Source organism: Cyprinus carpio, chromosome B3 (assembly GCF_018340385.1).
Source record: "Cyprinus carpio isolate SPL01 chromosome B3, ASM1834038v1, whole genome shotgun sequence".
Classification (NCBI taxonomy): Eukaryota; Metazoa; Chordata; class Actinopteri; order Cypriniformes; family Cyprinidae; genus Cyprinus; species Cyprinus carpio.
Window position 1 is genome coordinate 43,466,200 of NC_056599.1, and position 72,089 is coordinate 43,538,288.

A 72,089-nucleotide genomic window follows, 5' to 3' on the forward strand; every position below is an offset into this window, starting at 1 on the left:
CCCAATGAGGTTATATATATATATATATATATATATATATTCAAATCAAAATGGCAACAACGTTTTATAAAGCATGTGTTTTTATATGTGCTTTATTTTCTCTGGGGGAAACAACTGTGGTGTGATGAGGGGTGAACGCAGTGAAATACATGTGGAACTGATTGCTCCCCCATGATATTTTGTAGACTGTATTTATGACAAAGAACTGCACATATGATATTATAACAATCTATTGATAAACACACCTTTTCCTCTGTTTCTCGCTCTGTGCCGCTGAGGTCTGGATTGAAGAACGCGCTGAAAGATGAGGAGCCAATCGAAGTCTGCCGCCGTTTTCATATGAAATTTAAAGGGGACCGGGGCGATCACAATTTTGTCTACAGTTTATGTAATCTCAAAATTTTAGGGGGGCTGAGTGGTCATTTTAGGGGGGCTATAGCTCCCCTAAAAATGGCCTAGCGACGCCCATGGGTGGCAGTAAACTCCTAGTTGGTCAGACTTTTCCAAATGTCACGCTTTATGCGCACACAGTATACAATTATTTTAGAAAGCAAAATACAATAATTGACAATTTTTTAACCTTCTAAGGATTTGCTGGGAAAGAATTTCACATTTCCTTGGGGTTGTATGTCAATGATTTTGAAATTTGTAACCCTTTAGGTACTTTGGAAAAAAAGCACAAGGTTTGCGCTATCTATTGGTGATTGCTAACCTGACCATTAAATACAGGTCATCCTTGTTCTCTATTTATCTAGCAACCTTATGTTACAGTAGAGATGTCAAACTCTTTGGATATGATAGAATTCTAGAGCCTCTTGTAAAAGATATTGAGCTGCTAGAAAACAAGGGTGTTTATGTTCAGAGACTTGGTGCAAGTGTAAATGGGACAATACATTATGTATCCTCTGATAACATTGGAGCGCACTCTATAGCTGGGTTCCAGGAAAGTTTTTAGCACTCAGAAATGTTGTAGATTTTGCTTAGCCAGTCATGAGGACATACAGAGTCATGAAGTGAAGTGGAGTGTTCCCTTTAAGATCTCAACAGTCTATTGATGCTTGTGTCTCCAAACTACAATGCACTGAAAAAATGTCCAATGTCGATGGAGTGCAAGATTGTGTAATGAACAAACGGTTTCATTTTTTCAAACTGCTAAAGGATTCCCTCCAGACTTTTTACACGATTTATTAGAGGGCATTGTTCCAGTCGAACAGAGTATTTGTTTGCATTCTTTGATTTCTGGCAAAATTCTTCACATTAGATGAACTCCACGGTGTGATTCAGACATTCCCTTACAAATTTTCAGATAGACTTCAGAAAATTCCAATAACTTTATATGTTAAATGGATCAATTAGGGGTAATGGTCATGAAAATTGGACTCTGTTGCGTTTGCTCCCCCTAATGATTGGTCATTTTGTTCCTGAGTATCACAAAGCATGGGGCATTCTCATGGAATTAAAAGACATGGTTGTGAACTTTGAACTTGCCAAAAGTTCAACAAAGTCATTCTGCTACCTGGAATGTAAAATATGTAATCACAGGAGGTGACTGTGATTTCAACAAGTACAACATGTTCCTGGATCAACACCCCTGTTAATCCTGGAACAACATTCTAATTAACCAATCAGAATTGAGGGACAACTTTTCAAGAAATATCTGTTTTAGGCTTACAATCAGGCTTCTACACCCTTGTTAATCAGCTATCATTTCACACTGATTTTAGGAATTAATTTAGGGGTAGGGTTAGGTTTAGGGGGTAGGGATTGGGTTTAGTCTATATTTTTTGGACGGTAATGTTGATCCAGGATCAACAAAAAGATTTGGATCCAGGAACGTCTAGGTTTGATATGTAACTCTCATTCCCTGAAGGAGGGAACAGAGACGTTACGTCAGAAGAGACTGACGAATGGGGTCTCTCCTAAGAGGCCAATCACCTTTGAGTGGTAACAAAACGAGCCAATGGTACACTGAGTACCTTGGTCTGTGGAATTTGCATTGCGAGCTCCGCCCTACCATGTGGGTATATAAGGAGCAGCACAAGCAACTCGCATTCAAGTCTTCACTGAGGAGCCGAGCCATGTGGCCCAACCGTTCAGCGGGACAGCAACTGTGGCAAGGGGATGTAACATCTCCGTTCCCTCCTACAGGGAACGAGGGTTACATATGTAACCTAGAGGTTCCCTTTCAGTCGGTCATGTACGACGTTATGTCAGAAGAGACTGACGAATGGGGTCCCTTACAAAATGCCACAATGGCTGTCTTCCAGTGACCTGCATAAGTGATAGAACCATTTCGTGAGGCAGCATGAGCGAAGAGCTATACCTAACACAGGATGCACTAGGTAGCATGTTCCAGCTGGAAGTATGCTAACATTTTGCCTGCTCGTAAGAGGTCTTACAAAGCACATATCAACCAGCTTAGCAGTGATACATATGAATCTCTGAGGTACCCAGCCCACAGGGTGGATATATTTCAATGACAGAGATGGCAAGGGTGGCTTGCCAAGGGAAGACACACATGCTGCTGAGAGAGACTTACTGTGGAAATACACACATGGGATTGCCCAAGAGGGGGAACCACAACACATGGAGGCACCTAGTCCAACACAGGGGTTTGACTGATAGGGCATGCACACAAGTGCTTGCCATCAACAGTGCTGGAGGAACCCAGGGTTCTGGACTGTAGAACTCACCTGAGGAGAATAGTGCACACATCCAGTCCGTGGAGTGTAATGGCGCAGCAAGCAAATTGTCCTGTTTATTGGCTCGAAGTTGCAAGTACACGGGAGAACACAGGCTCTACACGGAGATTATAGAATCTCGCAAACGTGTCAGGGTGTCGCCTAGCCCGCAGCTCTACACAGTTGTATGTTAGCGAGACACCATGCGCCAGCGCCCAGGAGGAAGCCACACTTCTAGTTGAGTGGGTCCTCACCCTTAGGGGGCACAGCAGGTCTTGAGCCTTATAAGCCAAAACAATAGCATCCACTATCCAGTGGGATACCCTCTGCTTGGAGACAGCCTTTCCCTTCTGCTGGCCTCCAAAACAAACAAAGAGCTGGTCTGTGGTCCTAAAGCACTGAAGTTCTGTCGTACTGGACAGAGCAGCACCAGGGCTGGGTCTGCCTCCTCCGGGGACAGCACTTGCAAGTTCACCACCTGATCTCTAAAAGAAGTGGTTGGAACTTTGGGCATGATCCCGGCCGGGGTCTTAAGATAATGTGAGAGTTAGCCGGCCCCAATTCCAGGCACACTTCATAAACTCTCTTACCGAAGCCAAAAAGTTTTTAACCCTCTGGAGTCTAAGTGTATTTTTGGGGCCTGGAGAAGTTTTGTCATGCCCTGACATTTGTGCTTTTTTCAGTTTCTTATAAACATCTAAATTGCTAAAAGTCTAATCTCACTGTAATCAGCCCAAATTGGGCTATAATAATATGTTACCAGCATGTATGTACATGATTGTTTTTTGAGAAAAAAAAAATGTTATGCGTGGTTAGTGAAAAACTAAAAATGTTAAATCACTTGAATAAGGCAATAAAACACATACAGAAAATTGGTTCCCAGGACTTTTGAGACCTTGTAGCCTAGAATTTTTTTTTCTAAATGATGTGAAAATCATCTTGTTTACTCACTTACAGAAAACAATATACTGATTTAAATTTTCTAAGACACTTTTTGGTGGTAAAAGTCATATGCGAGTAGGCGTCAACTATCATGAATTCACACCTGAGAAGACAAAGGCCTGCATAATGAGCTGCATAATGAGCCATTCAGTCAGCTGTGTCACTGAGAGGGATGAGTTACAAGAAAGAATGTGAGGACAAAATAAATGTATATAATTTTATGTTTGTAGTTTATTTAGAATATATTTAATTATCCCACAACATAATTTAATATGGGGGAGCAGTTAAACAGTTTATTAGGAACAATCAAAGCTGACTTTCAAACTAACTTTATTTTTGCATTATTACTCCAGTCACACAATCCTTCAGAAATCCTTTTAACAATCTCATTTTCTACAAAAAAAACATTTATTGTTATTATTATCATTATTATTCTTATTATTATTATTAATGTTGAAAAGAGCTGAGAATATTTTTTTCAGGTTTTTTAGGGGGGATAAATTGAAAGAACAGCATTGTTTATTACATTTGTTACAGTTACATTTATTTGTTACATTTATATTATTCACATCAAGCTTTTGAATGGTATAGTAGTGTATATTGTTATTGAAACTTCATAATACTTCACTTGATTATACATTTAGTCAGGAATTATAGTTTGGGAAAAAGTCTTTGGAAAAAGTCTAACTAGTAAAATGTTTACACGTTATGTGAAAACTAGTACAAGTATATAAATAAATAAAAAGAGACTTACTCGTGTTTATGATCTCTGCTGAATAAAGTGCTTCATTCTTTTTTTCTGAGGAAATCCAAATCTCAAATCCTCAACCACATCACATCTTTTTGGGGTGAATTATGTCTTATTCCTCTCATCGCGAAGCAAACAGTAAAATAAAAATAACTTGAAGAACAGTTTCCCTGCGTTGTCTTCTGTTGTGTGGGCGTATTCAAAAGCCGCGCGCTTCAGTGAAACATTATCATCTCAAAAGCGCGTTCAGCGCAGGGGCGTGGTCGCATTATAAGATAATGAAGGGAGACGTGAAAAACGGACATCACGGGCGGACTTACCCATTTTACTTTATCACATAATATTTGTTTTCGGCAGCACTTGTTTAGTTTAAAAGTAGACATGTCAGGCTTTCTATAGATATCTCTCTCATGTCTCTGTGTTGAGTATTCACTGAGTTACAGTTCATTTTAATGACGCGTTTGTAAATCAAGATCAGCGCAGACAAAGGCTGCAGACAGCACTCCTTGTTTGTTATCTTTATTTTATAAGTGCACAAAGTTTTATTGTTATTATGTCTGTATACAAAAAAGTAGACCCTTTAAAGATTCGATTGATGTATTGCACTTATCTGTACGATCAAAACTGAAAGTGTAATTTAAGTTCTTTTCGGGGTTATCAGGAGAAAATACCCCAAAACGCGTATACGCGTTAATCGACTTTCAGAGGGTTAATGATAAGAATTCCAGCTCTACTGACAGCTAGGGTTAGAAGGGATCTCTCTGCAGTGCGGATAGCACAACTGCAAGATCCCAAGAGGGAACTTGCTGAGGACGAGGCGGATTGATCCTCCTGGCCCCTCTCAGAAACCTAATGACCAGGTCATGCTTCCCAAGAGACTTACTGTCAACCGGATCATGTTGAGCCGCAATGGCAGCCACATAGACCTTCAGGGTGGAAGAAGACAGCCTTTGTTCCAACCCTTCTTGAAGAAAGGAAAGCACTGACCCAATCGGGCATTTCCAGGGAGCTTCACGACATTCCAAAGATCGGGACGTGGGTGCCAGAGGGTGCCCTGTCTCTGAGAAACAAGGTTCTTCCTCAGAGGGATTGGCCAGGGAAGGGCTGTCGAGAGGAGTTCAAGTTCGGAGAACCAAGTCTGGCCAGGGCCAATATGGCGCAACCATGAGGACCTGCTCCTCGTCCTCCCCTGATCTTGCACTACGTCTGTGCAAGAAGGCTCACTGGGGGAAACGCAAACTTGCGCAGGCCCTGCGGCCAGCTGTGTGCCAGAATGTCCGTGCCAATGGTGCCCTCAGTCAGGGAGTAAAACAACTGGCAGTGGGAATTGTCTGGAGAGGCAAACAGGTCTACCTGAGCATCTCCAAAGTGTTCCCAAATCAGCTGAACCGACTGGGGATGGAGTCTCCATTCCCCAGGGCGAGACTGCTGTCATAAGAGCTCGTCGGCTGCACGATTGAGTCTGCCCGGGATGTGAATGGTGCGAAGTGACCTCAGATGCTTCTGACTCCATAAGAGGAGATGGCAAGCGAGTTGCGACATGTGACGGGAGTGTAAACTGCCCTGACGGTTGATGTACGCTACAGTCGCAGTGTTGTTCGTACAGACCAGAATATGCTTGTCCTTCAGCAGGGCCATGAAATGGTGCAGAGCAAGCTGTACTGCTAGCAACTCGAGGGAATTGGCCTTCCACTGAAGTCGTGGCCCCCATCCAGCATGTGTTTTTTCAATATCTTAAAAACATATTAATGGCTAAAAGTCTAATTATTGTACTGTATTCAGCACAAACTGGGCTTCAAAAATATGTGAGCAGCATGAATGTACATGTTCAAGTTCAAGTTCAAGTTCAGTTTATTTATAAAGCACAAATAAAAATGGCCACAGGCCGACCAAAGTGATGTACAAGTTAGGAAAAACAAAAGATTAAGTACTCTAAAGTCAGCAGAACAGTTTAAAACAAAACACTTATAAAGTACACAAATAGTAGCAAAACAATTTATGATAGAACACTCTTATAAGCTAAAAGCAACAGAGAATAGATAAGTTTTGAGACATGATTTGAACTCAGACAAAGTGGAGGCAGATCTAATATGGAGTGGGAGCTTGTTCCACAGTGTTGGGCCGGCCACTTCAAAGGCTCGGTTACCCCTCAATTTTAGCCGGGTTGTGGGAATCTGAAGGAGGAGCTTATCTTTGGATCTAAGGCCTCTAGTGGGAAGGTAGGGATGAAGTAAATCGGACAAATAAGAAGGTGCTAAATCATTTAATGATTTAAAAACCAGTAATAAAATTTTGAAATCAATTCTAAAATTAACCGGAAGCCAGTGAAGGGATCTTAGGAGGGGGGTAGCATGATCAAATGTCCTCTTTCCCTTCAGGAATCTCGCCGCTGCGTTTTGAACGACCTGTAGGCGTGCGGTTTGGGACTTGGGACTAGGGAATTGCAATAGTCCAGGCGAGAGGTAATAAGAGCATGGATAGCAGTCTCCATGGAGCGCTTAGGGAGAAAAGATTTGATTTTTGTTAAAGAGCGAAGAGAGAAGAAGCTGGACCCAATGACTGCGCTTATCTGTTTGTCAAATTTGAGGCACCTATCTACCATCACACCTAGATTCCATACTTGGGGAGAGATGAACTGATTTAGAGATTCAAGGTCAAGGTGATTACTAGGCCTGGATTCTGAGGAGTTAAAAACAATGACTTCTGTTTTGTCTGAGTTCAGAAAAAGAAAATTATTGGCAAGCCAAGCTTTCACATCCTCAAGACATGCTGTTAAGTTGCCTAGAGAACTGTTATTTTTCCTAGACACATGCATATAGATTTGCATATCATCAGCATAGCAAGGAAATGAAACATTATGTTTCCTAAAAATGGAACCCAAAGGGAGAAGATAAAGAGAAAAAAGGACAGGAGCTAAAACAGAGCCTTGTGGCACACCACAGGAAAGATTGCTAGGAGAAGAGAAATTTCCTATTTTTACTGAGAAAAATCTATTGGTAAGAGATTTAAACCAGCTTAAAACAGCCCCCCCTAACCCAACGCAGTGTTCCAGCCGAGAGATAAGAATTGAGTGATCGACAGTATCAAAAGCAGAGGACAGGTCTAACATTACTAAAATGACAGAGTCCCCCGAATCTGTTGTCATATAAATATCATTGAGAACTTTTACAAGAGCGGTTTCTGTGCTGTGCAGGGATTTAAACCCAGACTTGAACTTCTCAAGAACCTGATTATCAGTCAGGAAGGTCTGGAGCTGTAAAAACACAATTTTTCCAGTATCCAAAGTTTCTTTAAAGGAACACTCCGACTTTTTGGGACTTTAGCTTATTCACAGTATCCCCCAGTTTCTTTAAAGGAACACTCCGACTTTTTGGGACTTTAGCTTATTCACAGTATCCCCCAGAGTTAGATAAGTCCATACATACCTTTTTCATTTCTGTGCGTTCTGTAAGTGTTATTTAACGCACCCACCGCTAGCCTAGCTTAGCACAAAGACTGGATGTGAATGGATAATGGTAGCATAGTAATCCCAATAAGTGACAAAATAATGCAAACATTTTCCTATTTTCATGTTGTGATCTGTATAGTCACAGCGTGTACAAATAACAAGGCTATATGAGACAGAGACCATTTTTAATCGTATAAATACTGGGAACTATATTCTCACTAGGCGTAGGAGCACAGCTTACGTTACTTGGGCGGAGTGGCTACTTGGGCGGAGTGATTAGCGCAGCACACGAGACGCTCTGTTGATGGTTCCGTAAACAAAACAAACGTGACTAACTAGCTAGACGTGACTCGTGATCATGGCTGACTTTGAGCAATTGTCAGACTCAGAGGAATTTTACTGTGTATCAAACCAAGATCCAGAACCATATAGTTTTGAGCCAGGATACACAGACGAGGAGTTACTAAGTGCTGTAGAACACTCATCTCATCCTGATTAATAATTATCACAGAAAATGTATAAAGAATTATTGCAGGAATTTATATATTTGAAATGCAATTTATTACAGCTGACCAAATATATTCAACAGCATATAATACAGTAATGTTAGATAATTGCATTACAATAGCCAAGAATATGGGGAAAGTAATAGCAAAAGGCAAATAGTTTTTGCACAATGAACCCACAGACAGTAACGTTAGCCTATTATTTCACAAACATTTTCTCAAAAAAGAAAACTGCCCATCCCCCTCCAATTCATTAGCAAGTTGAACGTATTATTCCTGAGAGTTACATTTAGCGCTGCTCATTTGTTATTGAGCGATACAGTGTGTTCACGACAACATAATAATAACAATAAAGGGGATACACGGATCCCCTATTCACGTAATAGTGTCACTACTAAGGTTATATTACATTAGCATGGCACTGTTACAGTATGGCTAATGTTAGTCATCTCAAAACATAACGGAACACTTACCGCAGCAACAGGTGATCCAATTTGTCCTGTCTTTATTATCGATGGGGTGGCTGTATCCTTTAGCACACGTTTCATGGTCCGTGTGGCAACTTGCATTTTTTCAAAATAGTCGTCTACAGTAAAATGTTCAGAGCAAACGAAATACTTCGTGATGGTGTTTACAGGTGTGTTTGGAACTATACCCAGAACAAGTAGCCATCGATTCATCAGGTCAGCGTTTTTGGTTGGAATTCTATGAAACATCATAGTATTACCTAGTCTCCCCTGTTTATTGTCGCAGCTCTTTACAATACAGCGAACACCCATGACTGTACACTATAAATTTACTATCTAGTAATTGCTGACTCTATTACTCCAACTCTGAGCGAACTCTCTGCTCCTCACCACGGCGCGTCTCGGGTGCTGCGCTAATCACTCCGCCCAAGTAGCCACTCCGCCCAAGTAACGTAAGCTGTGCTCCTACGCCTAGTGAGAATATAGTTCCCAGTATTTATACGATTAAAAATGGTCTCTGTCTCATATAGCCTTGTTATTTGTACACGCTGTGACTATACAGATCACAACATGTAAATAGGAAAATGTTTGCATTATTTTGTCAATTATTGGGATTACTATGCTACCATTATCCATTCACATCCAGTCTTTGTGCTAAGCTAGGCTAGCGGTGGGTGCGTCAAATAACACTTACAGAACGCACAGAAATGAAAAAGGTATGTATGGACTTATCTAACTCTGGGGGATACTGTGAATAAGCTAAAGTCCCCAAAAGTCGGAGTGTTCCTTTAAAACAGGTGTAACCGTGGCAATTTTCAAGTTAGATGGCACAGCTCCTTCTAACAAGGATTTGTTAAATAGTGACACCAGCCCTGGGCCGACAAATATGTGTCAAATATTTGTCTCAGATAGTACGGATGTATGGTGTCGTGTGAGCTAAAGGAGGGTTTTTTTTTTTTTATGAGTTTAAGCATCACTTCCTGTACATAACGTAGAGAGACAGGATTGAAAGAAGTCCACAGGACAGGTGAAGTAATCTCTGTTGGTATTACCTGATCAGAAATCGGAAACTGGGCTCTCAAACTAGAAGCTTTATTGCCGAAATAACTAGAAAAATTCTCACAAAGATCCAAAGACGGGCAGTGAAGAGAAATAACAGAGGGGTTAAGAATGGAGTTAATAACAGAAAAAAGAGCTTTTGGGGTGTGGTGGACTGATATGATGATAGTCAAAAAAAAAGGAAGACTCATCTCCCAAAACACAATACTGAAATCATGGTATAAAGATTTTTTAAGATCTCATAGGAAATCTGTAATTTGTCCTTTTTCCACTTCCTTTCTGCTTTTCTGCATGACTGTCTAAAGGAACGAATACTGTGGTCAACCCATGGCTCCAATTTAGATGTAGGTTTAGGTTTAAAGAGTTTAAAAGGAGCTGTAAGGTTTAATGCATCTGTCTATGTGGTATTTAAAACAGTAAAATGATTTTTAGCATTAAGATCAGATAATAGAGATTCTAGTGATACAGGAGGGTTGACCTCATTATAGAGTTTGGCAAAATCCTCACAATACAGAGGCAAATATTCGCGGGCATGTGTACCTTCAGAGGCAGGTGTAAGAGAAGGCAGTGGGAGGGACAATTTAAAAAACAGGAAAATGATCAGAGATGACAGAATCAACAACTTCAATGTCAGTTACAGATAGACCATGTGACAAAATTAAGTCCAAAGTATGATCATGAGTATGTGTAGGATGATAAACCCACTGCAGTAGGTTAAAAGAGTCAATTATGTTTAAAAACTCAGGAGTTAGCTGCTTAGAGGGGCAACATATATGGACGTTAAAGTCACCTAAAATGAGGATGCGATCGTGTTTAGTGATCGGATCCCCTACAAACTCTGAAAACTCTACTATGAAATCTTTGATTAGATGTGGTGGTCGATAGATCAAAGCTAAGACCACGGGTTCAGACCAGTTCAGAAATAGAATCTGAGCTTCAAAGCTTGTGACGGTGGCATAAGATAATAGTCGGCATTGAGGTCTAAAATAATCTTTGGCAATTATAGCTAGCCCGCCACCTCTGCCTGATGATCGCGGAGCGTTGTAAAAGTGATAGTTGGCTGGAACAAGTTCAGAATATGGACTGAGGTCCCCTACCTTCACCCCACGTCTCGGTGATAAACAGAAAATCCAGGTCGTGAGCAGTGGTAAAATCATTCAGGATGTATGTCTTGTTCACCAGAGAGCGAGTGTTTATCAGCACAATTTTTGGGGGAGCGTAGAATGGTGCGCGAAGCAGGTGCTTTTTCTCAGAGGACAGAGGTTGGCAGTATTAGCGCCCTCGCGGTGCGGGCCGGATAATAATCCGAGAGTGGAGATATTCCGCTTGAGTCCGGGAGACAGGAGAAGCAGGAGCAGAGGCAGGGGGGTCCGTCATGATTGACCTAAGCCAACGTGTCACCGGGGTTGCGCCGTAAAAGCGGTCCGATACCATAACCCGTGATCGAGGCAACGAACTGGGTACTGCCAGAGAACCAGCTCTCATTAAGGTTTTAATTCTGACAATCACACCCCCACGTTTCCCGCGTCTTCTCCGACGCTTTCTTGGAGTAGTGTCCAGAGGTAGTAGCCGGAGGAAGGCCGGGACGTCCCGTAAAAGAGTCCCATGTGTGTGGTTCGCGAAAATGCTCAAATTCGCATCCAAGACACTTACACAGGAACTACGAATGTTCAGGAGAGTCTGGTTTAAAATGTTTTATAAGTTCAATAAACAAATAAATGTTGAATACATGATTAAAATGTATGATAAATGATTTTGTTTAGCAAATAAACTTGTTTCATTTATAAAGAAGCATCGTCTTGTGCTGTGTATTTGAAGTTAAACTCTGCCCAGATCCTTGTTACCACTTTGCTCAGATTTAACTTGATAAAAGTAAAATACCAGTTATGTATTATTATCGTTGCCCACGAGATTAAGCAGAATTGGTAAGATACACTCAAATCTGATAGACGCTGGATGAATAGTTGATGAAGTGTAAGCTATAAATTTGGAATCAGTTTTAACCAAATCAACCCAAAATCTTTAAGGTTCGATTCCCTCTGAATTGTAATTTTCAAGAGCTAATTCTTACTATATATATATATATATATATATATATATATATATATATATATATATATATATATATTTGAGAACATGACTGCAGATTTACAGTGGAAATCAGACATTTTTCGACAGCACTAGACACTAATTGAAAAGTATTTGCTTGTTTTGTTTTTTTTGTAGTTAATGTATTTGTATTTATTTTAAGTTTTTAATGGTTTCTTCTTTCTTTCTTTCTTTCTTTCTTTCTTTTAAGTTTTTTTTTTTTCCATTTTATGTGGCTGTTTATTTGTCCGTTTTTTTTTATTTAGTTTTTCTGTTGTTGTTTTAAGAATTAATATTTTAAGTAAATGCTATGTGTATATTGTTGTTTATAAAAAAGTTTAATGAAAACACAGTTAAAAAAGTGACCTTACCAAGGATAAAAGATAATTATAGAATTTAAGATAATTTTTATAAGAATATTTGAGGTCAGAATGCTATAGTTGACTCAGAATTGGGTATCCAGAGAGCTGTGTAATAAATGAACATTTAAATGACAGGAAAATACTTTGTTCATTCTATTTCTTCATTTTACAAAGATTGGATTTGGGAAACAGGGCTGTTGCATATATGTACTTTACAGTTCTTATTTATCAATAAATCATACACCTTATGCAATTCCTATCATGTAAACCACCTTGTCCTCGAATGTATCTTGCAAAGTTGAAGTAGGCAAATGACTAATGTCTTTATTTCTTTCATTATAGTTTTAATGATAAATTATCATACCATATCAACAATTCAATTTAAAATTTGCTTTGTAAAAATATATCATTATGATACTAGTATTTAGCCGAGTAAGCTTTAATACAGGACATTCAAGCACTGATTAATTAATAAACATACATATTTTGCCATTTCTTATTTTAGTCATTTAAGATAATATTTTAAACATCAGAATATAAACAATAATGTATTTTGGAAATACTACAACTCATACTGATTCTATTAGATACTTTCAATAATTGAATATTACTTCATTTTTAAAGTAATGTAATCTTAATCTTGTATGTTGTTATATTTTGCATGATAACTTTAGAGAGAAGAAAAGATAGTCTCAAAATCCCAATTAAAAAACAATATGCATGTCAGTATGTGCCACTCGTTCAGACTTTGTTTCAATTACATTAAAATAGATACAGGAAGCTGTTTAGAAAATGAAAAGAAATGCTGAAAATGTGTTTGTAGTTTATACCTAGTCTGATATTATGAACAAAACATAAATTGCACTGAAAAAAAATGGTAATATCTAAATTCAAGTCAAAGTTATAATTTAACATCACAAAATCAACTCCCCAAAAATGTTGCACCAATTAATGTGTCCCTGGACCACAAAACCAGTCATAAGGAGCACGGGATATATCTGAAGCAATAGCCAAAAATATATTGTATGAATCAAAATTATCGATTTTCTTTAATGCCATAAATCATTAGGATATTAAGTAAAGATCATGTTCCGTTAAGATATTTAGTAAATTTTCTGCTGTAAATATATCAAAATGTAATTTTTGATTAGTAGTTTGCTAAGAATTTTCTCAGATTCCAGGTTTTCAAACAGTTATATCTCGGCCAAATATTCTCCTTTCCTAACAAACCATAGATCAATAAAAAGCTTATTTTCAGATGATTCAGATGAAAGCTTCTCAGATGTTTTATAAATCTCAATTAAAAAAATTGACCCTTATGACTGGTTTTGTGGTCCAGGGTCACAAATATGGATTAAATCAGATTTTAAAAAATCTCCCTATGGTAACAATTTCAAGATATCACATTTTACAGTGTAAAATCATGATAAAAAAATATTAAATCCACAGTCAGAATTTTCTGCATAATCTAATTGATCATAATTATATGTGATGTTAATACAGAGGATGCAGGAATCCAGAAGAATGTCACTGAGAAACAATAGAGTTTGGTGGAATTTCTGCCAAATACCTAATTCAAAATTAATAATTAAATTTAGATCCATTGCTTAGTACCACAATTTTATACTACGTTACTTGACTATACACCCATTTTACTCCGAAATTTCATGAATTTCCTAAAAATCTTATTTGTTCTGAGGATACTAAAAGACTTCTGTGGAAAAATACAAATCACCTTTATAAGTATGTGGAATTGCTCTCATCGTCATTCTGATATTCCTCTACACAGTTCTGCTCCAGGATTTTGATGAGCGTTAACTATGTGCTATTCGGATCCAGCAGAGTCACTAGAGGGACATTCACACCTCTATCAGTAAAGAGAATATTCTGCAGAGTCATGGCTAACATTGAGTCAATGCCCAAATTGAAAAGTTTAACATCATCATTCAGCTCGTCCATCTCAACACCAGCTGTTTCACTAATCATGAGCTGCAGATAATCACGGTGGTGAGGAGGATGTCATGGGTTGCTCAGGTCTAGACATGATCACTCCAGTTTTAATGAAGGCTTCCTGTGCTATTTTATACAAGCGTACACTCAGTGATTTGTTTCTGACTAAGGATGTTATTCCAGCTTTTTTTAAAATCGAACCTGCATACAGCCTGTTGAGGCTTGTTGATCAAAAGGCACTGCTCAAGACTTTCATGGATTTCTGGAATCTCCAAAAGCATGATTCCCTTTGCCCTCCAGAAATCTTTGGAAATGGACTTTGTTCAGAAGAAGGCCAAGATTCAAAGCCCCCAATTAATGGACTGTCCAGAAAGCCCAATGTTTCTGCGGTACTGACAGAAAGTGTCCATGAACGTATTAGCCGCAGCGTAATTTGTTTGTGCGGGATTGCCAATGAAGGCAGAGATGGAGGAATAACACACAAAGTAATCCAGATTGCATTGTAAGGTTGCACGATGAAGGTTAATCACTCCATTCACCTTTGGCCTCATGACTTTCTCATAAAGAGACCTGTCAAGACGTTCAATCAGCCCATCATGCAGGACAACCGCACTGTGGAATACCCCTTTAATGGGACTGGATGGAAATAGTTTTCCAATATTAACAATCATCTGGTCCACTTGCTCAGAAATTGAAACATCACATGGGAGAGATTTAATGACTGAATCCCATTGGCTACTGACTTGACTTATCTCTTGTTGCATCCTAGAGTTTGGATTACTTCTAGACAGAATAACAATTTTTCCTCCTCCTTTCTGAGCGATGAACTTTACTGTCTCAAAGCCCAATCCCGTTAGACCACCGGTGACAATATAGACTGAATCTTTCTGGAATAGACAGTGCTTGGGCATCACTGGAATGTCAGACAGCTGGTCCTTGGCTTCACTGTTCAGGACTATTATGGGTACGATCTGGCATCTGAAGTATGATTCAGATTCTTTTACAGACAAAAGATCAATGTCTTGAGATTTCACTCTTTGAACAGCTGTTGCGTCCAAAGACAACGACTTTCTGCCCAAATCCATAGATATCAGCCAACGGTAGATTTGTGGCATTTGGGTTTGCAGAGAGGATTTCTGCATTATTTTCGACATGCAGAGGACATGGTAGTAGACCTCCTCATTTGTACCTCTAAATGTTGTTGAATTCAATGGAAAATCTGTCTAGTTGTCACAGACAAACACAATGTATTTGATGCCTGTAACACTGCTAGCTATTTCAGCAGTTTTTTACATTATAAGGAGGAAGAAGAACAGCTCCCACAACCTCACTAAAATCACCAGAAAGCTGATCAGCCTGCATGCTCACTCTGACATTCCAACCTGATCTGTTTGCAATAGCAATTAAAACAGTCATCAAAGCTGAGTCAGGGACAGTGGAGAAAATACCCAGTTTCCTTTGCTGTTTAGCCCTGGGTAAAGCCTCGTGCAAGATCTCCCAAGCTAAGACCATATAAGAGACACAAGGGATTTCATTTAGGAATGGAAGCCTTTTTGCTTTACAGCAAACAGCTGCTGGGAGAACTACTTTAGTGGTGGCAGCCACCGGGTAACAAGACACAACGTGATCACCAAACTTTAAATTTACTGACATCTTTACCTACTGCTGTGACAGTGCCACTGAAGTCAAGGGCTAAGAGCTTATGGTTTCCATTTGTGTGCTTGTTCCAATACAATGTCTGACCATAATTCAGGTCAGAAATGCTGACTGGAAAGTAGTCTGATGAATGAACGCAGATTTTTCTGAGGTGAAGCTCAATGTTTTTTCCTTGTTTAAGTTCAACTGAATTATCCACTTGTGTTGCTGACAGATTTGTCATTATATATGGGTCAGATGTTTGCAACATAAAGACTTGATCATGCAACATGTGGATATTTGTTGAAGAGATTGCCATCGTTGGCAATGGTGTGTGGGTGATTTCAGGTTTGAGAATTTTGCCTTCCTTCACTACTAGCTCTGGATATTTGTGACAGGGGTAAGACCTGAGGACCTGAACCAAAGCTCTGATGTCTTCAAAAGAGGCAGAACCCATGTCAATCATCTGGAAGGAAAGTTCTGGCAGCTCAGCTGCACATGCTCTTGTCATGCCTGACAGAACAAACCCAGGGTTGATGCAGTCCACTAAGGTCTCAGAGCACCTATAGGTTATTACTCTGATATCACCTGGAAAACGAAGTGTCTTAAGATATCTGACAATCTTTCTGAAAAACCTCACCAACCCCCTGCCATGCTGTCCAAGACCTTCTCTGATTCGAGAGAGGTTAAATCTGCATCACTCCAAATGAACAAAATTTCCTGGAAGTTTTTCTTTACACTTGAAATATTCAGTTTTGACAAAAGGAGTTCAACTCCATCTTCTAACAGTGTGTTAGCTTTTGAATGAGACACATACCTAGATTTTGGGTCCAAGTACTGTTGCAAAGCTTTTAGAAATTCCTACCTGGTCAGAAAAATACCAGTGACTTCATCTGTGTATCAAATTGAGCAACTTCAGAGATGATACTGAGATTGTTATGGAAGAAGTACTCTTTGACTACTTGGAACGACTTCCTAGCATTCTGATCTTCACATAGCTGAGTTCAACCAACACCCTACCCTGTTTGTTGGCTAAGCAGCCACAAATGTCAAAAATCATCTTCTCCCACATGTACTGCTCTCAGATATACAACCATCTCCTCTTGCAATGGTTCAAATACAGTCAGGCTTCCTATTTGTGCAGGAAATTGAGGTCTTGATGATACATCATGCACTATAGTTACTGGAACAATTTGCATGACGTAATCCAAGACCACAGGGTGAACATGATAGTCATGTAATTGAGGCAGTAATTCCTTTGGGACCTTCACAACAGATATAACCTCTCTAAATTCTTCTCCACAAAAAATATCTGCCTTATTTCTGAAGACAGACCCATATTCAAATCCTGTTTGACTTAGATGTTTGTAGAGTTTCTTCAGTAGTCACGTGGAATGTGCATCTTTTGGAAATACAGTCTAATGAAATGAATTGTTCTTCAGGCATTCTACCTGGTTTTGTTTCTACTGTGCCAAATGCATAGACTGCAGAAGTAGACTGTATTTTGAAGTTACATGTGTTATCATCCAAATGATCTGAATGATCCAGCTGTACGTTTATTTCTGGGGCCTTCTGGGTGAAAATGTATGGACTCTGGAATGTTACACTGAGCTGCAGGGAACTTAGTGGAACTTTAGGTTTTGCATATGCCATGTAAGCTGCTAAACCCAACTCTGCATAAAATGTACCAGGAATGATGGCAACCCCACCGTGCTTGTGGTCCTGCAGGAAGGCCACAGATTCAGAGGATAAATCACAGCTGAACATTGAACTGCCTGTGCCAAATTTGTGTAACTACTGGATGGTTGCTAGTAGGCCCATTCGACTGCAAATGTGAAGCGAAGACATCACTCTTCACATCATCAAACTGGTATCGTGGGTAGGGAATTGGTTCAGTCTCAAAACCTTTGTATAACATTTCCCAGTCCACTCTGAGCCCCAACTCAAACAGTTTGGAAACAACAGCAAGCATTGTCTCGTGATCTTTATCAGGCTGCACTGAGGGAATCACAGTAAAGTCATTTCCCAGAGTCTCAGTGATGTACCTCTGCAAAGATCTTCTTGGACCAATTTCAACAAATATCACATTCCTTTTGTTTTTAACTGCAGACTTCACAGCTTGTTCAAATTCAACTGGCTCTCTGATATTCCGTGCCCAATATTCACCAGTAATAAAATCTGAGGAACACAAACTTACACCGGTCACTGTTGAGAAACAGTTCTGTCTCCAAGTTATGTGCCTGCAATGAGCCTATACTCTCTTTCACTTTGGATACAATGGGATCCATCTTGTGACTGTGATATGCTGCAGGTACATCCAAAATGTGAAGGAACAGTTCAGTTCCTCTGGCTGAGATGCTCAAATTCTGATGCAATCTGTCAATGTCATCTGCATCTCCTGAGAGGGTGCATGACTGTGGGCTGTTATAAGCAGCCAGGCAAACCCTTCCCGAATAAGAAGGAAGAGTTTTCAAGACTTCAGAAACAGCCATATTACTGACTACCAGCATCTTCCCTCCTGTCACAGTGCTTTGCAAAGAACTGCGATAGTGGATTATTTTCACTGAGTCTTCAAGTGACAACAAACCAGAACAATGAGCTGCAGCGACTTCTCCAATAGAGTGCCCCAAAACAGCATCAGGACTGATGCCCCAGTGTTTCAGAAGTTTGACAACAGCTACCTGAATAGCAAACAGAAGAGGCTGGACAATCTTTGGATCAGATGGCTCTGTACTTTTCTCAGATTCACTTTCCAGCATCTCTATCAGATTCAGACTTCTATAGCTTTGCAAAAGAGTTTCAATCTTAATGATTTCCTCTCTGAAAACTGGCTCTTGTTTTAGGAGCTGCTTGCACATGCCATGATATGTAACACCATTTCCACAAAACACAAAAAACAAGCTTGGAGTCTGTCTTTGATGGTACAAGCTTTTTCTGTACAGAAGCAGTAAGTTTCTCTTGCAGTTCTGTCAACGATGATGTTTGAAATATTTTCCTGTATTTGTGTTTCAAATGACTTCTTCTACATGTAGATGTGTACAATAAAGCCTGCAGATTTGATATTTTCCCTGCTCTGATTCTGTTCTGCTGTATCTTCAATAATATTTTTCATAGATTTTTCAGAGGCTGCAGAGATGACAAAATACTGATGGGATTTGCTGATCTGCTGAGCTTTTGGCTTTTTTGACTGAACATATTGTCTGACAATTGCATGTGCATTTGTTCCACCAAACCCAAAGTTATGATTCCTGCAAACCTCCCTGATCTGCCGCCGTCTCTGACCCATTTTTCTGCTGTGGTGGGGATTTTCATATTGAGAGATTCAATGTCTGTGCTGGAGTTTTCCATGGAGTAGAATAATGACGGCACAATAGTTTTGTGCTCCATCATCAAGAGAACCTTTATGAGCCCTGCAACACCTGCGGCAGATTCTGTGTGTCCAATATTGCTCTTAACAGAACCAATGATGAGTGGCCCTGACTTTTTAGGTCTTGCTTTGGCAATGACTTTTGAGATGCTACCTGCCTCTACTGGATCTCCAACTGGAGTCCCAGTCCCATGAGCTTCTATGTACTGGACACTAGTCAGATCAGTCTCTGTTGAGTAGATTTTTTTAAGCAGCTCCTCCTGTTGTACCATGGATGGTTTGGTTATTGGACTAACACTGTGGCCATCCTGATTTACTGCAGTTTTGCAAATGATGCCCCAAATGTGATCATGGTCCTCGAGTGCCTGTCAAAATATAGACAACTTATGTTTTTTGATTTTAGTACTTTATTGTATGGTGCATTGTTGTGATGATGATGTGTTTATGTGATGCAATCTTTTTGTTTACTTTTTTCAAAGGCTTTAGAAGAATAATCCCACAGCCTTTCACCTCTCCCATATCCATCTGCTTTGCTGCTGAAAGGTTTACTTGTGCCATCAGAGGAGATCATTTTTTGCCTTGGAGAGAGACACAAATATAACTGGCTCCAAAATACAGCTCACACCCCCACACACGGCCATTTCACAGTCTCCTGTTGAGTGAAACACAGACAGCCAGACATTATAAATGATATGCTAGTGTACTCAAAGGTGATTTTTAAGACTCAAACAAGGTAAGTACTATAATAGACAAATCACGCTTAATTACAGATTACAATAATACTGCTACAATAATTGATACTTTTTTTTGCTGTCTGGTATGCAGTAATGATGTTATGGTCACAGGTTTGAGTCTCAGTATTGGCAGGAATTGTAGGTTCCTCAATACCCACAACTGAGGTGCCCTTGAGCAAGGCACCAACCCCCAATTTCTCCCTGGGTGCCACAGCAAAATGGCTGCCCAATGCTCTGGGTGTGTGTGTTCACTACCTGCATGTGTGTGCACTTGGATGGGTTAAATGCAGAGCACAAATTCCAAGTAATGGGACACCATACTTGGCCACACATGACTTCACTTTCACTTAAAGTTATCTTTATATTATCTATAATTAGGGATTGAATTATTTCACTGTATAATTGCCATTGATATTAATTTGCTGTATTCATCTTTATTTTGTGATCAGCAATTGGTTTGATTGTGCTTAAATTTAAGGGCCAATAAGTTATACACACTAAATACACAGGACATGCTTTTCCTGGCGCAGAGTCCCATTTAAAATTGGGATTAAAATGGTTCCAACAAATTGTATTACTGTACTGTGATGCATTTCTAAGTGAACTGGCTATCTTACAAGAAAACAATATAGGGCAGGATTTGATTTTATCAATCAATTGTTGAATGGATTGTGAAAAGTGAGTGTTGTATACTGGTATGGAGGCAGATCTGAAAGCGACTGATTTAAATGCAGCACAATCTTGCATATGTCACAGGAAGAGCAAGTTATGAAATTTCAATTCAAGATTACAATGCCAAAAATGTTACTAAAATAAATGCATTCATGACTTTTTCACTATAGGACACCATGCATACAAATACAAATAAATAGGCTCAATTTGATTTCATGTTAACATTAAGTCAAATAAAGTCGTCACCTGTATTTCTATAGCACTTTATAAAATGCAGATTGTGTCAAGCAGCTTTAACAATAGAAACACATTCAAATTCTGCTGTAAAGCTGCTCTAACAGGACAAGTGTCATTATTCAGCTCAAGTGACTGACAACTGATAACTTAAAACTGACATTGATTGTCACACTTGGTTGCAAGGATGAGTAAATGCAGGATCTAGTAGCAGCAAAAATTCAATAAACAATAAATAAAAAAACACTCAGGATGTTATCAGCACAGAGGAAAGGATCAACCACCTATTATAGCCATAGAAGAAAAAAATTTAATAAGGGAAACTCAGGACTTATGGTACATTTTACACAACAACATTGCACTAAAAAACGGAAATTTTTTCCTTTGTACAGACGACATGTCAAAAATTTTACTGTATGTATGCTTGGTTGGCAATGTCAATTTGAAACACTATGTGCACGTGCACATGCACAGTTTGCACACTCTTTTACAGAGCACTTGTGCCAAATGTGCATGCTTATAGAATAAACAAATAATAAGCAAGTGCATAACATCACCGTTTTTACAGATTTTGCATCTTTGTTGTTTACATGGAGATGACAGTGCTGTCATTTTCAAAAACGTGCACTGAAATCTGTTTTCAAAAGCTTGCATTTTTAGGCACCCAATGCTTCATTGTTGTTTAAATAAGTGGGCAAAACACATTAAAAAAGTTAAATGTTTTTAGTTGAAAATGGTGTTGTGTAGAGCCCCTTGAATACACAGGGGTAACCAGTGGTGTATAACGTACCTAAAAGCCATATTTAATTAAAAGTACAGATATCTTACCAGAAAATGACGAAGCTGAAGTCACCGTTTAGAATATTACTTGAGTAAAAGTCTTAAAGTATATATTTATTGTACTTCAGTATGTTTCAGATTTAAAAACTACTTTTATACTTAAGTATTTGAAAATAAAAGTATAAAAATGTTCATACAGAGCTTGAGTAGCAAGATTGTATTTAGTTTTAAATCTTTCTTCCATTTTGTATTTTTGGATAAGAATAAGAAGCACTTCATCTGTACTTTGTGTCTTTCATTTCAACAAAAGAAAACATTCCTGGAATCTGCTTCTGAAATGGCATTTAGATGCATTTACACAGTTTAATGTATTATCTCAGAGAGGACACGGATGCATTTAAACTGACATAAAACGTTGAATACTGATATTTGAAATAATTTAAAACCTGAAAGAAAAAGTCGAAATGTGAAATTAAAATCCGCCAGTAGGTGACAGCAAGTGACCGTCAATGAGTGAGTCATTGAGAATCAACTGGTTTGTTCAAAAAGCTGATTCATTCAGTAAGTAAACACCATTGCTGAGAGATGCAAAACAGTGCTGTGAACTTGTTTAGAACTATTTTCGTTGGCAAAATTAAGCAAAAACAAAGCGATATTATGTCTAAAATGTAAGTCACTTATTAATTTACTGAACTTTTATAAAATTATTAAATGTGTTCATGCTGCACACACACACACACACTTACAAAATAGTTGTTATCATCTAAGAAAAATCACTTACAGTGTAAAAATAATTCATTACATTTGGTTATCCCTAAATTGCAAACATGTACTTTAGAAACTGTATCTATTGAATCTATATCTATAGATGCACCTAATGTTTCACCGATTAACCATTAACCCTCTGGGGTTCTTCATTTATGAGTCACACTCAGGACCTTTGGGTCAAAAAGGACCCGGAGGGCGGGATTCAGGTATACTTTTTTTCAGTAAAATCAATCAAATGTATTTTTGTTCAATAATATTTTTTCTTTCTTTTTTGGTGTTTTGAGAGAATTTTATGATAATAATGAATTTTTATGCAATAATTATGATAATTTTTTTCCCATTGAATATAATAGAAAATTTATATATATATGTATTTTTTTTAATTTTTTTATTAATGCTGTATTTTATTTTAAAGTACAGCCAAGGCCTATAGAAAACATTTTTTGAAATTAGATTGGTGCCATCTGGTGGACAAATTAAGCATTTTTATCATGCAATAGCACATTTTTACCACTATAGCGAATTTACAGCTCTCTGTAGAAAGGCTTGTGAATTCTAGTGATTATTTGCACATATTTGCCTATTTATTTCAGGTTGTGGATTTTAATATATAATAGATTCTCAAAGACTATTTTTGTCAAGGTTTTTTTTTTGTTTGGTTGGTTTAAATGGTAATTTCAAGTGCCAGTTTTACTTTATAATACAGTCAAACCTGAACATTCCACTAGAAAGAGAACAAATGGAAAGCATTTTGTTACCCATTGTTTTAATTCTAACTTAATAAAAAAAATTTACATTATTTCAATCATAACATATTTTTATTAACCTTTTATTATAAAACATTTCCATTAAAATTATTTTTTGCAATTCAAATGAACAGTAACTCTTTAAAATTGCCAACAGCAATTATGAACAAAAATTTTCCAAACAGTACATGTAAATGAAAAATAGAAAAATAAAAAAGTGTTTTAAATATTATCATAACTAAATATTTACTTATTATTATTATTATTATTATGTCCATATTATTTAAATTGAATGAACAGTAATCCTTATTCAAAATTGGCAACGGGCAATTATGAACAAAACTAAACTAACAGTTATCAAACTAAATTAATTATACTAAATATAAACTAAAAATTATCAAAACAGTAAATTATCAAAACAGTAAATTAGAGAAATAAAAAAAAACATTCTAACTATATTTACATATTATTTACAAACTAATTATCACAGTTGTCACACATCACAATAGAGTGTCCCTTACAAATTGGAATGTGGCACTTTGAGCAAAACGATGCCTGTTTTCAAATCGTGTGGTAAGCACTTTCTGCATCTTCTTCTTTTGGCGGGGGAGGGACCAGGATTGAATGAACTGTGGGCTGGGCTCAAAGTGGCAATATTTATACCCCAAGTTTTTGTTTTCATAAACAAATGCTGTGATTGGCTTTTTGTTTTCATAAACAAATGCTGTGATTCAATACGCCTGAAGGTTACTAGAGAAGAATTCCATCCTTTGACCTTACTCTCTGTGTGTGCGTGTGCGTGTGCGTGTGCGTGTGTGTGTGTGTGTGTGTGTCTCTCCGCGTGTTCAAGAGAGAGAGAGACATAGTATGTGACTTTTGAATTTTGGACCCAATGTCTCCCCTTTATTTTATTCATTGATTTTATTTCACATATTCTCATATTTCTCTGTTACAGGCTCACCAGTCTAGTATTTCCTTGTGTCTGTGTGTCAACAGATGCTGTGATTGGCTTCTTGATTTTATAAACAGGTGCTGCATTAGGCCTGGAGGTTACTATGGAAGAATTCCATTCTTTGACCTTACTCTGTTTGTGTGTGCGTGCGCGTGCGCGTGTGTGTGTGTGTGTGTGTGTGTGTGGTGTGTGTGTGTTCAAGAGAGAGACATTTATTTGATTCATTGATTTTATTTCACATATTCTCACATTTCTCTGTTACAGTTTCACCAGTCTCATATTTCCCTATGTGTGTGTGTGTGTGTGTGTGAGTGTGTCTATTTTGCAACCTTGATGGCTTACAGCCTCATGCTTTCATTGCTGTGCACTTTATTTCTTACATTGATGAATAATTGCTTTTATTTCACACATTTCCCAAAATTAGCTTTTGCAATGACACACTTTCATTTGTGTGTGCGTGTGTTTTTGTGTGTATAAGTGTGTGTGTGTGTGTGAATTTTTTTGTCTGTTTTGGACTCTTGATGTTTTAGAGATTCACCCCTTCACTGCTGTGTGCTTTTTTTTTCTGCATCGTGGCTGATTTGTAGATTGTACACACAAAAAAAGCTAGTATTTTCATATTTTTGCCAATTTCCCATTCATTTCCTATGGCGGGTCATTTTTGACCCGAAGACCCTGAGACCCTGTGACTATTTTTTTACGACCACTTAGACTTTTCAAATCCTGTCCCCAATTTTTTTGGGTGTTCATATACCAAGTACCAATAAAGTCACCAAGTTTCGGACCATTCCAATGAAGCTACGATTTTTAACATTTAAAAAAAAAAATTAAAAAAAATTTCAGGTCATAAATGACCGAAGAACCCTATTAAATAATAGACAAATGAGAAAACTGAAAAGGCATGCAAATGAGAAGTTTGATAGTAAGATCTTTAATAAAGTTACTGTGAATGAAACATTTTTTTTTTTTGTTAGTGAAAATGATGCTTTTTGATTGTGATAAAGACTTTAGCAAAAAAAAAAAATGCACAGAACAAGAAGTCCATTACACTTTACTGCATGTGTGTTCAATAACAGTGTCTCTTCTTCAGTAAAAGAAAACAATACAAAACATATGCTTAGAGCTCCACCTAGTGGTCATCTTATAAACTTAAAGGAGGAATTTACATGAGACAGCTTGATAACTTAAATAGCTTATTCTGGTAAGAGTGTATTTTTCCAACACATTTTCTATCATCACTGTGCTCTCTGAGACAAGCATGGCCAAAAATGTTAAATATAACAAGACAGTTTCTTTCATATATAGGAGAAAGAATGCAATGCGCACTATGGCGGAGTAAAGCCCGCCAGCTTTGGTTGCTATAGAAACATGGCTTGCGTGTGAGACTGTACATGCGCATTAGCTGGAGCAACCTGAACTATATAGCCTAATATTTGTATATAGTTAAATAGATGTGGGTCGGGGGGTCTAACATGAAGACCTCTCCTCGTTGTGCCTCCCCTGACATGCTCTTGCGACACACAATTTGAAAACCCCTGAGGTAGACAGACTCCACTTGCATTCATTTCACGTGACTTGTCGAGATGAGAAGTGACCCCCCCCCCCCCCGGGTAGTGAGATTTATATAGTGTCATTTCTAATCACCTGACTCTGAGTACGCACAAAAAAGTACCAGTTAAAGACGCTAAAGACTAAAAATATAGACGTGTCGGTACTGCATAACTAGTCTGTACCTGCCCACTTCAAGCACTGAATCTCACTCATCTTAATGGCTAATCAGTTAATAATTTGGTGCATCTGTATACAGATATAGATTCAATAGATGTAGTTTCTATAGAACTTGTTTGCAATTTTAGGAATAACCAAATGTGATGAATTATTTAAATCTTAGATGATAACCACTATTGTGTGTGTATTTACTCAGTTTTACTCACAATGGACCATACCCATATATATATATATATGGAAACTGTATCTGATAAATGGTTTAATTGATCGAAAATGTAATTGCCATGAGGGTCCCTAGATTATGCATGTCAAGTTTCAAGCAAATCAGACAAAAAGCCTATGAGGAGTTAATTTTTTTTTTGATTTTTCAAATAATCTCAAATATTCAATGAATCATTTGAAATGACAGCAGTGGTTCTTGAGGCCAATTAAATACTGTACAGACCATTGTTCTGTTAATAAAGGCCCAAAACATAAAAAGTTTTCAGTTTTTTACTTGAAAATGGCATAGCAAGTGTTAATTTAATACAGCGATCCTGCTGTGTATGTATATGCATGTAATCATGTATATTTTTAGGGGCCAACCTCTTAAGGTATGAAGGCACCTATTGTCTACATTAGTTTTCTTCTTCTTCTTCTTCTTATCATTATTATAAGGGTCTAAGCATTGAAGGTGCATTCTTCTTCTGCTCTGGAAGTCTAAGGGAAACCCATAGGACCGCTTGCAGAAAAGTTATAAAATTTGTTACACAAAAAAGAAGACAGCCTTAACATTAAACCTAGCTACTTTGGAGTCTCTAATTCAAAGCTGCTAGCTCCACCAACAGCTCAAATTTGCACGGATGTTTATGCTAATAGCATCTGAACTATAAACTTTAGACATTTTTCCCCCTCTGATTCCTTCACTTGAATGCATAACTAAATTTTAACTTCTACAGGTCAAAGTATTTTTTGCCATTTTTAATTATTTGAAAAACCTACTTTTATAACTTGTCCTAGATGGTTTGTCTGATTTTCACCAAAATGGCTCAGACAATCTTCAGTCCATGCTGGCAAAAAATTATCAAAAAGCTTTGTAAAAAAAACTTACCATTCTCAAATAATGTGCAAACAAATTTTACAGAGAGCATGCCAAAATGGAAGTGAGGCTATATGTCCACAAAGCTTCAGCATATTCAAACCAAACTTGGTGTGTGTTATAATAATCATGACTTGAGGATTTCTTCATAGTTTCGGCACAGTGCCACCTAGCGGTCAGGAGATATGAAAAAAAATGCTATTTTTTGCCTTTTATAAATATTATCCCATTTTCCCATATTGGCCATTTTGGATTTTGTAGTAAAAAAGTTGTATTTTATGTATTAGTGCATCATTACAAAAATAGCAGTATGGGGTATCGGCACGATGCCGTTAAAGGAGCCTGGAGAAGTTTCCAGTCCAATATTCCAATATCCAGAAAAAAAAAATCAAATATTCACATGCTTATGGCTTTGGATTTAGCATTTAAACAACTTTTCCAAATAACTTTAAAAATCGTTTAGTGTGATTGTGATGAAACCACTGTAGGAAAAATTGGACATATAGGTTGTTACTGACTTATTAATGGCCAAATCTAAAAATAATTATATTTATTGGCAAAAAAAAAATGCAATCAAACTTCAAAAAGGGCCATTAGAGGCCAAGCACAGAAGGTGCATCAGACATCTATTGTATCTGTTGGCGGCATTTTCTCCCTTCTTTCTTTTTCTGCTCTGGGAGTCTACTGCAACCCATAAAGCTGTTGCAGGAAAGCTATGAAATTTGTCACACAGATAGAGCACAGTCTCAACATTAACACTGACTTTAATGAAGCCAGTCTCTCCCGTTAACTGCCAAAATACAGACAGCATGTTACATGTCCCACCAGAGACAGTAAATATATTGGTCACTGTTACACCACAATAAAGAATGCATATCACTCTGTTCCACGAGCAGCTTTGGGGCGCTCAGATCACTGCCTGGTCCATCTTATACCCGACCTACAAGCAGAAACTTAAATCTGCTAAACCTGTAGTAAAGACTGTGAAGAGATGGACCAAAGAAATAGTGCAGGATTTACAAGCTTGTTTTGACCCACTGATTGGAGTGTTTTTTTGAAGCTGCTACCACCGATCTGGACAAACTCACAGAGACTGTAACATCCTATATTAGTTTTTGTGAGGACATATGCATTCCTACCAGGACTTATTTAACATTCAACAATGATAAGCCATAGTTTACAGCAAAACTCAGACATCTTCGTCAGGCCAAAGAGAATGCCTACAGAAATGCCAGGAAACACACTGAACAAAGAGATTAGAGTGGATACACTTAAAGGACGTACACTAAAAAGTTGGAAGACCAGTTTACTTCCAACGACTCAACTTCAGTGTGGAAAGGGCTGAGAGCCTCACAAAACTACAAGACACCATCCCCCTGCACTAAGGAAAATCAATGACTTGCTAATGACCTGAATGAGTTTTATTGTAGATTTGAACCCCCCACACCCATTCTGACCATCTCTCTACACAACCGTTAACACCTCCTGCAACCCCCTTCTCCCCCCTTCCTGCACCTCAAATCAGTGAGGATGATGTGCGCAAGGTCTTCAGGAAAAACAAAAGAGAAGAAAAGCAACAGGCCCAGATGGCGTTACACCAGCCTGTCTGAAAACCTGTGCTGACCAGCTGACAGATCTCTGGAGTTGTGTGAAGTGCCTTCCTGGTTAGGTTCTGGCTTATCTGAAGGACATCACTGGACCCCCTACTGGACCCCCTGCAGTTTGCTTACCGAGCAAACAGGTCCGTGGATGATCCAGTCAACATGGGATTGCACTTCATCCTGCAGCATCTGGACAAAAACAGATACGTATGTGAGGAATCCTGTTTGTGGACTTTAGTTCGGCTTTCAACACAATCATCCCAACAGCCCTCCAGACCAAACTGACCAGCTCTCTGTTCCTAGCTCTATCTGTCAGTGGATTACCAGCTTTCGGACAGATTTGACTGGGGGGGTCGGGAGCCCTTCCTGGGCTTTGCTCTGGGGCTGTGCCAACACTGGCGTGAAATCTGACTTTGACTCTGACACAATCAGAGAGCAGGAACACACACAAAACATGGAACAGAGTATGACAATAATGTAATATAATGTAAAATGAAAGGGGCTGAGGTTCACTTTGTTTGAACCTGATACTGAAGCATGCTTTTCTAAAAACGAATCAAGCTCCGATACAGTGCTTCAATGTGAAATGTGTTGTTTTTTAGATACAAGCGTCGAAGCTTTGGTCTTGAATGTAAAATCACTACTGTTTTTGCCCCAGCCTGGACTATTGCTCGTGTTTACAGATGACCCCTTTTGTCAAGCCCTCTGGATTTTGTTCGCCAATCGATGATCCAAGCCTGCCCTAGGATTACTCTGTCATTTCATGTCTGTTTGCTGTTATTTGACCCATGCCTGTTCCTGACCATGCTCATGAATAAAGATTGCATATGGATTCGCACACTTCCTCTGTTCTCTCTGTAACACAACACAAAGTACTTTTTCATTTGAAAAAACATGAGATGCAGTGGCATGGCGAAAAAAGAAAACCCCACCATAAAGTCTCGAGATATGTTTTTCAAAGTTGAACATACATAAATTTTACATGGCTTTTAAAACATGTGGCTCTCTTGGGCGAGACGCGAGTGCAAACGGTGATAGATGTCCCTATAGAAAATGCAATAATATGCATTCTGTGTGAATGGCTTCATTTCAGTTTTTGACATAAACAAGATCTTCATCACACTGATGTTCTCTTTTTCCACAATATTTTTTTTTTAATGAAAAATGCAGCAGTGCCACGTCTAGTGGCTTTACCTGGATAGGCTAAAAAAAAAAAAAAAAAAAAAAAAAAACATTAAAAACACTTATATTGTCATTGTATCTTGTGTGCCATTAATAAAGCTGCCTAAAATTCAAATGCAATGTTTTTGCATTTGAATGTGGGTTTTTTTATTTTAAATTCGACAAATATTAGAAATTCAAATAATTTTTTTGACAGCCCTATTAGATGTCTGTCTGATTTTCACCAAAATTGGCTCAGATCATCTTTAGACCATGCTGGCAACAAGGTATGGTATTTAAGTTAATTAGTCAGACAGTTCACAAATAACACATAAAGGAATTGGATGACGAGCACACCAAAAATGGATATGAGGCTACATCTCAATAACTCTTCAGTGTATTTAAACCAAACTTGGTGTGTTTTATAACAGGTATTTTTCAAACTGTGGGTCATAGTGGGACAACGTGGGTCGCACAAAGTCACTTGGCTGCATATAAAATTGCGTTTCAATGACACACACACTTACACACAGTACTGTCTAGGGTTGCGCGATATACCAACGAATTGCAATATCGCAAAGACCGCGATTTAAAACATGCCTTGCGTGTTCCGAAGTGTGGGCGCGCATGAATTTTAATAACAGCGCAGATTACAGTTCATAGCCGCACCGGAGTGAGCGTGTTTCGAGTTTTATTGACCTATTGCATAGACTTATTACCGTCTGTAAATGAAAGAAATTTTAATATCAATAATAATATCTGATAAAATTTATATGGTTATTTTTCTTAAATACATAATTTCTGCCGTATTAAACTTTTAATTAAGATTAAGCTTACAGTAAGAACAATTGTTTTTTGGTCTCAAATATTTTGGTGGGTCTTGAAATAGAATATACTTGTCTAGGTGGGTCGTGGAATGGAAATGTTTGGGAACCCCTGTTTTAGAACAACCATGACCTGAGGACACTTGCAGTTTTCACCACAGCACCACCTACTGGTCAGGATTATTAGGTTATTTTTTAAGCAATTTTTGCTTCTTTTTTTTTTTAAAACTTCTGAACGGTTCGCCAAATTAGTTGAATGCCATCCAATATTCTGATATGGCCATTTTGAGCATTGGCCATGTTTGAATTTTGTTTAAAATTCTGTATTTTACAAATGCATTAGTTTATCATTACGAAACTCTGTGTGCTACTCAGACAAGCTCCACCTTCTGGTCAAAATGTATGATTAAAGTTTAAAAAATGCTAATAGATTAATTTTGCCTATTTTAATGAAACTGGTCTTGATAGAGTCCTTGGATCATCCAGAGCATAGACATAATAAATACCTAGACACCTCATTGGCCGCTCGATCGCCCGCACGTCAACGTCGCCGCCATATTGGTGAAGACAACTCTCCATAACTCTCACATTGGGATAGAAGAATACATACAGATCATCAAACAAATGTAAATATTAGTCAAAGATAACACAAGTAAACACAACATGCAGTTTTTAAATGAAGTTTTTTATTAAGGGAAAACAAAATCCAAAACTATATGGCCCTGTTTTGAAGAAGTGTTTGCCCCCCGGTAAAAAAAACTGTGGGTTTATCACACCTGAGTTCAATTTCTCTAGCCACACCCAAGCCTGATTACTGCCACACCTGTTCACAATCAAGAAATCTCATAAATAGGACCTGCCTGACAAAGTGAAGTAGACCAAAAGATCCTCAAAAGCTAGACATCATGCCGAGATCCAAAGAAATTCAGAAACAAATGAAAAAGTAAGTAGTTGAGATCTATCGGTCTGGAAAAGGTTAAAAAGCCATTTCTAAAGCTTTTGGACTCCAGCGAAACCACAGTGAGAGCCATTAATTCACAAATGGCAAAAACATGGAACAGTGGAGAAACTGGAGTGGCTGGCCGCCGTGCACCAAAATTACCCCAAGCAATGCTCATCCAAGAGGTCACAAAAGACCCCACAACAACATCCAAAGAACTGCGGCCTCACTTGCCTCAGTTAAGGTCAGTGTTCATGACCCCACCATAAGAAAGAGACTGGGCAAAAAATGGTCTGCATGGCAGAGTTCCAAGATGAAAACTGCTGCTGAGCAAAAAGAACATAAAGGCTCGTCTCAGTTTTGCCAGAAAACATCTTGATGATCCTCAAGACTTTTGGGAAAATACTTTGAGGACTGACGAGACAAAAGTTTAACTTTTTGGAAGGTGTGTCCCCCATTACGTCTGGCGTAAAAGTAACATCGCATTTCAGAAAAAGAACATCATACCAACAGTAAAATATGGGGGTGGTAGTGTGATGGTCTGTGGCTGTTTTGCTGTTTCAGGACCTGGTAGACTTGCTGTGATAAATGCAACCATGAATTCTGCTGTTTACCAAAAAATCCTGAAGGAGAATGTCCGGGGTTCCATCTGTTCGTGATCTCAAGCTGAAGCGAACTTGGGATCTGCAGCAGGACAATGATCCAAAACACACCAGCAAGTCCACCTCTGGATGGCTGAAGAAAAACAAAATGAAGTCACTTTGGAGTGGCCTAGTCAAAGTTCTGATCTGAATCCTATTGAGATGCTGTGGCATGACCTTAAAAGGGCGGTTCATGCTCGAAAACCCTCCAATGTGGCTGAATTACAACAAATCTGCATAGATGAGTGTATCAAAATTCCTCCACAGCGCTGTAACAGACTCATTGCAAGTTATAGCAAACGCTTGATTGCTGTTGTTGCTGCTAAGGGTGGCTCTACCAGTTATTAGGTTTAGGGGGCAAACACTTTTTCACACAGGCCCATGTAGTTTTGGATTTTGTTTTCCCTTAATAATAAAAAACCTTAATTTAATAACTGCATGTTGTGTTCACTTGTGTTATATTTTATCTAATATTTAAATTTGTTTGATGATGTGAAACATTAAAGTGTGACAAACATACAAAAAATAAGAAATATATGCGTGTGTGTGTGTGTACATGTATATATTATACTTAAGGAGCTCATTAATTAAACACAATTTGGAATTCACGTCCACATTTTTTTTGTTGTGTCATTAGTTGTGTCTTAATTTGTTTAATAATTATTACACAAATACTATTATAAAACTGTACATTTCCTGATTATTTATTTTACTTTATAATTTACTATAAATTGATTCTTCGTTATTGTGTATTCTGTATTATTCCACCCTTGATATTACATATTCTTCTTGCTATTATTCATCTATTGTTATTCATCTATTTATTATGGATTACACATATCATTTGTGCTATTATAAATCTATTATATCACTTGTGTTATAGTACTGGTTGTACTCGCTTCTTATAAAATTCACTTTACTACATGTTGTACTACATATACTTTTACTATTACATATCACTTTTACTCTATTTTTACTGTGCACTGTATCATTGCATAATATTTTACCACTGTAACTGTAAGTTTTACTGGTTCCATAAAGGCTTATGAGTTTGCATTTAATATTGTTTGTTGTGGAGTAGGCTATAGAGTGCTGTCAAAATAAAAAGCAGACTACCAGTGTGTCACTTTGATTTGTATTCGCTGGTTGTATTAAATTTTTCTCGATGGTAAATTATTAGTGTTTATTAAGATGTATTATTTCAAATTTTTTCCAGTGTTTCAAAGGGAAAGAGCTGTGTTCTGACCTGAAGCACAAAAAAAGCTAAAATATTGGGGCTGAACACAGAGAAAGCAATGAAACAACTTAATTTCATTTAATGTACGTTCAAATTACATGTATATGTCAGTTATACTACATTAACATTAAAAATGTAAACCGAAAAAAATCAATGAAATCAACAAGTGAGACAAGTGAGCTTTCACAATTTTCCAAGCCTAACTAAATAACTGGAGGCAAAGTTATTTTTAACTGCATGTAGATCACAAAACTTCTGAAAATCGTTTTATAAATGTAAACATGATCGTGTTTTATCCAGAAAAATACGCAGCTCCCCCGTTTAGCTCCATTTATTTTTGCAGGTGTGAACCAAATCGTGTACTTGTGCACTATTCTGTGGCTTTTTTTAGTATGAATAGTGCAAGTAGTGCATTTACACTGAAAATTACAATAAGAAAAAGTGCACTTTAAATACCCGGATGATGCACTTAAATAACTGAAAAAACTTAGTGTAGAATGTTGAACACTTTATGCACTCAACTGTTGCAGTGTTAATTACATAGCGAAGTGGGAAGGGCTATCAGACTTCGATTATGAATGACAAAATAACCTTATATAATTCTTACACTACATGGTTGAGTACATAGTGCATAAGTGCATAGTGTACAACATCACACACTACATTTTTTTTTTAATTTATTTAATGTAGTCTTGCCCTCACAAACATGGCGGACGTTAGGGGTGTCACGATATTAGATTTTTCATATCACGGTTATTGTGGCCATAATAATTCACGATATCAATGATATCTATAGAAACCTTGGCGGGGGAAAAGATATCAGTCAAAATTATTTTTTACTTTTGTTTATTGAGTTTTTCTTTTTGTAACTGTTAATAGATTTGAACAAAGAAATAAAGTGTTACTACACACAGACATTGACTGCAAATACAAAAATAAGACGAGTAAAGAAAATGCGGTACTTATTAAAATAATCACCCTTTACTTAAATATATGAACACAGAAAACCACTGTTAACAGGTTAATATAACGTTTCCCATTCTATAACTAGTAAAATAATGACAACTTACTCTGACAAACCCAGCTCTCCTCGGACTGCGTCTTCTTCTTGTGTGACAGTGTCAGCATTGAGGCACAATACTGCCACCTGGGAGCTCTACCAGGTACTGAAGCTGGAGTATTTACATGTGGTGTTATAAGAGAACTGTTCATTTCAAATATTGCGGTATATCATCACACACTAAATTAACACGATATCGATAATTGTTGATTTGAATATCACGGTTATTGTCAATACCGGTATATCGCGACACCCCTAGTGGACATGTTGATGTATAGCAACAATGGCTCAAAGCGGCCAATGAGGCGTCTAGGTATTTATGTCTATGATCCAGAGAAGTTGACCATTGATACTAATTATGCCATATTCGGTTGAACTTGCAGTTTTGCAAACTTTGGAATTTCTTTGAAAACCTACTTTTTCAAACTCCTATACTTTTGATCTGATTTTCACCAAAATTGGCTTGGATCATTTTCAGACCATGCTGGCAAAAAGTTATCAAAAGCTTTTTGATAGTCCCAAACCATGCTAAAATAAGGAATCAGTGAAATTGTTGACATGCTGATTCTGAGGCTGCAACATTATCATTTCGCACTGACCACACCATAATAAGTTGATAACAACATCATCTATTGGTCCAAAAGTAATAAGCAATTGAATTGTTTTACTAGTGATGGTATTTGTGATTTTTCAGCCATTTTGACTGAAAATATTTTAAAATATCTTTAACCACTCATTGTTACAGTTGGTCTGATGCTCCCAGCCATGCTATCATGACTCATTGTTCTATCTTTGTGCTTGGCCCCTTAATTGCTGTTTGCAGCAATATTCAATAAGAATATTTATTTAAACTTAAGTTTTTACATTTATGATTCTAATCATATTTTTATAAGCAGTCAATAAATCTTTTGTTATACTGTTTTTTCTTTTGTATTACATTTTGTATTTTTGATTACTTTTGTCACAACCAGCTCAAAGCAGCACCATATAAAATGGAGGACATAGCGAAATCAGTGTGGTTTTATGAATAAAAACATATTTAACATAAACTGAAAAAAGGAAAACAAAAAACAACCAGGTCATCTGTAAAATACGTAAGAGGCATGAGTTGTTTTTTGGGTATGTTGTTTTCTATGCTTTACACACTAAGACCTAACAAAACCAAAACTCAAACCAAGAATCACTGCTGGAATCTCTCCACAGCCACATTAACAATGAAATGCTTTTTAAGAGAGAAGAACGGGTTGACCTAGTTCTCTTCATGAGTATCCGAGAATATGTACTCTATTTTTGTTTTGTTTCCCAGAACAAATATCTAAACATCCTCAAAATCAAGATGCACTTTCTAAAGAAGCAAAATGACTAGTATTGTTTTCTGCCACTGTTGCCAGATAAATATTATTTTTTATTTATTTCTTTTAAATTAAGCTTAGCAGATTTTTTCCCCCTGATTTAAAACACACTTAATTTCAGTATAGTACAGTACACAGATAGAGTTGATTAAAAAGGTAAATTAACTAATAAACAAAACACACTATGACGGCATTTTAGTCCCACGTAAAAAAAAAAGTCGTAATATTTTGAGAATAAAGTTGAAATATTATGAGAATAAAGTCAAAATTATGAGTATAATGTCGAAATTTTTCGAGAAGAAAGTCAAAATTATGCAAATTTAAATCGTAAAAAAATTTAAGTTATAATATTTTTGAGAGTATAGCTTAATGCAATTGGCCCAAATTGAGAGCACCGGGATAAGTTTCCAGCTAGGTCACCGGAATTGATTTGAATATTGTTGCGTCCGATCGGTCACATCATCTTGCTGGGATGAGGAAGAGTCAATTTGAAGGACTCGTGGAAACTGCTTAATGTCAAGAATATGATATTTATTAACAGACTGAACAGGAACAACTTAACATCAGCTTACACACCCAGCTGACATTCCTTTGAGAGCACCGTAGCGCACTTATTTAACCCTTTTTAATACACTACAAAATAGGCCTATATGTGGGATTATTAGCAGAAATCATACCATGTGTCATACTCGCGGGGACAGTATGCTTGGTAATAATATTTCATGTCTTTGATCGCATTTGTTATTTGTTGTGTGCCAGTCCCCTTGTGCTTTTGGTACTTTTAATATAAAACAAAGCCTTAGCTCTTAATAACAGTTTTATAGCGAAATACAAACGTGTCTTACAATAATGTGTTTTTCTAGATCTTTAATGTGGCATGACAGACTGCTGTATTCGTGTGAATCAATTCATTAAATTTGACTGTTTTCTTTGTGAAAATTCCACCACCTACTCTGTAAAAAACCGTCTGTGGCATCCAACCTTTCATTCCTCAAATATTCTAAAGGTTTAAGTGGACTCTGACTTGTTAACATAAGTTATATTGTTTTCTTTTCTGAGGTAGGCTATATAACGTTACGTGACTATTCACAAGCTGTTTTATTCAAGGTAAAATAGCAACAGTAATTTATTGGACATAATATTTAACGGTTTCCATTATTTGGTGCACGCCACCCACCCCAGTAATCGCAATAATTTTGAGCTTTGTTGCTTTTAATATAACACAGCTCATTAAAAATCTGTCAATTTTATCAGAAAATACAGCCTGAGAATTTGGAATATCTCCCGGTGCTCCCAATCTGGGCCATTTGCATGTGCAATAGGCTAATATACTCTCAAAATATTAAAACTTTAATCTCATAATTGCTATAAGTGAATTCTCGTAATTTTGTAATCGTATATTTTTTTTAATGTGGCACTAAAATGCCATCATACAACATGATTTTATTTCATTTGATTATTTTTCTTTAAATTCAGAAAAGGGAAATGTGTTTTTTTGTGGAAATAATACGCTTTTCTATGATTTTCATTTATGGGAGTCTTTCTATTCAATGGACTACTTGCACAACTGCTTCCAAATTTGGAAAAAATTTGGACATCTTCATCCTGTTCAAAAGTTTTCACCCCCAGCTCTTAATGCATTGTGTTTCCTTCTGGAGCATCAGTGAATGTTTAAACCTTTTTTAATAGTTGTGTTTGAGTGCCTCAATTGTCCTCAGTGTGAAAAGATGGATCACAAAATCACACAGTCACTGCTCAAAATATGCAAAAGATGCTGGAAAACTGAAGATTCCACAGGACATGGAGAATTTTTCTAAAGAACAGTGCTCAGTTTAACTGATCAGAACAAACAAGGACTCATGAAAAACCATCACAAAGCAAAAAAACAGTCATGGATCATCCAGGTAACCCCACACAGTATTAAGAACCAAGGGTTCTCAAACCTTTGAATGGGGTTATTTTAATAATTTCAGCTTTTCTTTTCTTTCTTTTTTTTTTGTCTTGTGGACTAAATGTAAACATATTTTATGTACAATAACTTACTCAGGACAGTACTAAATAAAAAATAAACATGGCATTTTGTATGATCTCTCTTATTCACACTTTCACAGATTTTGCAATGGGTTCACAAACATTCAAGTGGCACAGAACAGTAGGTGCAAACAGGTGATAAACATCTCAAGTAAATGCATCTTGATTTAAGAATTTTTAGATATTTGTACTTGAAAACCAGACAAGAATACTGAAGAATATAAATTTTCCAACGTGAAAAAAAAAAAGAAAGTGAAATATTCTGATTACCTGGATACTTGAGACCTGGAGTATTTTGCCTTGTTGAAAATGTTTACATGAGCACCACTACAGTATTTTATTTGCTAGTTAAAGGAGGAGCAAACATAAGAATTAGCTAATGATTGACAAATACAATTAATTAAAATTATTTCTTATAACTTCCTCTTTAAAAAAAAAAGTCCTTATGACTGTATCATACACATGTATACAAAGTCTATATCTCCTGGTGCTCTTTGGATAATGGTTAACTAATTTCATGAAAAAAGATTTATAACCAAGGCTCTCAAGGTTAAGTGAAAAACAAATAAAAAAAATCGAAAGACTTTATTGCTTCATGGCTAATCCCTCTGACTATAATTGAACGGAAACTCAAAAACATTTGTTCTTATGTTTGATAGTAATCCGTCCTTTGACTAAAATATTTCCAGTGTTTGCAGAATGTCTCAAGTTATACAGTACATATAACTATGGCTCCATGACACTGCATCCTCTAGAGGAGTGGTTTTCAAACTGGGTTACTTAAAGTAACATTAAAACTGAGCATGTATTTTTGACAAGCAAAATGCTGCTTCTAGTATAAATACTGGAACATCCAATCAAATTACCTAATCTTTTGCAGTCAAATCTGACTGCATGCACATGATAGGATGCCTGCAGAGTATGCTGCTTTAGTGTATATTTCAGGGCTCTTCAATGTATCTTTATGCTATAAAGTGCTAAAAACCTACTTTAAAGAACAAATATGTACACAGACTGTACATAGAGAGAGATTTAAGAAACTCTTTTAATACAAAAACACTATCGCTCTGCGAGTTCTTATTTTCATGTTGAAAATGTGACATAGATTTTATAGTTCAACACAAAAAAAGGTAATATTAAATAGAACATTTTACTGTTTAACCCTGCGCTCCTCATTTGAGAGTCATACCCATGGTCTTCGCGGTCAGAAGTGACCAGACACCCTGAAATGTAAGGTTTTTTTTCTCTTCAGTAAAATCAATCTAATATTTTTTGTTCAATAATAGTTTTTTCTTTTGTATTTTGATAAAATGTTATGGTACTAATTAATTTGTATGCAATAATTATGATCAATTTTCCCATTGAAAATAGTAAAAAAAAAAACAAAAAAAAAAAATCATTTTTTTTTCAATTATTTTTCAATTAATGCAATATTTAAGATTAAAATAGACATTATGCCTTTAAAATACAATTTTTGAAGGCAGAATAGAACCTCCTGGTGAGAGCAAAAAAATAAAATGAAAAAAAAATTGTTTACTTTTATTAGGTTTGTGGATTTAAAATGTATATTACAGCAATCTTAAAGACACCTAATGTCAAGGTTTATATTTTTTGCTGTTTTAAAATCTGAAATGTAGGTTTTTGCATTATTATTACTACATTCAAACCTAAACACTCAAAGCATTTTTGTTACACAAAATATTAAAATTCTATAAAAATTTAACAAAAACTAACAGGAATGCTTTATCAAAACTTAATCCTTCTGGGTCTGATCTGATTTTTTTAACCTCTTATTATTTAAGTCTTCTGGCTATATGGTTATCGCCATACCAATTCATTTGAGTATGTATAATTCCTGTGTGTGTGTGTATGTACGTTTTACACTCTTAATGTTTTTTAGTGTGGAACCCCTTCCTTGCTGTCCACTTTCTTACTGCATTTTCATTGAATTCTATTTTATTTTACATAGTTGCAATGTTACAGTCACACAAGTTCATAGGTATGTGTGTGTCCGCACGTGTGAGTTGGTGTGTTGATTTTGCAATCTAGATGTTTTAGAGTTTCACCCCCTTTATTGCTGTGCAGTTTTTTTTTTTTTTGTGCATTGTGGGGGATTTGTAGATTGTTACACACAAAAAAATTCTGTATTTTTTCCCCATTTCCCATTCATTTCCTATGGTCGGTCATTATTGACCGAAGACCATGAATGTGACTTTTTTTTTATGACCACTCTGATTTTTTAAAATTCTAAATGTAAAATTATCGTGTTCACATACCAAGTGCCATAAAAGTCACAAAATTTTCATAACATACTCGACAACCTAACATTAATAAAAATTATAAATTCAAAAAAATAAAAAATTCAAATGGGAAGACAGCACAATTAATGTAGCTTACATTTTAAACACTATTGTCATTTTTGTACCCTTTAAGCACACCCCGTTCCCATTAACCTTTTTAAAGAATAATTCAAAATTATTTTATTTGAAGGTATAAAGTAAAAAAAACCAATTTAAAAAATAAAAAAAAAAAAAAGTTTATTTTAATCTAAAAAAAAAAAAAATCTGGAAAAAAAAAACAGAACACCAAAATCAAGCAACAAGGCATTCAGTTTGATCAGTTATATATTAATAGTGAAGTGTCATCTAAGCATATTGCCACATCTAGACTAGTCCACATTCAGCTAAGTAACACATATTCAAAAGTCAAATAACAAAAACAAACCAATAAAACATTTCATTCATGGGGATGAACACAGAATCTATCCTCATTATGAAGCCTCTTATTTTTTCCACCAATTAAAAGCCTACATCTCTTAAGGCTGGAATTCAATACACTACATGATTTTTGCCCTGATTTTCCACCAATTTACAGTCTGGAGAAGCTGACGCTAGTTGCCAAAGGTCAGAGCCAGTCTGCAAATTTTGACAGATTTAATAGAAAATCATGAAGTGTATAATGTTGAAAGACTTTGATTTTTCATCTTCAGACTTTTAGCCCTATTTGGATGGGACTAGTTTTCTAAACTATGTTTGAGTTTCGATTTTATCACCTGACGTCTGCGATTTTCATGTACCATTTCAGACGAGACTAACATCTCCGTGTTTATTACAGAGGTGGGAGGGTCTGTATGGTGAGTGAATGTGACAGGATTACCTGCCGAAGTAGACAGTCCTGTATGAGGTGTGATTTATGCACTTTTTGCTACTTGCTATGCAAACTGAGAGAACTAACGTGTATACGCTCGCCAGCCTCTGTACTATGTAAGTACACAGGTAATAGGGACACAATATAAAGTGGGACTGAGTATTCTTTCAGAATTATCCTGGGACCAATTAGATTAATATAAAAAATAAACACCCAGCGCTCTGATGCTGCTGCAATGTTGTTGGTTCAAAAAAAAATTATTGTCTGTTAAACATAACAGAGATAAGCACATTGATAATCATTTGGCTTTGTCCTATTTTGCCCCACGGAAGGCTGGTGGTAAGGATCAAGATAACAGTACTAAAGTACACATCTGTCTCCTCAGTGGCGTAGCATCAGGGTATGCAGGGTATGCAGGTGCATATGGGCTCGGGCAGTTTGGGGGCGTGCCAAGCTGGGGGAAACTTTTAATTGAAACGAGGGAACGAATAGAGCCCTGCATGGGCCAGGCCCTTGTCCAACAGTTTATGAGAATTCTCGACCCAAGTCTGACTGGATACTGTGTCTTTTTTCTCTCTCTTCCCCATTACACACAGCTATTAAAATAGTTCAGTTTTGGTTTTTAATGGCAAAGTGGTCATATTTCTTTTTGTTTCTTTATCAAGTTAATTTAGAAATGTGTTTGGAACATTTTCTGTTTGTTAAATTCAAGTTTTTGTTTTTTAAAGGAACAACCATGCGGCAGCTGCAGACAGTGAGTTGAGCATTATGTTTGATCAATTTAGCCTTCTCAAACCAACACAACTTGTCTAAAATAAACAGACATAAAACACTTCATGCATTTCACAGTATTAATTTAAACATTTGTCCTAGATAAATGAGTGCTGTTAGCCGCATATCCAATCGTTTGTGTGGAGACTGGAAGCTAACGCGCACTTTTGCAGGACATGGAGGCGCCAGTGCAAAAACTTGCATTTTTTTTTTTTTAAATAACTGTGGAAACTTATGGCGTCATTTTTGCTCATGAAGGTCAGAGTAGGCTATACATCATTCAGAACTGCAAAGGGTCTACTGGGCACTTCACCTACATGATAAAATATATCTATAGACTGCTTTAAATTACTATTTTAAAATGAAATAATTCAAATCGAAAACAAAAACTCTTTCATTATGTAATCTGTAAAGATGTATTTCTCTCTAAAGGCACGTCCAATGAAGAGATGGCGAGTCAGGTTTGTCAAATTATTTTTGCAAAATTGACTCAGAAAAACATTAGTTATTAACAAATAATGCAAATATCCCCTCACTATTTTTAACTTTTTTGTTTGTTTGTTTTTTTTTTTTTTTTTTTTTTTTTTTTTTTTTTTTGAAATTGGGGGGCCGCTGTGCCAAAATTGTTTGCATTCAGTAGCCTATAGGCTACAGCAGCATTTTTGTATTAATCTTACTTATTTAGTTATTTTTCAAAGTAAAAATTATGATAAATAAAATCATGTTTGAAGATAATTCTACCTATATAGGCCTACTCCTCCCAAAAAAAAAAAAACCCCTTTGTATTAAGTTGTTCTGATTTTTTTTTCCAAAAAATGCATTCAAATATTCATGTTTATTTAATGCTGCAAGTATTAAAGAGGAAAAAAAAAAATTCATTGATTCATATGCACCGAATTATCTCACTAAAATTAAAGAGCGTAAAAAGACGTTTATTGTTTGTATGGTATCATAAAATTGACAGAAGGCTGAGACTTTGTAGTAACAAAGCACAAAGCTGCGATTATTGGGTGGCTTGTGTGCTACAAATAATGAATGGACTTGAAAACTTTAAAGATCATTTCCAAGCATTAGCCCATACCGTAAATAGCTTGTGAATTGTCACGATTCACGTAACGTTATTAACTTCAGAAAAATCAACAATAGGGCCTGAGTTGGAGCCCATAATGTTTGGGGTGGCCCATACAAAATTTTTGGCATATGGGCCCGGGCTGACTCGCTATGCTACTGCTGTCTACCCTACGACTGTGATCATAAGTTTTCAGTAGATATCAACACATGAACAATATGACTACTATATAATAGGGCTACAGCCTTAATTTAATAGACATAACATTTGAAAATGAAAATGGAATCAAACTGGGTAGACCAGTTTCAAAACATTTTCAAACAGGCCTATATGTATAAACGTATTAATTATTTATCACTATATAGGCTGTTAATATGAACACGTAGAGCAGCCTACAAGAAACTGCTCTCTCGCAATAAGCAGCTGTATTACAAGAAAAAACAAAAACAAAACCTGAACTCTGATATAACAGACATCTGCTGATCATAAAATAATTTTTCAGAAATGAGGTCTACTGTATAGTAAATTTTTTTCTTTAGAGACGTGTTGTATTAACTATTACCAGTACATTCATATGTGCTCCAATTAACATTAACCTATATTATTATACGGTATTATTTTATTTAAACTGTAACTGTTAATACATTTGGATGCTCCATGTTAGTCGCTGAATAGGCTTACATGATTTTCAGTTGATTTGTAGGTGATACTGCTTGAAAAGTGAATTATAATGAGTGCTAAAAAAAATTATTTTATTATCAAAGCCTGAGGCTAAAAGTTGTGATATTAATGTCAATATGTCACGAATCCGGTATATGAACATCCGTTCACTCACCACCAGCAGTCACCCGCCCACTACATGGACTCTCACACTACACACAGACTGGATTATCTCTTTAGTCTCGCCCTGTTGGATTATGTTCACCATTGATTGACGCTCGCTTGTTTACCAGACTGCTCTTGCAGCTTTGCACATGGATCCACACATCTTGTTTGCCCCGTAACAGAATACTCGTCCACTTAAGGATACAGCGGCTTCTCGGATGGACATTGGTCAGGTATGGATAAAGCAAGATTATTGTTAGCCCCTACAATATTTTATTTTTTAATTTTTTTCTATATCCAAGAGTATTTAACCATTACTCATTTTTCAGATCTGCCGGACTGTGTACTGTTCAATATTTTATTTTTTAATTTTTTTTGCGAGTGTATCAATTAACCTTTAAAGAATCTATTAATTTGTGAAGGTCCCCGTTCTTCTCTTAGTACATTTATGGATTTTGCTCTATTGTCTGTTGGTTCAGTGTTCACTGTGGGTGTCACGGAGGACTGCGACCCACGCACTCACTCGTGTAATGGCCCCAGCACTAGATCCCGCTCACAAGATGATGGCGACAGAGGACCCTGATCGCAAAATGGTGGACACAACAGTTCCCCGTTATATCACAGCAGATCTTCCTGAGTCAAGTCTGGTCACAGCTGATCTTCCAGAGTCAAGTCACAGTTGATCGTCATGAGGCAAGTCAAGTCACCATTGATCATCATCAGGAGTCAAGTCAAGTCACACACAGTTGATCTTCATAAATCCAGTCAAGTCACAGTATGAATCAAGTCAAAAAACAATTAAACAAGTCAAAAAACAATTCAAATCAAAGTAAATCCACACAAATCCAGTCAAGTCACAGTTGCTCCTCCTGATTCAAGTCACGTCTCCGCTGACCTTCTAGAGCCCCTTTCCTCAAATCTTGCCCTGGAGGTTCAATGTGCTGCAGAGTTTAGCGCCAACCCTGATCAAAGTCACCTGCCTGTGATTTTCTAATGATCACCAAGACATTGATTGGCATTAATTAGCAAGCTCAGGTGTGTTTGATTAGGGTTAGAGCTAAACTCTGCAGGAAAGTGGATCTCGAGGTCCAGATTTGAGGATCCCTGATCTAGTGTCTCGTCACTTCTCAGCTGACCTTCCAGAGTCTCGTCGCATCACAGCTGATCATCCAGGGCCCTGCAAGTCTCATCGGATCTTCCAGAGCCATTTCACGTCATGTCTGCCACCCCAGAGACACATTCTGTTGCGGTTGTCGTACCGCAGCCCTCCACCGTTCAATCAAGGGAATCTTTCAAGCATCAGAGGTTGGCATCCAGTGTGGAGGATCCACCACTGGTGTCAGCACGCACAGCTGGTATCCCCAAACCAAATCACTCTAGTCTTCCTCCTCATGTACTCATTCCTCCTTTTTTCCTTCTTTCCCTAAATCAGACCAATGTCTCAAATGTCTCAACTTCAATGTCCCAGTGCTGGAAAGGTTTAATGATGGTGACACATGGCCTGAGACACTTTGGGCTGAGCAGGGAGGCCCTGACAGTGCTGCTGGATCTTCTGAGAAGTGAACAGCAACACGGATGTGGTGCTACAATTGAGACCCTGGTTTTTCTATTCTGGCTGGCGTGTGGTATATCATACAGAGTGGTCTCCAAAGTGTTTGACATGCCTCGTTCACTTTTCCACTGTCCACGCGCATTGTCCACGAGTTGCTGAGGCTGGGTACTGGCCATTCCCCACCAAGTAATTCACCTCCCGAAGACCCCAGAAGATCTGGAGGCAGTTGGTTGTGGGTTTGCAGGGCTGGCAAGACACAGAGCTTTTCTTGAAAGCTGCAGGAGCAATCGACGGCTGCCATGTCCGCATCAAGCCACCAAGCGGCCTTGATGGTCAGTGCTACAGGTACAGGAAACTGTTCCCATCTATAATCCTGCAGGCTGTTTGTGACCATCAGGGCTGCTTCATTGACACCTACGTGGGCTGGCCCGGGTCGGTGCATAACACACGAGTGCTCTGCCACAGCCCACTGTACAGGAGGTCAGTGTACCCTCCTCCAGGGCACTTTATCCTGGCAGACGGAGGTTACCCATGCCTCCGACAGCCACTCCCCCTCATCACTCCTACAAGAGGCCAGTACAAGGTATGGGAGAGCCAGCGCTTTAACGCCCATCATTCCAGGGCACGCTCCATTATAGAATGTGCTTTTAGGATGATGAGGACAAGATTCAGGGCCATCTTCCTGCAATCGCTGGAGGTGCACCACACCTTTTTACCTCACGTAAGTGAATTGCAAAGACATTTAAGAAATTCTGTAAAAGAATAAACAGATTTATTTTTCTGAAGATGTACTTTTGTTCCTTTTTTTTTAAACCATTTCAGGTCATAACAGCCTGTGCCATACTCCATAACATCTGCCTTGGGGTTGTTGACATCATGGCCCCAGAGGATGAGCAAGAGGAGGAGATGGCAGAGGAGGAGGAGGATGAGGGGGGGGGCATGCTTTGGAGACAGTCAGTGGTGCTCCATGGCGTGACCAGCTGTCTGCAGAGGTGTCTGCCCTGGAGGAGGTACCCAGTGACCATGACTATTTGTAACAGGCAAGACAATTGTAAAGCTATGATGCCAGAGACATAAATTGATTGGACCATAAAACTGTTTTGCACATAGAAATATTTCATGGTTTATTTTGAGTATAAAAGTTAATTTAATTTATTCTTCCCTTTCTGAAAACATCTCAGTGACATGACAGCTATCGATTGTGTCAGCCCTGCAAAACCTGTTGGTAGACAATGCAATGGACGGTGTAAATATGCACTCAAACACTCAGGAGACCATCCCAGATGATGACCCACCAGCAGAGAGGCCTTACCAGGGTCTGTATTGTGGCAGCCCATACAGGTACAGCAGCTCCACCAGGACCTCCCTGCTCAGCTGAATGACAGTGTACAAAAAAAAAAAGTTTTGTTTCAGTTTTATATACTCATTTAAAATTGTATGTTTTTTCTGAAGGTAAACCTAAGTTATGTTGTTAGAAGTAGTTTCAGTAATGTTTTGAATGATTTGTTTTAATGTAACAGTAATGTAACTTAATTTTCAAGACAAAAATCTATTTAGTGTTTCTATTAATATAAGAATGCCGTGTAATAAGTTGCAACAATGTACAGGAGAATCCTTTTATTTCCATGCCAAAAAAAAAAAAAGTAAAGTACTCATTTTTATTTCATATTTACCTTACAAAAAATAAACTGTACAGAAATTTAGCCTATTTTCATTGGCAAAACTGGCTTAACATAAGACCCATTTTTCCATTGTTTTCTCTCTCAAGAAGACCAAACAGTCGGTCCATTTGTTAACCATTCTCTCAAGAAGACCAAACAGTCGGTCCATTCTCTCTCTGCTCTCTTGGGCTCTTCTCTCCTCCGTCTCCCTCTGGAACTTGTCTTCTCAGAGTAGCTCCACCAGCTCATCCTCACAGTCCCGTTTTTTTTTTTCTTGCCTTGTGTTGGTGCTGGCTCTTCCTCATTTGTAGATATATCTTGCATGACAGCACTACAAAAACACAAACAAAGGGAAAGATTATTGTCTTATATAGTGGTTGTCTTATTGTTTGTGGGCTTTGTGTTAAAAAACCCTGGCTTTTAACACTTGTTTCACCACCCATTTTATTAAATTAAAAAAAAATTTCATCGTCATCTGTGCGCAGTTGATTTTGAGATCACCCACCGTGTTCTTTGAATATAAACACAGTCGCCCGCGCAAGTGATTCTGTGATATGGTAGGGTGTGAAGTGTCCATCAGAAGAACACTTAATTTTCTTAGGAAACGGAGGGCGCATTTGACATTGCTTTTGAAATATGTCAGCCTTCGTCGCACAGCGGTTATGCAATTGGCCTTGGAATGCTGTCTTCGAAGGGTGCATTCTGACTTTGGGACAGCTTACGTCGTGATGCTGTGACGTAACTGCACTTCAAATCAGCACTTCGGAGGCCACGCACTTCAGTTTGGGACAGCCTTCGTGGCGCCGCTGTGACGCATTCGCACTTCAAAATCCACACTTCAGTTTTGGGACAGTCTTCGTCGCGAGGCTGTGACGCATTCGCACTTAAAATGGCGCACTTCGGAGTCCATGCACTTCAGTTTGGGACACAGCTTTAGTGTAGCTGGAAAACCACACTAGTAATCCACAAGATAAAACACTACTAATGGCACAGTTGTAGAAATTCACCTTTAGCTGCATTTTTGGCACTCTTCTGATTCCTGAGATAGTAGAGGCGTTGTTGGGCTTTTTCCTACAACTGAGGCAGTATTAGTGCTCCAGGACAGGTTCTCCGATACAATCACTCCCAGAAATGTAAAATCTGTCACTCTCTCCACCACCTCCTTGCTGATAGAGAGTGGAGAGTGTTTGTATGGTCCAGTTTTGCGGAAATCCACAATAATTTCCTTGGTTTCTTGATGTTAAGAACCAAGCTACTATTATCGCACCATTATGCCAAGTGTTGTACCTCATTCCTATATGCTGTCTCATCGTTGTTGTTGTTAATGAGCCCAAGCACCATGGTGTCATCCGCAAATTTGACAATATGATTTGATGGGAAGATGGCAAAGCAATCATGTGTAAAAAAGGGTGTAAAGCAGTGGGCTAAGCACGTATTCTTGGGGGTCCCTGGTGTTAGTAAAAAGGGTGGAGGACGTGTGCCCACCAATTTTCACACACTGTTTTTCAATTAGTTAAAAAATCCATAAACCATTTGCATAGTGTTGTATTTAGTCCCAGGTCGTGTAATTTAGGTCTAAGTTTATATACGGCCGGATTGTGTTAAAAGCAGAGCTAAAATCGACGAAGAGCATCCTTGCATAGGTGTTCTTAAGCTGTAGGTGTTCCCATAATGTATGGAGAACAATCGCAATGGCATCCTAAATCGACCTGTTTCTCCCGGTATGCAAACTGGTATGGGTCAAGTGTTGATGGTCTTGCTTTTTTAATGTGTTTGAAGACCAACCTCTCCAGGCATTTGGCTGGGACTGAGGTAAGTGCCACAGGTCTGTAATCGTTTAGACAATTGACATTAGACTGTTTGGGAATGGGTACTATTGTGGCTGCTTTAAAAAACCCTCTGGAGTCGATTAACGCGTATACGCGTTTTGGGGTATTTCCTCCTGATAACCCCGAAAAGTACTTAAATTACACTTTCAGTTTTGAATGTACAGATAAGAGCAATACATCAATCGAATCTGTAAAGGGTCTACTTTTTTTTGTATACAGACATAATATAACAACAAAACTTTGTGCACTTATAAAAATAAAGATAACAAACAAGGAGTGCTGTCTGCAGCCTTTGTCTGCGCTTATCTTCAGTTACAAAAACGCGTCATTAAAATGAACTGTAACTCAGTGAATACTCAACACAGAGACATGAGAGAGATATCTATAGAAAGCCTGACATGTCTACTTTTAAACTAAACAAGTGCTGCCGAAAACAAATATTCTGTGATAAAGTAATCCATATGAAAAACAACGCGATGTCCGTTTTTCACGTCTCCCTTCATTATCTTCTAATGCGACCCGACCACGCCCCCCGCGCCGAGCGCGCTTTTCAGATTCAAATGTTTTCACTGAAGCGCGCGGCTTTTGAATACGCCCACACAACAGAAGACAACGCAGCGAGATTGTTCTTAAAGTTTTTTATTTTACTGTTTGCTTCGCGATGAGAGGAATAAGACATAATTCACCCCAAAAAGATGTGATGTGGTTGAGGATTTGAGATTTGGATTTCCTCAGAAAAAAAGAATGAAGCACTTTGATCCAGCAGAGATCATAAACATGAGTAAGTCTCTTTTTATTTTATTTATATACTTGTACTAGTGTTCACATAACGTGTAAACAATTTTACTAGTTAGACTTTTTCAAAGACTTTTTTTTTCCAAACTATAATTCCTGACTAAATGTATAATCAAGTGAAATATTATGAAGTTTCAATAACAATATACACTACTATACCATTCAAAAGATTGGACTCTAAATACATAGTGTACCAATAAAATGTAACTGTAACAAATAAATGTAATAATGCTGTTCTTTCAATTTATCCCCCCTAAAAAACCTGAAAAAAATATTCTCAGCTCTTTTTCAACATTAATAATAATAATAATAATAATGATAATAATAACAATAAATGTTTTTTTGTAGAAAATAAGATTGTTAAAAGGATTTCTGAAGGATTGTGTGACTGGAGTAATGAATGCAAAAAATTCAGTTTTGAAAGTCAGCTTTCCACATCATATGAATTTTCTTAATAAACTGTTAAACCAACTGCACTCACAAGTGAATATTAAATTATGTTGTGGGGATAATTAAATATATTCTAAATAAACTACAAACATAAAATTATATACATTTATTTTGTCCTCACATTCTTTCTTGTAACTCATCCCTCTCAGTGACACAGCTGTACGACTGAATGGCTCATTATGCAGCTCATTATGCAGGCCTTTGTCTTCTCAGGTGTGAATTCATGATAGTTGACGCCTACTCGCATATGACTTTTTACCAACAAAAAGTGTCTTAGAAAATTTAAATCAATATATTTGTTTTTCTGTAAGTGAGTAAACAAGATGATTTTCACATCATTTAGAAAAAAAAATTCTAGGCTACAAGCTCCAGTTCTCAAAAGTCCCCGGGAACCAATTTTCTGTATGTGTTTTATTGCCTTATTCAAGTGATTTAACATTTTTAGTTTTTCACTAACAACGCATACCATTTTTTTTCTCAAAAACACAATCATGTACATACATGCTGCTCACATATTATTTATAGCCCAGTTTGTGCTGATTACAGTGAGATTAGACTTTAGCCATTTAGATATTTATAAGAAACTGAAAAAAGCACAAATGTCAGGGCATGACAAAACTTCTCCAGGCCCCAAAAATCCCCTTAGACTCCAGAGGGTTAAGCACAAGCAGGGACTCATGATGTGAGCAGCGACATATAGATTATCTTGCACTCTTCCTGTTTACCATTTTTTTTTTTTTTTTTTTTTTGCACAGTTTTGCCCTGATTGTGTCTTCTGTGTTATTAATTACTTCTAAAGTTATTTTGTGTGATTGTTAAATGTTTTAAATAAACTACAAACAAAAAATATACACAATTATTTTGTCCTCACAGTCTTTCTTTTAAACTCTTCCCTCTCAGTCACACACCTGGCTGAAAGGCTCATTATGCGTGCCTTTGTCTCTCAGGTGTGAATCACAAACATAATGCATGATAGTTGACGCCCTCTCACATAGACCCTTCCTACACAAAAAGTGTCTTAGAAAATTTAAATCAATATATTGTTTTTCTGTGAGCAAGTAAACATGATGATTTTTACATAATTTTCAAGCAAAAATTCTAGGCTACAAGATCCAGTTTCTCAAAAGTCCTGTGAACCAATGTTCTTTATGTGTTTTATGGCCTTACTCAAGTGATTTAGAAATTTTAGTTTTTCACTAAACCACGCATAAACGTTGCTTTCTCAAAAACACAATCATTTACATACATGCTGCTCAAATATTTTAGCCTAGTTTGTGCTGATCACAGTGATATTAGACTTTAGCCATGTATATGTTTATAAACAACTGAAAAAGCACAAATGTCAGGGCATGACAAAAGTTCTCCAGGCCCCAAAAATACCCTTAGACCTCAGAGGGTTAAACAAAAAATATTTCAAATACGACCACAAACTCTTCAGCAGCTGGAAACATATATCAGGCAAAAATGGGACCAAATTCCAACATGTAACTCATAACTGTTTTTAAAAGAGATGCCCAGATGTCTTCAAACTGTTTTGAAAAGAAGAGGAGATGTTACACCATGGTAAACATGCCCCCTTCCCAACTATTTTGAGACCTGTAGCAGGCATCAAATTTGAAATTAACTCATTTTGTGCATTAAATTGTATAATATCTCAGTTTAAATATTTATGTTATCTGTGTTCTATGTGAATGAAATATTGGTTCAAGTGATTTGAATTATTTTAGTTTTCATTTTATTTAAATTTAAAAAACCTCCCAACATTTCGGAACTCAGGTTGTATATCACAGTAAAGTTTGTCTAAAAACTGTCCGGTCCTGCAGATTTGCTTTATTCAACATCAAGAAGATCAGTCCCTTTCTATCAGAACATGCTGCACAACCCCTTGTTCAAACTCTTGTTCTGTCCAGGCTAGACTATTGCAACTCTCTCTTGACGGGTCTTCCAGCCAGTTTCTATCAAACCATTACAATTAATCCAGAACGCGGCAGCAAGATTAATTTTTAATGAGCTGAAAAGAATGCATGTCACACCTCTGTTTATCAATTTGCACTGTCTACCAATAGCTGCTCGCATACAATTCAAGCCATTGATGTTTGCATACAAAACCACCACTGGCTCTGCACCCCTTTACCGAAATTCATTACTTCAAACTTGTGTGCTCTCTAGAAGCTTGTGTTCTGGAAGTGAATGTCACTTTTATTGTTCATCCCAAAGAGGCACAAAATCATTTTCACATACTTTTAAATTAAATGTGCCCTCCTGGTGGAAAGACCTGCCCCAACTCAATCCCAGCAGCTGAGTGCTTAGCCATCTTCAAGAATCACCTAAAAACACATCTCTTCCATCTTTATGTGACTCTCTATTCTACCTATTCTAAAAAAAAAAAAAAAAAAAAAAACCCTGTCCCATTTAGACTGAAAAAAAGCACTAGCTTTTCTAATCTTTTTGTACTCTATCTGGTTTCTTTTATTTATTATACAATTAACAAAACCAAAATAAAAGCCTCTAACACTTACTTGCTCTATTGTTTTTCTATTTTATGTTTTCTTTTTGGTTATTATATAATTTTAAAAAAAACCTCTGCTACGTGTACTGCGTTAAGCTTATTGAGACTTGTTATAGCACTTGTATATCGCTGCTCTTTTGTTGGTTTTGATTGCTTCCATAGTCCTTATTTGTAAGTGTTTTTGGATAAAGGCATCTGCTAAATGACTAAATGTAAATAACTCATCAAACCTCATCTGTAAATAGCATATAGGCACATTCACACTTCTATGGACATTTCTTTTCTCTATTTTTATTACTATTGTTATTTATAATTAATTGTCTATTCTCTTTATTATTAGAGTTTTTTTATTACCTTATATATATATATATATTGACTGCACTATGTTTGTACTTTCTGTACTGGAAGCTCCTAACACCCAAGACACATTCCTTGTGTGTGTAAAAACACATTTGGCAATAAATCTCTTTCTAAATCTGATTACCAGAAAATACACAACACAGATTTTGTGAAAAAAAAAAAATCATAGAAATGTTAAAAACAAAGTTTATTGTTAAATTGGGAAAATACCCTGCCTCCATTACATATCTTTGTCACGCCAAGTGTTTGATCACCACATTTGAGTGATCATTGCAAAAAAAAATGTGTTTTATGTACAAATGTTCTGTCTATGTATACTGTATTCTATACAGTACCAATCAAAAGTTTGGACACAAGAATGGGAAGTATATAAGCACATAATATACACATAAAGGATATTGGCCGATATATCGATATCAGACTTTTTTTTATTCCCTAATGTTGGTATCGGCATTTGCCCTCCAAAACCCTTCTATTGGTCAGAAACATTTAACTAGAAAATGTTTTACAAGTTACATCACATCAGAATGATCTCTTCCACTGGATTAAGCCTCTCCCAAAAAACAATAAGTCACCAAGACAAACTTGATGAATGGTCACACTTGTTTATGGAGGTGATGTGGGTGTTTACAAGTTCACACATCTCACGTGAAAGTCTTGCTGCTTTGTTTACGGAGGTGATGTGGGCATTTACATGTGCGTGCGTCTCATGTGGATGTTTAAAATTTGAAAGCGCGAGCTGCATGTGGGTTGTGATCACATAACATATGAGTTCAGATGGGAAAAAACTAAACATCGCGTTGGTTCATATGGATTACTTTATCAGAGAATATTTGTTTTCGACATGACTTTCTTTTAAAAGTAGACATGTTAAGCTTTCTATGCATATATATTTATTATGTCTGTGAGGCAAGTATTCACTGACATTCAGGCTGTTTTATTTAAGTGTCTGTGAAGAGAAGGTGACAGAGACTGAGACGGCAGAAAGTGCACCCTGTATATTTTTCTTTATTTTACAAAAGTGCATTGTTGTTTTTTATGACTATACACAAATAAAAGTAGACCCTTTGGCAGTTTCAATTTTTTTTATTTTTCAGAAATGACGGATTATTTTTAGTCATCAAGAAAAAATGAGGAAAATGAGACTGACCTTACTGGTGCCATCTTCAACCCCAGAGGGTTAAAATCCAAAGTATACTTTACCCTTTACAGTGTTAAACAGAAAAAATAGTGTCAATAATTTAAAAAAATAAATTCTATTGTGAAGCAGCAAGAAAAGTCTTTAATTACTTAATTATACTAAAAACTGATATTATATAATGATATTAAATACTTAGTTACTGGGGAAACAGTTTAGGACTGCATTGCGAGGTCTCCAATTTTTTTTTTTATATTATTATTTTATTTTATTTATTTTTTGTATGTATATATGTATTAGCGGCTCATACTATTTTATAGCACTTGCTATTCAATTCTTTATATAATTATTTTTTAAGGAATTATTTAGTTAGTTTAATTGTATAAACTTAATTATTGTCCTAACCAACTCCTAACCCTAAACATACCCATTGGTAACCCTCTTGAAATAGTTAATCTAATTTATTTCAGTATATTCTATATATATTCTGGTTTTAATTGTTTATATAAATACTGTATAATAATTAATAGTTTTGACTCATCCATTTAAAAAAAAATGGTTTAAAGGCTTAAATGTGAAGTCTATCAGTTTATAAAACTTTTTATTTTTGTGAAAACCATTCTCTGCCAGCAGGTGGTGGTTAAAGCCTTTCCTTGGTTTCTGCTGTAAACAAAACAGTGCTGCACTTTTTATTTTTGTTTTTTTTTTTTTTTTTTTTTTTAAAAGCGCTGCACATACGAACTTTAATATGCATTATACAGAGGCTAGATGAAAAGAAAAAAATACCATCTAAACTTCTCTAAAGACAGTAAGTTCCCCTCAGACATGCATTCATATAAACTCCTACCCCTACTTGAATTGTGATTGTGTTAAGCATCTCAACCGATTTGAATCGTCACATAATTGAATCGATTTTCAATCGGCTCACGGTTAATCTTTACATCCCTACTGTTAATTAATAGTCTCTAAACCTGCTTTTATCGGGCTAGAAGTTTAGCTCGAAAATCTACTGCATTCCATACTTCATCTGAAGGTTCAAATCGCATTGATGCCGTCAAAAAAAACTAAACGCAAGGTGGTAAATCTTCTCAGCAGTCAGCTAATGTAACCAAAAACATGGTGCTGGCTGATCGAGTAGAGGGTTTTGCTATGGCGAGAAGAAGAAGGATGTCGCTGATGGTAGAGAAGATTTCGGATAAGATCCTAGTGTTCTTAATGAAAGATTTGACAAACTTGAAGCGACCTTTCAAGTTATGGAAACGACGCACCAAGAGTTGAATGACAAAATTGAGGCAGTAGAGGGGGCAGACAAAATGATCATGAAGCTCAAATTCTTACTTTGGAAGCTTCTCTGAACACTTTACATAAGGGAAAACAAGATGCTAACGTCTAAACTCAAGGCAGATCACGTCGTAACAACATTAGGCTATCAGTATTCCACAAGGAGTCGAGAGAGGAAGACTGACTGAGTTTGTGGCAGAATTGATCAAGAAAACTCTTCGTGGTTTTCTCTGATCCCCCAGACATGAACGCACACCACAGAGTACTGCATCCAAAGCCCCCGGAGGGTGCCAGACCACGTGCGATCATCACATGGATCCACTACTACCAGGATAAGAAACACATCTTACGACTTCGGCGGGGGCGCAAACTTGATTACTAGGGACACAAGGTATTAATCTCCCCCGGATTACACTGTGGAGGTAGTGGAACAGCGCCGGAGTTTAAGCGAAGTAATACCGTTCATTACAAGAAGCTGAAGTTGGGTTATTTTTTTGCGTTTTCCTGCTAAACTCTGCATAGCTTATAACGGAGTTTCAAATGTGTTTACATCTCCCACGGAAGCAAAGTTACACATGAATAAAGAACTGAGACAATCCGTGGTGATGGATCTAATTTTGGGTATCCCTGATACCCTTTTTCCTTTGTCTTTCTTCTTTTTGAATGCACAGACTTTGGACAATAAATAGAGACTGTTAATCCAGATCATTCTGTCAGATACGACTTCGTTGTGGAGTTTTTGTCATACTAATACAGTAGCGCTAGACTGTTATTGTACTTCTTTTGCGTTTTTAGTGGTCTAACCATTAGAGGGACCCCATAATGCTTAGTTTGGGGAAGTCATTTGAGGCATGGGGAGGGGGGGATAAAGAGTTATATATTGTTAAAGATATAAATTTTTTTGGCCTACTTCATGGCTTACTTTTTTGTACAATAGTTAAATGAGTGGAAGTGATCAAACAATCGGAGGAAATAATATATTAATCTTAGGTTTCTTGGCATGTTAAAGGGGCTTGGCCACTACAATAAAAGGGGCAAAGTGTTTGCTTTTCTCAAATCACTAAAAGCAGATATCCTCTTCCTTCAAGAAACACACATAGCTGTTGGACAAGAACGTAAACTTAGGGCAAAACTGGATATCCCAGGTATATCAGGCACCATTTAACAGTAAAGTCAGGGGTGTAGTTCCAGCTTGATTCATTGATTGCTGACTCCCATGGCAGATATGAGCTCAGGACAGCTTAATTCTCTCTATATAACAATGTTAAATATATATGGTCCAAATACAAATGAAAAAAAAAATAATAATAATAATTTTATTTAATCCCCCATCTAGATGTGCAAATGTTATTGTTGGAGGTTACTTCAATTGCTATTTAGATCCATATCTAGATCAATCATCCACTAAGCCACCTCCCATCATAGCTTCCATTAGGCTAATTAAAGATAGGAAAATGGAAGATATTTGAAGGCTGCAAAACACCCTGCAGATAAAGAATTTTCATTTCACTGTAATGTACATAAATCCTTTACTAGGATTGACCATTTTTTTGATTACTTCTGAGCTTGTGCCTAGTATAATTGATAGAAAGTATCACAACAGGTTGATTTCGGATCACAGTCCCATTTCTGTTCAATTTAAGGATATTTTGTCAAAGCGAAATTATCATTGATGGTTTAATCAGTCCCTCCAGGATTTTGCGATCGCTGAATTTATCACAAAATCAAGCAAACTCTGCAGTTTTCACAAGAGCTCGCAAATTTTTGTAATTACCACAGATTTCCTGCAAATTTTGGGCTTAGACACGTCCCATGACGTCATCGCAAGGCGCATTCATCAAATAAAGGTTCCAAAAATGGAATGAACAACCCTTGCATTCTCTTCATGACCGTTTTACAAGAGCTACATTGGACAAACAAAACCGAAAGCTGAATGAATCCGCGCTACTCCTTTGGGCTAGGCAGACCGTTTATCTGCTCAGGCTGGAGCTGTGGGCTGATCTCAATCACGCGACGTGACATCGTTATACACAGCGCAGGGATTCCCCACAGAATCAATAACTTCTCTGTGAAATCTTGTAAGAAGCATTCAAATTCAGCTCAGAATTCTGCTAAAGCTACAGATATCAGAACAAACGCGACTTATGTGGAAACCAGGAAAAACTACTTTCAATAAACACAAATCACCAGCATTCACCATGTATTTACCATAGTAAAACTACAGGAACAACCTGTGGTAGAAATGGTCTTATGTTTTCGAAGTGATTTTAAATGCACAACTTTTCCCAGCACTTCAAAGCTTTAAAGTATTACCAAATTTGAAAGTTATTTTTAATGTGACGAAATTTGTTCATCCTTCACTATTTAAAAAATTCAAAAATTATATATAAATAAGTGTAAGTGTGTGTGTGTGTGTGTGTGTAGATATATATATATATATATTGTGTGTGTGTGTGTGTGTGTAGATATATATATATATATATATATATATATATATATATATATATATATATATATATATATATATATGTATAATATCTTTAGACATTATGAATGACAATAATAAAAGTTATTTTATCTGCATCTCAACTACCTAGACAGTACATCTGTAAGACGTCTGTTAAAATCAGGGAAACATGTGCTGTGTAATTTGATAAACGTCTCAGAAGCAGTTTTACATGCATTCTAATAAATGTCTATTAGACATCTGACAGCAGACATCTTAGATACGTATTGCAGATGAGCCAGAAAATACATCTTGCATATATAAATAGACATCTCCGAGACTGAGTACAGTCATACTCCACATTCCATACCAGATGGGGGCAGTATGCCTCAATAAAGCTAATCTTAAAGGTGCCATGTGTCATGTCTGGCAAAAAAATCAAGTCATACTCCACATTCCATACCAGATGGGGGCAGTATGCCTCAATAAAGTGAATTGGTCTACTCTAGAGTAACAAACGAGAAACGGCATAGTCTCTATGCTCCGCCCCTACCCTTCACAACAACCCTAGAGCCATAGCCGAAGCCTAAGAGGACGTTTTTGCCTCCAGAGGAACGTTGGGTGATGTCAAAGTGATTTTGAAACATGACATCTTCAAGCTACTCCCCTTTCACCTTTACCAGTGAATATGTTCATATTCGTTTTTTCATATTACATTTTGAGTTGTATATACACATTATTTGAATTAAATTAATTTGACAGACAGCATTCTGTCAACATCATTGGTCAACATCAGACAAGCTAGCGCCAACCAACGTAACCAGAGCTGCCAACTCTCAAAAAAATTAACACAGTTCAACACTACAGTAACAAATGTTATGCCTAATGCCGGAACTAGTCTCAGATCCCAAAATCAGCTAGCCAGTCGATCGCCAATGCATAACTTACTTCACCATCACTTTACATAACATCTCAAAAAAAACTGTTGTAGTTTAGTTAAAAATGATAAAGTATTCTTAGCTGCACATATACAAGTGAAAATAGGGACAACAATCTATTTAGAGTGTTACGTGTGCTGCCCGTCCCTGATGCTAATTTAGCAGCATATATCAAGTTTGATTTTCATTAGCAAAAACTTGACCGGTCTGAATATAGTGAGTGAGTGCACGCGGCCGGGGCGCGCTCTCTCTCTCTCTCTCTCTCTCTCTCTCTCGGGTTCATTATTCCGAATCGAAGACATTTCAAGCTCCTTAGGTAATGTTACATTTTAGCATCAGCTTGGTAGAGACGGGCTTTGGTAGATAACAGGTGAAAACCGGATCGGATCTGTGGGGTAAGTTTATAGCTAGCTAACTATCAAACGCAGCTATGGTTAGCCATCGCTAACATTAGCATGTTTATCGAACAGCCTTCGATACATTTCTATGTTATAACTTCCCGAAAAAAATACGCAAACATATAAAAAAAACTTCTAGCGAAATACTAACAGCATCTTACTTACCAATCCAAAAGAAATGTTGCAAGTTCGGAGTCGAACCTCATTTCTTTCAAGTCCATCAGTTGTCTCCAGCGATGGAAAGCAGTGCCGATGTTTACTCTGTTTCGGCTCCTTTTCTTATCGGATTTGATTTGTGATTCCGAGCGCGGTTGTTTCCCTGTAGCGGGTGGCGATGGTAGGTGTCTCTTGCCAAGGGCTTCAGCCATCCTTCCGCTCTCTTCCCCTGAACTGAAATGAAGTAGTGGGCTGTACTTTCCACACGATTGACATCAGTTTCAAGTACGCCCAAAGCCGTGCGGGAGTTATTCGTGTATTGCAGGTTGGTTGGTGGTTATGTTGCCCGCATACCGCCTCCCATGGCCGAAACTGGTATTACGACACCTGTCGGCCCGTGGCTAGAAATGCTAAAGCTAATTTAGGTTGATATCTCTGCAGCACTATAACTTGACATTTTTTTAATGACATCATCGCCCTTATTTCTTCTCATTCTTTTGATGCGTGTAGGTAATTTTTGGGATATTTTTAACCTCAATTTTTTACACATGGCACCTTTAATGGCACTAGTGCTGGTGTCCTCAAATGTTAGTCTGGAGCTCTACAATGGTTGTCGAAGTCAGAAAGTGAGAGAGACATGGCTGTGCAAACAATCAAAACAACAAAAAATAAAAAAATCAGAAAAACATCAACAAAAACACTCATTTTACTTTTTAGAAAAGCTGCAACAAATTCAGTCATTTTAGGCTGCAAAAATCTGAAAAATATCTAGCGAAATCCTTGTGGGACTGTTTAATCCATATCTTCTAAAGGATCCATCTTTTGAAAAATATATTGGGACTAATTAAAACTTGACTTTTATTTTATTTTTTTATTTTTTTTTTACCAATGATAATGGCTTAGTCCCTCAGATTCAGTCTTATGGGACACCTTTAAGGCAGTCATGGGAAAGTCACATTATTTTCATTTGAAGCATTAGAATTATAAGTTTTGTTTATTGAAGCTGACATATTGGGGGCCATTAAGTCCCTATCCTTCTGGTAAAACACCAGGACCCAATGGCTTTGGATGTGAATTCTATAAAGCTTTTGGATCAATATTAGCCCCTTATTTTTTGAGAATGATTAATGATTTCTATAAAAAATGATAAACTTCCGAGTTCATTATATGAGGCTTACATTTCTGTACTCTTAAAGAGAGGAAAAGAAGACATTGATCCAGCCAACTACAGGCCTATAGCGCATTATTTTCCCCCCCTTTTTTTGGTATTGTACTATATTGTTTAAATATTTTGTTCTGTATGTCATTACAAAAAGCTTAAAAAGAAAGAAACATTACAGGTGCATCTTGACTCAGAACAATGACCTTGACATATGATATGTCACAAGTTGAGACAGTTGAGACAGCTCAAACGTGCATTTTAGGCACATCCACACGGAGACGCGTTTAGCTGTATATGCATAAATTTTGTATCATATATGCGTTTCATCCACATGGATCTGGCATTTTGGGAGAGTAAAACCAATATTTTTTTGAAACCGGGTCCCAGAGTGGAATAAATCTGAAAAAACGTTGCCCTTGCGTTTTTCGTGTGGACAGCGAATCCGTATATTTTGTGAAACAACACATCGTTTGTGTCGGTTTAATTGTTTCGTACGGACACAGATATTTCTTGAGACGAGGGGGGAAAAAAAGTTTGGATAGGGGAAAGCTCTGGCTTTGCGCGTGGACGTAGCCTTAGTCTGGGACTAGCTTAAGCCTTGTCCTGTGAAACCAGAGATTAGACACTCTAAATGAGGACTCATATAATACTGTTATAAATGTTTTTGTGATTGAGTGATATGCAATAAAAAAAAATCGTTCTTTCTTTCTCAGGCATATTTATATCTCAATTTTCTTTTGGAGCTTACATTCACATGATTTTAGTTGCATTACTGAACTTTGTACAATTGCAGTTAAGACATTAAATGTTAAAAACGAAGACATAAAATTTATTTTCTTTTATAATGCCATAAATTATTTGATCCCTCTTTAGACTAGGTATAAAACGTTTGAAACAATGTACTTATTGTGTTTCATTTTATATTGCCTTCCTGATGCCTGTACAAATTCAGTTGCATGACTGAACTTTGTACAATTGCAGTTAAGACATTAAATATTAAAACAAAGACATAAAATTTATTTTCTTTTATAATGCCATAAAATATTTGATCCCTCTTTAGACTAGGTATAAAACGTTTGAAACAATGTACTTATTGTGTTCATTTTATATTGCCTTCCTGATGCTGTAAATATAAAACCACTTAAACTTTGGGCCAAGGTTTTTGGTGTAGACTTGTCTGATGAAATATGTAATGATTGCCTTAGTAAGATCCAATATTGTTCAATAAATGCCAGACACAGACTGGTCCAGTTTAAAACAGTGCATAGATTGTGTTATTCCAAAGTTAGACTAAATAAAATATACAATATACTATTTCTTTTCTTCAAAATGTGATAGATGTAAAGTGACAGAGGGATCCCTGTCGCATCTTTTCTGGTTTTGTCCTAACCTGGTTAATTTATGAAGTAGCATTTTTGACTTTTTTTCAAAGGTTTTCCAAAAGGTTGTGAAAGCCTGATCCCAATTTAGCAATTTTGGGGACTTCTGAGGTACTGAACACATTTTTCAAAGCTATCACAGCAATCACTGTTGTTGGGTATGGTTCTTGCTAAAATGATAATACTCTTAAACTGGAAATCTTCAGATGCCCCTCTTTTCAAAACCTGGCTGTCTGAGTTGTTCCATGTTATACGACTGGAAGGTATACATTTATTGGAGCGCAAACTACATTGTCGATTCCAAGCCATATGGCAACCCTCCTCAAGCCGCTGCGTGTGGCAGCACATCCACACGCAGCGGATTCTCTCTCTGATCTCTCTCTGCCGTCAGAATGGTGTTTTTTCGTGTTTCGTGTTCTTGTGATTCGCAGTGTTTTTGTCCGTCTTCATCACGTCTACCTGTATTTAAGCGTGCATACAGTCAGGAGTTTCTGCTCGATGTCGGCAGAACCACTTTTTTAGAGTTAAACTCCGTGCACGCCGACGAGCTGCGGGATCTGGGCCTGCTTTGGAGGCCTTCACCATCACTGACCCCCCACTGCTGCATCTCTAGGCTGATGGCAGAAGAAGAGGGGTAAGCGCGGCGGTATCCGGGCTAGGCTGATGGCTAACGACTAACCCTCACAAGCCAGCTATCCCCACCATCGTACTGGCTAACGTACGCTCTTTGGGACAATAACTGGACTAGCATCCGATTACTACACTCAACTCAGAGGACTGTAAGAGACTGTGGTGTTTTTGTGTTCATGGAAACATGGCTCAATGACAGTGTTCCAGACTGCGCTATTTTTTCTTGATCAGCTGATATGCTATCGAGCGGACAGAGCTCTCGTCATGGGCGGTAAATCACGCGGCGGCAGGCTTTGTGTTTACATCAATGATGCGTGGTGGAGTTTATGATTATTAAGTGCTGGCCGTTCTATCTGCTGAGGGAATATTCAGCCATACTGCTTGTTGGCTGTTTACGTTCCCCCCAGCTCCAACAACAACAGGAGTGAGGCACTGAATGAACTGTACCAGCACACCAGTGAGCAGCAGACAGCACACCCTGATGCTTTTCTCAACTTGGCTGAGGATTTCAACCACACAGACTTAAAGAGTGTGTTCCCAAAAATACACCAACACATTAATTTCACAACAAGAGGTAAAAACATTTTAGACTGTTTATACCACACAGAGAGGAGCTTACAAGGCCCTCCCCCTCCCCCACCTTGGTGCCTCAGACCACATCCCTGTCATGCTAATGCCTGCATACAGACCGCTCGTTAAAGTCGCCAAACCAGTTCACAAACAGATACAAGTGTGGCCAGAAGGGTCGTCTGGTAGTTTTTGACACCACTGATTGGAATATGTTTAAACAGGCTGCCACATACAATAACACCAAAGACCTCCAAAATTACACAGATACTGTCACTGCCTACCATCAACAAGTGTATGATGATGTAACAATCACAAAGACCATCACTGTCCAGGCCAATCAGAAGCCGTGGATGACAGGGGAGGTCTACAGACTCCTTAAGACGTGGAACGCTGCCTTCAGAGCTGGAGATGAGGGGGGCCTGAGGACAGCTAGGGCCAACATATCCTGCGGCATCAGACAGGCTAAGAGACAGTACTCCAGGAGGATAGCCCATCATTTCAGTGACAGCAGAGATACTCGGAGCCTGTGGCAGGGGATACAGACCTTTTACGGACTACAAGCCCCCACCGCGGACCTGTGACCAGCCACCATCCCCCCTGCTGAACGAGCTGAACGCCTTCTTCACCTCGCTTTGAGGCACACAAAACAGCTCCACTGCACAGAAAACTCCACCTCCTCCCGGCGACCAGGTGATGACGCTGACCCCAGACACCGTGAGGAGATCCCTCAGCAGGATCAACGCATGCAAAGCTCCGGGTCCTGACAACATTCCGTGGCGTGTACTGAGAGACTGTGCAGTGGAACTCACTGATGTCTTCACAGACATTTTCAACATCTTGCTTAGTCAGGCTGTTGTCCCCACATGCTTCAAAGCTACCACCATCATTCCAGTCCCAAAGAAGCCGTCTCCATCCTGCTTCAATGACTACCGTCCAGTTGCACTTACCCCTATTCTCATGAAGTGCTTTGAACGGCTAGTCATGCACCACATCAAGTCTGCCCTCCCCCCCTCCCTGGACCCCTTCCAGTTTGCATATCGGTCCAACCGCTCGACCGATGACGCCATCTCAACTGCCCTCCACTCAGCACTCACAATATCTAGAGAAAAAAGACTCATACGTCAGAATGCTGTTCATAGACTTCAGTTCAGCATTCAACACAATCATCCCTCAACAGCTCATTCACAAACTGGTCCAGCTGGGGCTCAATACTTCGCTGTGCAACTGGCTGTTATACCTTCTGACTGGAAGACCTCAGGCAGTACGAATCAGATGTGTGCAGAGCCCCCTCCTCCTCACTCTGCTGACCCACGACTGCACAACCGTCACACAACTCCAACCTTTTCATTAAGTTTGCGGATGACACGACTGTGGTGGGTCTCATTAGCAACAGACAGGACATTTATGGAACCCCGTCTCACCCATAAAGCCCTCTGCATCGCAGGTGATCCCACTCAACCTTCACACAGCTTCTTCAGTCTGTTGCCATCAGGGAGGAGACTGCGGAGTCTCCAGGCCAGGACCAGCAGACTGAAGGACAGCTTCATCCATCAGGCTGTTAGGAAGCTGTACTCACTCCCGACCTTGCCCCCCCTCCCCTTTTTTTTCCCCATGCACCACTGAACTCTGAACCTCAGTCCCTACCCCCCCGCCCCCAGCTCCCATTACACACTGGGACATGCACCAGACACTTTGTTACAGCATCGGTCTACTCACTACCTCATTCAGCAGTTAACTGACCTCATTCAACTACCTCTTCTGTCAGTTTAAATGAACTGCTCTCTGAGATTTTTGACACTTTAATCACTTTTGCACTACAATCATTATATCTGCACTGTTTACTTTACTGGTTTGCACTCTATCTATCATGTGCCTTGTGCTGCTTTACTTATCTTTCTTTTTTACATGACCTATTTGTATATTTGTACTTTAATATTTTATTATCTGTATCTAATGTTCTACTGTTAGTGTTATCTGTATGCACCAAGGGTCTGAAAGTAGCGCAATTTCAATTCTCTGCATGTATGTACTGTACATGTGGAAGAATTTGACAATAAAGCAGACTTGACTTGACTTTTTTCTATTTCAACAATACATGTTAGTTACTTATTTTTCCCCTTTTTTTGGTATTGTACTATATTGTTTTAAATATTTTATTCTGTATATCATTACAAAAAGCTTAAAAAAAGAGAAAACTACAGGTGTGCATCTTGACTCAGAACAATGACATTGTGTCAGGATTGGACTTGTTTGTCATGTGTTTCAGTTCCTGTTTTTACCTTATTTGGTCTGTTTCCTGTTCTTGTTTAGTTTGATTATTAATTGATTCCCTACACCTGTCTGTTCCTCATTATCCTGTCTCTATAAGCCTTGTCCTTTCAGTTTATTTTTTTCGGGTCTACAAGTCAGTACGTGTGTCTTTCCTCCTGTGTTTCATGTTGGATTTACCCCTGTGTTGGGGTAAATCCGACTGCCACGAGGGAGAAGGACACAGACAGGGTTAGCGCAGAGAGGAGTTATGCCCCCTGCACAGTGCTGAGGGTGAGCTGGATATGGCACGCCAAAATGAGGAGGTGGATCTTATAGACTGGGAATTGGAACTGAAAGTTGAACTGCCCCCTCTTCTCTCTCCGTCATCTTCGCTGGTCCCATTCAGCCCGTGGCTTCCTCGTCCAGCCCTGAGGGGGCTTCCAGTTCTCCAGTGCCTGTTCCTAGAATGTGTCCTCCAGTGGCTGTTCCTAGAATGTGTCCTCCAGTGCCTGCTCCTAGAATGTGTCCCTCCAGTGCCTGCTCCTAGAATGTGCCCTCCTGTGGCCGCTCTTCCAAATGCCCGCCCTCCCACCCGCTCCTGCCTCCTCCACACACTCCTGCCTCCTCCACCACTGTCGTCTGGCAGCCCCTCTCCCCACCAAAACCCCACCTGGACCCCCCCGCGAGCTCCGCTGGACTGCCATCCTCCAGCATCGCCGTGGTTGGAGTCTCCCTCACCTCTGCCTCCAGCCTCCGAGGCCTGGACTTCGCCTCTGCCCATTAACCCGACGGCTCCACCATGGCTCCTAGCTCCCTCCTCTCCGCCATGGCCCGGCAGTCCACAAGCTCCGCCTGGCTCCCTCGTCCCTCTGGCTCCGCCTTGGTCTGGCATCTACTATCCTGCACCTCAGGACTCCACTCCTCTGGCTTCGCCTCATCCCTCTTGACAAACATGCATTTTAGTCTCACTGTAAAACCCGATAAGTTCAGAATACTCAAAATTTTTGTGGAACTCAACACATTTTTGTGGTCAGCAAACTCAATTTTTTTTAAGTTAACATATAAATTTGTGTTAGCTTAATGTTTAAGCGCAGTGTTGAATTTGTTTTGTGCAGTATACTTAAAATTGTTGTATATCATGCATAATGTTTTTCATTTACCAATTATAAAAAGAAAACACACGCACAACTGTTGGCTATACAATTTAGGATTTTTTATTCAGCCTTTTTTAAAACCGTGTGAACTGTGTATTTCTGAATGTCAAACACTGGAAGATCATCTCATCACAACTGCAGTGGTTGCAGGTGCTTGTAGTGGTTTCGTTGTCCATAATAACAAAATCAGCAGGAGAGCTGTTTCTGTCAGTGATGTCTGGCTCACCCAATTCCTCCTGGAATAAGTACAGCGGATAAAACTTTAATTTCAGAGACTAAAAGTAGACATCTATATTTACTCCCAATAGAGTGGGGTAACTATAACATCAGAACCTGGAAGAGTAATTCACCGTGGGTTTCTTCTAGATTTTCCTATGGGGTTTTATAATGGGGTTTTTCAATTAAGATAAAGCCTGCGGTAAACATAACTTGACGATACTTTTACGTTGTGCTCTACAACGTAAATTACACACATCCATACCTAAAATCCAAATTTTGAAAAAGCTAGATAAGAAGTTTTAGGCTGTGAGTGTGTGCAGTTTAACATTGTAGAACAAAAACATAGCAGTATCGTCAAGTCATGTTTACCACAGGCTTTATTTTTATTCATAAATTGAAAACCCCAAAAAAAAAAAAAAAAAACCCATAGGAAAATCTCAAAGGAACCTACAGCGAATTATACTTCCTGGTTCTGACGTTATAGTTCCCCACTCTATTTCAGCTCTATTAATGCACTTAATACTTACATTTCATGTCCTGAAGAACAGTTCTCCTCACACACGTACACTGGGAGAGCATGAAGGGCTCGTTTCATGTTGACATCATGTAAACAAAAAAAATAAACATGTTAAACAAGCAGGCCAACTTTATTTTATATACAATGAAGACAGTGATGAAGTTAGTTAGTGTTTGTGAATTTGCACTCACCTGAAGATTCTAAACATTTAGAATGTCATGTAACATCTGTGAAATCTTGCTGGTGTGTGCCACTTTCTCTGATATGGTGGAACTCAGCACACTCCTAGAAAACCACAAACAACGCACAAATAAGTGCATAACCAACAATGGATGTAGAAAAGAGAAAGCTAAGTCTGTGTCCTGTTATGTGAGGACACATCACACAACTTGCTCTTTAACTCAATAGAAGTTACCTTAAGTGTTGAGGCTCACTCTTTTGTATTCAGCATCCAGCTCAGCCTTCAATTAAAAAAAAGTTTGTATAGGTTTACAAGTTTGCAGATTGCTTTTGTAAATTGAATATATTGCAAAATTTAAGTCAGTGTATTAGCTTTAACCTAATTTTAGATTAATACTCTTAGCTAGTTGTTTAAAAATAGACCAAATAAAAATCACATTTACCAGGGCACCCCCCCCCAAAAAAAAAAAAACCTTGTATGAATAACATGATCGTAGAAGCATTTGCCACCAAATGGTCTCAACAATTGACAGTTAGCTCATGATGTTTTTGAGAGACGCAGCCCTAAACATCACAGTTAACAGCTGCAACATTTAAAAACGTACGTTAGAACTGCGTTTACTGAAAAAAATGCCAGGTAACTTTAACATTAGTGCCCTTCTTTAAAAAACTGTGTTTCCCAAAATTAAAAACATTCCTTTATCGTGATATTCTTATAACACTCAAAAAGCAAATAAGAGAAAATTTCACAGTTATTCTGATTTACTTACAAGTTGTTCCCATTAAAGGGATACTTCATGCCAAAAGGAAAATGTTGTCATTAATCACTTACCCCCATGTCGTTCCAAACCCCTTAAAAGCTTTGTTCGTCTTCGGAACACAATTTATTATTTTGGATGAAAACCGGGAGGCTTGTGACTGTCCCATTGACTGCCAAGTAAAATACACTGACAAGGTCCAGAAAAGTATGAAAGACATCATCAGAATAGTCCATCTGCCATCAGTGGTTCAACCATAACGTTATGAAGCGACCAGATTTCTGTTTGTAAGCGAAGAAAACAAAAAGAATGACTTTATTCAACAATTCCTTTGTCAAACGGTTTCCTCTGACTGTTCTGAGTAAAACAATCTGAATCTCCGCGAATACTCGCCTCAAAGACATGAAAAAATATGTATAGAAAGTATAGAAATAGGTATATAAAATATTCTCTGATAAAGTAATCATTTCCAGTCTTTCCCATCTGACTTCATAATCTCTAATGTGATCACGTCCACGAGCCGTTAATTATTAATTATTATATTAATTTAAACAATTATCAATAAATTATTACATCAATAAAATAACAAATTAGGGGTGTGCGATATTGACAAAAAATGATATCTCGATAATATTCTGGGATTAATGATAATTCAGACAATATTTTTGCTGGTGTGTTATTGTGCTGATATCTTAAGGACTACAGTGGATAGCTGACTCCTGAATTTTTTGATATTCTTCATATTCTGTGTGGTCAGTTCACAGCAGTAATAAAAATTAATAATTTCCAACAAGTTTTATGGGCATTTTTACCTTTTAGCCATTTTCTCTAAAAGTGTGCACCATCTTTTGAGTCAAATTCTTTGCATTTGGGTGGTTACCAAGCAAATTAAATCAGTATCAACAAATGTATCTTTGCAATGCAGAGGAACACAGAATCTGAAAAAGAATTGACAATTAAAACAAAAAACACTGAAAACTGATGTTTGAAATTATAGAATAAATACTTTGACCTGCAGTTACAAATGAATAAACAAAAATTTGAAAATAAAAAAATAAAAAAATGAAAACTAAAGTTTAAAATAAAAGAAAAAATGTAAAGGTACCCTAAATGTGAATTAAAACTGCCAGTAGGTGGCAGCAAGTCACTGTTAATGAGCAAAAACAGGAAATATAATCGAATCATTTAAACGGTTGATTCATTCGGGACAAAACAGCGTACTGTTGCTCAGAGACGCAAAACAGCTCTGTGGCTGTGTTTAAATATGATTTGGAGAAATAGAGCAAAAACAGGAAATATGGTGTCTAAAACATAATCTCTTAATATTAACTACTTGTTTATTTAACTGTTGTATAAAATGAATATCACATTTGTAATCATGCTTACTTTTTGGAGAAAAAAAACGAAACTCTTCGTGTGATTTATTAACTATATGAAATTATATAAATATATAAATTTTCTGCCTCATATCATAAATGATGTGATAATTCTAAATGCATTTTAATAAACTGAATCATGCAGGGAAAGAACACACTTTAAATGTGCACCAAGCGCACTAGTCTAACCTGCTAGACTTCATCTCTTAATGTATGTGTGGACTCTGTAGGTGTGTTTTGTGTTTGCTTTTCTCGAATATACTCATAATATCAAATCTTTAAAACAACAATTACGATATTATCGCAGACCACACATATTGCACACCCCTATACTGTTTAGAATTTTATAATGCATTGTCTTCTTATCGATCCACTAGTTCACATTTAAAGCTCTGTGTGTTTGCAGGGTAAAAACATGGGTCGATTTTCACATTGGTCTGAACTCTGAACAAAACAACAGGCTTATTGAAAATTTTCATTTATTCTCTGCCAGCAGGTGGAGTGTTTGGTAGAATATAACTGTTTCCCCGTTAACGGCAGAACACAAAGCAGCGCAGCACCTGACTTTGAACGTGCAGCGCTCATGTTTATTAATGAAATCGTATCGCTAGCCTTTTGAAGTTTATCGTCACATCCAGCCATATCGCAATTCTGGTCTTTCCGTCCCCCAGATTTAAGACCTCTTGAAATCATAATTAAGACTTTCCTGTACATTTTAAGACTTTTTAAGGCCCAGCGGAAACCCTGATAAATGATAAAATGATAAATAGGGTCTAACATTAAATAGGCCTATAATCTATTAATTAATCTGTCTAAAAATATAACAGTTATGTCTACTAAGCTCTGATGATGTATGAAATTTTATACTAACAGACTATCCAAATTTTAATAAAACAATAGGCCTGTCACTTTAAATTTTAAAGCTGCAGTCGGTAACTTTTGGGGCCGTTCACTGCAAAAAAATGAAAATTCTGTCATAATTTACCCAGGTTGTTCTAAACCTGCACTTTACGCAAACTCTTCTCTGCAAACTGCGCGATCATTAGTTACTGGACAGACCCACTGATAACTTTCCCATTCAGCCCTACATCTGAAGAGTTTTGTGTTCAAAGGGCAGATGTGAGCTCGTGTGTTTTAAACCGCACAGGTTTACCGCATGCTGCACTCACATGTGCGTTCTGGACTTCGTCGCTATGGAAACAAATACACCAAAATGCAATCACGGGCAAATGCTTCTCTAATACTTCTTATGAAATTGATTTCATTAGAATTGCGATTGGTATGAATAAACAGTGCAAAATACGTATTTGTTTATTCAAATATGTGTTGGCCTTTGTAAAATACGGGACAAAATCGCATCCCGTATTGATTTGATATGGGACGCATAATTTTACCTTTAAAATACGGGATGGTTTCATATTTTAAGGGACGGGTGGCAACCCTACATCTGGGGTCTTAGGGTGTTTTTGGGGCTTGGAGAAGTTTTTACATGCCCTGACATTTGTGCTTTATTCAGTTGCTTATAAACATATAAATGGCTAAAGTCTAATAAAGCTTTTTCCTCTCAGCGCGTCTTCTGAGGTAAATACAAGGCTTATCCTTCTCAGCGTCTTCTTCCAAAAACAAAAAGTATCCAAGATGAACATGTTGCTGCTTTGTTTATGTTGATGTGGGCGTTTACATGTCGTGTGTCTCACATGGAGATTTGTAATATATATTGCGCGAGCAGCGCATGGGCATGACCCAATGAGAGATAATGAGTTTAGATGGAAAAACTGGACCTGTCATTGGTTTCATATGGATTACTTGGTTTCATACGGACAACAGAATATTTGTTTTCTGTAAGATTTACTATATTTAAGAGTAGACATGTCAAGCTTTCTATAGATATATTTCTCATGTCCGTATGTAAAAGATTCGCTCAGTTTCAGTTCATTTTAGTGACGCGTTTCTAAAAGTAGTTCGCAGAGACAGTGAAGACTGAGAGCACACCCTGTTTTGTTTTCTTTATTTTACAAAACACAAAGTTTTTGTTGATATGGTGAGCATACACAAATAAAAGTAGACCCTTTACCTCTGTCATCTGGAAAATATGCAAGTGCCCAATCAAAAGTCACAGAACACCCCAAGCTCTTAAAACAGTCACCTTGCAGACCCCAGGCGGTTAAAACACCAAGATACTGGAAAAAGCAAGCACAAATGTCAGGGCATGTCAAAACTTCTCCAGGCCCTCAAAACCTCCTCAGACCCCAGAGGGTTAATGTGTTTCTTTTTTTGCAGTTGATTTTGTGGGAACATATATGCTTTTAATATTTCCAGTCTTTATTCTTCTCCTACTGTGTAACCTACTGAAATACCTTCTATGTTTCTGTTAAAAACTGACAAACGTCGGCAGCGCACTGACATATGCCACAGTTGCACTTTGGTGTCCCAAATTTGAATCCTGCCTCGTGGACCTTTCCTGATCACGTTCTCCTCTCTCTCCCACTTACTTCCTGTCAGATCTCCACTGACCTATCAAGAAAAAATGCAAAAAAAAAATGCCAAAAAAAAGAAACTGAAACACAAGTCCATGGTGCACAGCTGGGACTGGGAAGTTTGCCAATGCTTGAACAGGCAGAGAGGGAGAGATAGATGTTGTGATTTCTGTGTTCTTGGCCGCTTCTTTTCTATTCTCAAGTGCCAATTCTCATCTGATACTTGACTAGTAAATGACATTAATAAAATACTTTTCATCTCCACCCCGGACACCCTGTCTCTTCATTCCATGATCCAAC

The 72,089-nt window shown here is 37.7% G+C and overlaps 1 protein-coding gene and 1 pseudogene across 1 annotated transcript; both read right to left on the minus strand.

Annotated features, from left to right (window-relative positions):
* Positions 1–14,408: 14,408 nt before the first annotated feature.
* LOC122136645 (mycocerosic acid synthase-like polyketide synthase) lies at positions 14,409–15,879 on the minus strand. The gene has a single exon (XM_042721042.1). The coding sequence runs from the start codon at positions 15,403–15,405 to the stop codon at positions 14,593–14,595; it is 813 nt and encodes a 270-aa protein (XP_042576976.1). The 5' UTR covers positions 15,406–15,879; the 3' UTR covers positions 14,409–14,592.
* Positions 15,880–17,227: 1,348 nt separating this feature from the next.
* LOC122136856 lies at positions 17,228–38,985 on the minus strand (annotated as a pseudogene).
* Between the last annotated feature and the right edge of the window lie 33,104 nt (positions 38,986–72,089).

Excerpts from the sequence above, each read along its gene's own strand:
- LOC122136645 (XM_042721042.1), bottom strand. The coding sequence starts at position 15,405 with ATGTCGAAAATAATGCAGAAATCCTCTCTGCAAACCCAAATGCCACAA.